The sequence below is a fragment of the Phodopus roborovskii genome, unplaced genomic scaffold (assembly GCF_943737965.1).
Source record: "Phodopus roborovskii unplaced genomic scaffold, PHOROB, whole genome shotgun sequence".
Classification (NCBI taxonomy): domain Eukaryota; kingdom Metazoa; phylum Chordata; class Mammalia; order Rodentia; family Cricetidae; genus Phodopus; species Phodopus roborovskii.
In genome coordinates, this window is record NW_026126461.1 from 20,671,907 (window position 1) to 20,733,298 (window position 61,392).

The window sequence follows — 61,392 nt, forward strand, 5'->3', positions numbered from 1 at the left end:
CTTCATTCATTCATTTACCCATTCAACAAATACTGCCAGAATTTCTTTCGTTTGCCAGGCACTGAAAGTACTGGGATACAAAAACCATATGAAATGATAAGATAAAGCCCAGTTCTTTAAAAGTTCAATGTAGTGAAAGCAGGGAAGATTTTATAAAAAAAAAAAATCACATTCAGTATAAAAGGTATAATGTTGAGTTATTGAACATCACTCCTTCCTATTCACCCCATATACAAAACCTAGGTTTCTGAATTTTAAACACCTTATTTTTCACACAGTTGGGATTCAAGCAATATCTATGCTCCCACCTTCTCTTTCTGGAATTACCTTTCCAGATCACACACCACTGCCTTCCAAAGCTATCTGCTCTTTGCCTAAGATTTAATCCAATTCTAAATTGTCAATGTTTATTTTCTAGTCTTCTCAGTTTTGAAAAATTAGCCATTATTCATTGTTGTATATATTATTCTATTGTTGAGTATCTAAAAGTAGGGTATGTTCCTACATTTCATCCACTTTAGTAAGAATTTCTCAAGTAATAGAAGATTTGCTGTTGTTATCTTGCAAGAGAAACTGGGAAATCACTTTATTTCAATGTTCTTATTTTCATAAGCCAGACAATATTTCATAATGGAGATATTTAGGGTGTTAATGTTACAAGTATAATTAGTTATAATGTTCTCATAATAAGAAAATTATCAACATCTTTATTGAGAATAAAAATCTGTCCATAATAAACATCCAAAAATATTCCTTTATGTGAGAATTCAAATTCTCTCCTCTCCATGGTGTAAGGGATTGAACCCAGGCACTTGGACATGCTAGACTAGAACTCCACCTCTGAGCTACATTTCCAGCAAGGATATGATTTATAGTTTTAACTGATCTAAATTTTAACTCTAGCAGAACTCCTAAGCTACATATTACTTACAGTTACAATTTACCCATGTGTGATTAAGGAAGTAGGTGCTGGAAAAATAGCTGCAGGCCTGGGAACAATTTAGCAGTTCATAGACATGTACAACATGAAACACATCAGATTACAGCTGTACAATTTGGCCATCTTGGTTTAAACCTGTTTCCTCATCTTAAACATTTGTAAATTAGAATGGTATTCCCTTTTGTCACAAACGGGTATTTGTCACAAACAGGATATTTCTGACTCTCCAGGCTTTCACCTTCCATTGCTACCTGAAAATATAGGTTCAGTGTAAGGGAATTAAAGGCACTAGGAACTTGCCTGATGCTTGTCAGTGGTGAAATGAATGATACCTGTCTTCAAAAATAAATGACCAGACAGGAGACCACTTCCTGAACATAACTCCAGTAGCATAGACACTGAGACTGACAATTAATCAATGGGACCTCCTCAAACTGAGAAGCTTCTATAAGGTAAAAGACAGTTGACAAGACCAAAAGGCAGCCCACAGATAGGGAAAAGATCTTCACCAATCCTACATCTGACAGAGTGCTGATCTCCAAATATACAAAGAACTCAAGAAACTAGTCAACAAAACACCAAATAACCCTATTAAAAAATGGGGCACAGAACTGAAAAGAGAATTCTCAATAGAGGAAATCAAAAAGGATGAAAGACACTTAAGAAAGTGTTCAACATCCTTAGCTATCAAAAGAAATGCAAATCAATACCATCTTACCTGCCAGAATGGCTAAAATTAGAAACACCAATGACAACTTACCCTGAAGAGGATGTGGAGAAAGGGAGACACTCCTCCACTGCTGGTGGGAGTGCAAACTTGTACAGCAATTTTGGAGATCAGTATGGCAATTCCTCAGGAAAATGGGAATCAGTATACCACAGGACCCGGAAATCCCACTCTTAGGCATATACCCAAATGATTCACATCCATGCAACAAAGACATCTGTTCAACTATGTTCATGGCAGCATTATTTGTAATAACAAGAACCTGGAAGCAACCTAGACGCCCCTCAACCTAAGAATGGATAAAGAAGATGTGGCACATTTACACAATGGAATACTCTCTGTGGGGAAAAAAATAATGGAATCTTGAAATTCACAGGCAAATGGATGGAACTTGAAGAAACCATCCTGAATGAGGTAACCCAGTCACAAAAAGAGGAACACAGTATGTAGTCACTCATATATTTTAGACATAGAGCAAAGGATCACCAGCCTATAATTCACATAGCCAGAGAAACTAGGATACAAGGAGGATTCTAAGAGATTCATACAAGGTCCCTTACAGAAGAGGAAAGTAACAAGATCTCCTGAGCATATTGGGAGAGGGGGCTAGGAAAAAGAGAAGGAGAGGAGAGGAAAACGTGTGGGACTAGAAAGATTGAGTCAGGGGAGGAATAGATTTGGAGAGAGAGAGAGAGAGAGAGAGAGAGAGAGAAAGCATAAAAGAGGGAACCATTATAGGTTTGAAGAGAAGACTGACTCTAGAGAAATGTCCAGAGACCTACAAGACTGACCCCAACTAACAATTTGAGCAACAGTGGAAAGGCTACTGTAAATGCCCTTCCCTGATAATGAGATTGATAACTAACTTATCCACCATCATAAAGCCCTCATCTAGTAGCTGATGGACAGAAGCAAACACCCACAGCTAAACACTGAACCAAAGTGGAATCCAGATGCAGAGAGGGAGGACAAGACCAGAGTATAGAAACCCACAGAGACAGCTGACCTGAACAAAGAGGAGCTAATGAGCCCCTAGACTGATAACTGGGAATCCAGAATTGAACCCCCTGAATGTGGGTGTTAGTTAGGAGGCCTGGGCAGTCTATGGGGCCTCTAGTAATGGATCAGTATTTATCCCTGGTATTCTAATGGACATTGGGAGCCCATCCCACATAGAGGGATACTTTCTCAGCCTAGGCCCTCCCCCAAATGATATGACAGACTTTGAAGACTCCCCGTGGAAGGTCTTACCCTCCCTGGGGAGCAGAAAGGGGAGTGGCTGGGTTTGGTGGGGATGTTAGTGGAGGATGGGAGGGTGAGGGATCTGGGATTGACATGTAAAACAACCTTTTTCAAATTTAAATTAAAAAAGGAAAAAAGAATTAATTGGGGGGGGGGTTGGACCACAGGGGGTTTGGGGGATGGGCTGGGAAGAGAATAGGGAGGAGAAACTTCGGCTGAGATATAAAATAAGTAAATAAATTTATTTTAAGAATAAAAAAAGAACTATATTAGATAAGGATTTCTGATGAGTAGTATTTTGCAGTTATTCACTCAAACTTCTTCTGAAACCTGCATAAACCATGGTTTTTAAGCAAAATCTAAATACCTGAAAAATAATTGTATATAAAATATCTTACCAAGTGTAAAAAATTTTAATATTTCCATTTTAGTCTGCCAAGTTGAGTTGACCATAGTTAAGCTTTGCATGATAATCAGAGTGATAAGATTTCATAATAGCTATTAGCATGATATGAAGTAATATTCTTTTCTTCTTTTTTTCTTCTTTTTTTAGTGACAGGATTTCTCTGTGTAACAGCCCTGGTTGTCCTGAAACTCACTCTGTAGACCAGGCTATTATACATTTAGAAGTTGTAGTCTTACATATTTTGTTATTTTACCTTTAGTTCAACTCAAATTTGAATATCTAACTATATTTAGCAATAGAAAATGTTTCACAGGATTTTCTTAATTTTTTCTGTTGCTGGGAATTGAACTGAGGGTCTCATGGATGCTAGACATGCAATCTACCACTAAGCTACATTCCCAGCCCCCTATTATTCCCCTTATAGTGCTATACTATAAATTGTTAAATTTAAATCTGCCTGCTAATTCCTAAGAGACCAGGAATGATGTAGCTATTTAGGAGGAATTTTACAAATTCTTTGTGGAATTCAAAGAAGAATGGGGACTCTTGGTTGAGGTGGATCCCCCCCCCATGCCCACACACTTGCCATAATCCTTTCCTTGGAAGTATGTTCAAGATATGATCCCAGCAAAGAATGTAAGTAATGTAGAAAAGTAGAGAAAAGGCACTTGCATAAAGCATAAAATGAGACATGAACTTCTGGTTTACAAAAGCTTCTTTGGGAAAATCAGATTACAGATTTCTCCAAGGTATAGGAGAGCACATTTAACAGGGATGTTAGCCAGTAAGTAGAAAGTATGAAAAACCTGTGTGGCCAGCCTCATATAGGATTCCTGGTCATTTTTATTTACTTTTTTCTTTGATTTTTTTTCCTTATTAAGTTTATAAGGTTTTTGCAATTTGTTGAATTCTAACTTTAAAGCATGGTGGTCTGGTAAGATACAGGAGGATATTCCAAAATGTTTATACATATTGAGGTTTAGTATATTGCTGAGTGTGTGTTCGATTTTAGAGAAGGTTCCATGTGGTGCTGAGAAAAAGGTATATTCTTTTGTGTTTGTATGAAATGTTCTATAAATGTCCATTAATCCCAATTGGGTCATAACTTGTTAGTTCCTTTGTTTCTTTGTTAAGCGTCTGTCTGGTGGACCTGTCTAGTGTTGAGAATAGGATGTTGAAATCTCCCACTTTAAGCGTTTGAGGTTTTATGTGAGATTTGAGTTTTAGTGATATTTCTTTTACGAATGCAGGTGCCTTTGTTTGGGGGGCATAGATGTTCAGAATTGAGGCTTCATCTTGATGGATTACTCCTGTGATAAATAAGAAATGACCTTCTTCATCTCTTGTGATTGATTTTAGTTTAAAGTCTAATTTGTTAGATATTAGAATTGCTACACCTGCTTGTTTCTTGGGTCCATTTGATTTGAAAGTATTTTCCCAACACTTAATTCTGAGGTGATATCTGTCTTTGAAGTGGGTGTGTTTCTTGTATGCAGCAAAAGGATGGATTCTGTTTTCGTATCCATTCTTTTAGCCTGTGTCTTTTTATAGGCGAGTTAAGACCATTAATATTGAGGGATATTAATGTTAATTCTTGCTTGTTTTGGATTTGCTGTTGGTGGTGGTGTTGTGTGTGTATTTCCCCCATTTTTCTTTTGGCTGTTGGTGAAGTATGATTATCTATTGCCTATGTTTTTGTGGGTATAGTTAATTTCCTTGGGTTGGAGTTTTCCTTCCAGAACTTTTTGTAGGGCTGGATTAGTTGATGTATATTGTTTAAATCTGGTTTTGTCATGGAATATCTTTGTTTCTCCATCAATAGTGATTAAAAGCTTTGCTGGATATAGTAATCTGGGCTGGTATCCATGATCTCTTAGTGTTGGCAGAATATCTATCCAGGTCCTTCTGTCCTTCAGAGTTTCCATGGACAAGTCTTAAATTCGGAGTGGCTCCTCTCGATATGTTAAAGTCCTCCCTGTAAGCTTGAGAGATCCAAACTGAAAATAAGACTGCTAACCTCTAAGGATATTCTGAGGATTCAATGAGGGCTGTAGGTAAGATCTGTGCATATAGTGTGGGGCTCAATAAGATAGCCAATGCTTTTATTATTATTATTATTGCTGGTGTTTTATCAACCTTACTGTCTGCATTGCTGATCCTATCAATACATTCATTCATATGACTTAAAACACATTTCACCAAAGTATGGGTCACACTTTAAATATTTAATGTCTATGTGTTTCTTTTTTGGTTTTCACTTTTTCTGAGACAGAGTTTCTCCATGTAGTCCTGGTAGACTTCTGTCTCCTAATTGCTAGGACTAAAAAACAAACACCACTATGTGTTTCTTTTAGTAAGAACTCACATACAATTCAAAGGAGAGTGAACACAATTTGTTAAAGGATTAAAGACATTGATTGTAGTTTATGTCAAATCCTAAGGTATGGTGACTCAAGTTTTAAAATTTGGTCAGGCACAAATGAGACAGTGATCTTTGTAGCTAAAGATGCAACAAAATGTTTAGCTTTAAAAAGGAGATTAAAAAAAATATTTGAAAAGTATACATTCTAAATATAGTTTAAAACCCAAGCTGGCATCACCTTGTAAAACATTATAAAGAGATCCCTAATATCAATCTTTCATGCTTTATGGTTGGATTTATATAACTTTAAAGGTAGAGCCTGATTTGGTTTCTTTTCTAAACTATCAGTTCTTGTAAACATTCTAATTTCAAATTCTTGTCTTCAAGCAAAGTTAGGTTCTATGTTTCCTAATCCATATGTAAAGATCTCCAGAAGTAGCAAGCTGGTAGCAATTTAATGAAGTTTAAACTTAAAGTGAGAAACACTGCCAATTATTATTACACATCAACTGCAGGTGTCAGAAAAGCACAGACCCAACACTCAACAAATTCTACTCATTCTAGGAACTGCAGGTATAGGAACTGCAAATACAGGCCATGGGAGGAAATGACTAGCCTATCAGGCAGGCATATCAAATGGCTTTCAACACATTCCAATTTAGTGTAGCTGCTGTCAAAACTGTGCTGAGCAGGAGCCTGAGGTTGGAGTTAGTGCTCATGGGTAGAGTGATGTCATGATCTCAAAGCCTTGGCTATTTCAAGTACAGAAGAGGCTGATGTGTCAGTTTTTTGCCTGGCAAGAAGCACAACAGTCTGGGGATCCTGTAAGCTCTACTCTTGCTGTGTGGCTGCTTTATACCCCTTTCTCTGAAAACTCCCTTTAAATGCCCCACTCCTAGTCTGTACAGAAAGCAGGAAATCCTGCCCTCACAGGACTGAGATGACTGACAGAAATACAAAGCAGCAGATACCAAATTGTGTTTTGTTTCCTGGGAGTTTTTGTTTTGAGACAGGCTGAACCTAGGACTCGGTATATAGCTGAGGGTGGCCTAGAACTCCTGATCATTTGTCTCCATCTCTTAAGAGCTAGGTTCTAATTTGGGTTCCTTACTTGCAAAGAACAGACTTACTACTTAATTTAAGCTGAAAAGGAATTTATTGGAATAAATTCAGAGAATCAACAGGAAGACTGGAGAAGCAGGCTCAGTCATGAAACAAGGAAGATGTGAGGAATCCAGGTCTAGCTACAGAGATGGTCTAAGATGCAGGCATCTCAACACTTGCTAACTGTTGCTGCTGGTTACTCATACTGCTGAACACTCACTTTGTTATTAGACTCTCAATTCTACCATAACTATCAAAAATAATTTGAGTTATTTTCAAAACTCCAAATTCTAGAAGGCCAGACAGTTATCTCAATTGGTAAAGGTGTTTCCCACAAAACCTGAGAGCCTGTATTAAATTCCTGGGACCCACATGGTGGAAGAGGAATCAACTTCCACAAGCTGTGGTCTCACCTTCCCAAGCACCATGGTGCATCCCTGTCCCCAAATTAAAAATAATACTAAAAATTCCAGTTGAAGCTTTCTATTAGCAGTACAGGTATTCAGAGAGCAGACTTAAATTCCAGTTACTGGTAAAGGACTAATTCTTAGAAAATTTTAGATACACTCTTCTCCCCATAGCTTCTCCTTTTCAGCCAGGTCAATACACAGCAAAGGATAACCTTGAACTTCTTCTGCTCCTCTGCTTCTATCTCCCAAGCTTTGAGATTACAGGCCTGCACCTCCACATAATTTATGCAGGGCCAGGATGGAATCCACAGACTGGAGTCCTTAGCTCCCCCTTGTTCAGGTCAGCTGTCTTTGTGGGTTTCCCCAGCCTAGTCTTGACACCTTTGCTCATCACTCCTCCCTTTCTGCAACTGGATTCCAGGAGTTCAGCTCAGTGTTTAGCTGTGGGTGTTGAGAGAATAAATTTAACCTAAACAAAAACATTTCCAAGCAGCATCACAGATCCGTTGGGCATCAGCTCAATTTCTAATACAAACATCCAGCCAAATAATTTTAAGCACTAATAAACTTTAATATTAAAAAAACCTTAGTTTTAGAAATACTTAATATAGTTTAAACTTTCTCCTGACCTTCCTCTTCCTCCCTAGGACTGACTTTCCCAGAGGTTTCAAGATAGGTCCTTATCATACCATACCACTGTGCAAGAGGGAAACATGGGCTGATATTCTTCATTTGTGCATTTCACAAACAGGTTTTTAGCTCAGACTAATTTCTTTTTTTCTTTTTTTTAATTTAATTTATTATTTTACATGTCGATCCCAGTTCCCTTTCCTTCTCTCCCTCCCTCCCTTTTACCCTCTCTGCCCCCTCACATGCACCCTGACCTCCCTCCCCTCCCATTCCCCGACCCCAATTCCACCAACACAGTTGGTAGAGCTATTTAGAATATGCCCTAAGATGATTCTGAACTTTGCTGAAAACCACAAAGGAAGCCATGAGTTCCACATTAATACTTCAGATAACTCCATCAAACAGGAAATACGGAAGAGAAATTAGAGACTAACAAGGCCTTTAGCAGGACTACATATAGAATCAGTCTCTTGACCTTGCCTCTCATCTTTACCCCAGTTCCTCCTGAACCCTTCCTTTTCTACCAGGCATTAGGAAAAAGATACACAGCCATCGGAGAAAAACCCTTTCATCGAGGTTTCTCCACTTCGGGGAACCCTGGCCTCAGTTTCCACATCTGTGTTGCACAGTTACAGTCAGAGTTCCCTATTACTAGGATCAAATACTAAGTATGTTGTTCCGCGCTGAGTGAAAGCCATCATTCCTGGGAGAGTTGGCAACACAAGTCGGCTTCGGTTTCCCTCCCGGCAAGGCTGGTTCGACCTACAGTCAACAGGAAGCTTCTGGGGCAGGGACAGGATCCCAGCTTCGGAAAGAGGCCAGACGAGAACGTTTTTGGATCGCGACCAGGGTGTCAGCACCGCCCAGCTGGCTCACGCGGCTGGACTGAGATTTTACTCTCAGTGACAAAGGGTGTGCAGACTTAAGGCTGAGAGACGAACAGTCTATTAAGTGTCTGCAAAGAACCTCAACCCTGCCCGGGCCCCAACAGAGCCCCACACCCTCGGCGCGGAGAGCCGGGTCGAGCTCCGCTTCGCCCGTCGCGGTGGTCGGCGCGCGGCAGTGCGGGGCGCCGCAGGCCCGTGCCGCTTTCCTCCTCACGCCCCCTCAGGCGCCCGCCTGGCCCCCGCCGCCATGTTGGGCTGGCAGGCGTGACACCGCCTGGCCTCCCAGCCGCCCGCCGACCCCGCACCGAGATCCGGCGCCGGAAGGCGCTCCAGGCGGGGCAGCCGGGCGCGAGTTCCGGTGAGCGGGCGCGCGCAGGTAGCCGCAGCCCCCGCCCCGCGCGCGGCCGCCCCCGTCGGGAGCGGAGGGGCGGGGCCGGCGGCGAGAGGAGGAGAGAGGGAGGCCGCGGGGTGCGGGCGCCCGGCAATTCCCTCCTCCACAAGTAACGCGTCCCGGCCGGCCGTGCCGTCGTCGCTGCCTCCCGGCGCCCGGCGAGCAGGAGGCGGAGAAGGGAGAAGGCCCCGCGGGCGTCCGCCTCGGCCCGCCACCTCCTCCCCGCAGCCACCCGCGCGAGTGCGGCCAGAGGGCAGGTAAGCTCGTGGCGGGGCCTCACCACGCAGGCTGCGGACCCCGGCGGGCAGCGCTAGGCCCCGGCGTCCGTCCTCCCGCTCCCCCGCTTCTCGAGGCGCCGCCGCTCCTGCCGCTGTCCGCCTGCGGGGCCGGGAGTCGGGAAGTTGTGGAGAAACTTCTCCCCTCCCCCGGTCCGGCCGGCGGGCGGGCGGGCGTGTCTCGCGGGCGCGCTACCTGCTTGCCCCCAGCCTCGGTCCCCGCCCCGTCCAGTCCTTCCCGATCCTGCCAGAGTCCTCCTAGTGGTCCAGCCCACGTCGGGGCCGCTGCTGACCCTGCGTCCGAAGGACGTGGGGTCATTCTCGAGTGAGGTCCAGCGGGGGCAGGGGAGTGGCCCCTTCTTGTCGGGTCCCCTGACGCCCGCAGCAACTGTCCAGAGGCGGGACCCGGACGTGGGGGGGGGGGGACGGAGGGGTTTGTGCGTGGTGATTGAAAACCGCGACGAGTTTATAAAGTTTTCTTTTGTTTGGGGTTGAGGGTGTTGGGAAATGCTATGTTCAGCGGCCACTTTTAAGGTGCCATGCCACTCTGCCTCCTGTTGGGTTCGGCTCTCTATCCTGTGTTAATGGAAATTTTGTTTTGAGAGTGCGTTTTTCTTCTTGATAATTGCTCCCAGCTTTTGCTTTATTGGACATGGGGAAGAGTTGTTTTAAGAAAGTGGGAGTATCGTTTTTGGTATAGGGACTGCTGTAATGAATGGAGCACAGCGCGGTTTTGATGGGTTTTTGTTTTTGACATAAGTGATTGAAACAGCCATGGATGATTAATGAAAGTTATCGAAGTAAATAAACGAAAAGTCTGCAGTACAGCCACAACTTTGCAGTTTTGTCGTTTATTATGTGTGTCCCGAGCTTTGTTTTCACAGGATACAGTGGTGTAGTATATTCGTGCATTATCGTGTGAAATTACTGTACCAAAAGTATCTTGACAATTGAAAGTATATTTAGACATCCTGTTAAATTTCTAAATTTAAAATATTACTAAGTGTGAGTATGTGACTATATGAATTTAATTTAAAGTACATATCAAATATATTAACAAGCACAATGGTTGTGGATAGGAAACAGATAAGGGATGTTAAATTAAAAGCCAAAGCTCTTATATGCATCACATAGGAGAGAACACAAACTGTAGGAAAGTTGTTCGCTAGGAATTTGTTTTCTTCTTCTTGCCATGTCAACATTTACCTTATCATATTTTTTGGATACCAGCAAAACCTCAGTGAAGAATTTAGATACTGGTTGACCTTTCAGAGGGACCTAAATTTGAAGGAAAAAAAAAAAAAAAAAAGGATTGCCTTTGATCGAAACCTGAATATAAGACCGTTTGATTCCAAGTTTCCAGTATAAAAGATAGAAGGGCTTTTAAAATAATGTACTTTGCCATAACCACGGTAATGTTATCATAGCTTTAATTTTGCAGCTAGTTTTTGCTGACTTCACAAACCACAAAATTGACTTCTTTCTTTTAACTGAAAGTGAAATTATAGCCCTGACCTGTCTTCCTGGGAGAGGTATAGAATTTGTCTTATGGTCAAAGGATAGTATTAATATGTAGTCAAAAATTTGTTATTAATTGAGGAAATTCTCCAAAAACATCATTGTCTATGCAAATAAAATTCTACATCATTGTGTTTAGAAGTAAAAGAACACATTGAAAGATCAGTGATCCAGGACAAGTGAAATTTTACTAATCCTTGTTTATTTGTAGTTCAAATTTTCTTAGTTCTAGTAGTAAATAGCTTGTTACTATGGGTGATTTTTCTTTAAAATATATTTAGTTCCTTTTACCATTATTTAGGAAAGAAGCCTAAGTAGATTTTTTTTTTTTTATTTTGAAGAGCATCGATAAAAGCTGATGTCTAGAAATGTAAACTTAGTGATAAAACTATTATTTAAAAAGAACTACAAGGAAGTAATTTGCTTAAAAACAAAGATTGGGAGGAAGGGAGGCAGCTGTGATAAGCTACTTCTGAAGTATTAGGAAAGTTTTTTTTTAACTTTGGGATCATGGAGGTGTTCTTAATATAATTCAGCAAGTCATACATTTGTACCTGGGTTTTATGTTTTATATGAAAATATTTTTAAGAAGCCTAAGTGTAATGCAGTATAGATGTAGTGTGGGTTAAATTAATAATTTAACTTTTGGTATACCTTGGTTTCCGGTCAACATCCTTGAATCTTTCCCCTCTTTGTTAAAAACTTTAATCATTGGTGACTGACTTTAGAACACTCCTTTGGCTCTCCTTTACTAACAGGTTTAGATTTCCTGCATCATAACTGTCATATACTAGCTTGTGTATATAACTAACTGCCTTGAAAATACTACACACTTGGAAATGTACAATAATGAGAGGATATTGAAAAAAGTATTTCTCATAGAGTTCTGGGGTTTTGTTAATGCTATTTTAATATTTTGAGAGAAGGCATTGTGCTTTTCTAATGTTAAATTAAAGTAATAAGTAATAATCAAAGTGTTTATTGAATGGATGGGTGTTGTTCTGTTATCAAGTACCTACTTTTGAATAATTAGGGTACCATGACAAAGTTGAAATAGTAAGTCTTGACTTTCATTCAGTCCCCCCCAACAGTAATGCTTTAACTAAAATATTTCAGTGTTAGTTTTGATATTCTCACGATTCTTATTATGTAGTATTTTTTTCTTTATTTACACTTTATGAAGTATGTAGAGTCAGAAGGAACAATATACTTTTGTTGCAGAAGAAAGCAGTGACTGGTGTTTCAGAGAGGCAGAGTTGTTGCTTGATGCTGCTTTATTTATTCTGTGTAATGGTTTGCTGTTTTAGCTGTTGATTTTGTTGTTTCATATTGTTGTAACGGAGCACTGAAGAAGAGATTGCAACTCTGCCAAATTCTTATGTCACAGGAACTTTGACATGTTGTAAAGGTGATGTTTGTTACTCTGGCCTTTTGTGAATATTTACAGGAAGTTTTAGTAAGATCTTCCATTGTTCAGAGGGCTACATGACTAGGTCACCTTTGTTTCACATTTAAACTGGTTTATGATATAAATACAAGTCCTCTAGTAAGGTCCAGCTGCTTATCTAAAGGAAATACTTTGTTCCTATATAAGTATCTTGGTGTCGTAACCAGTACCGTGTACAGCCATTTGTGTATGGCTACCGTAGGGTATATATTTTCTTTTTTCTGTCTCAGCTGCTCCAGTGCCACAATTAGCTGAGTATTGCTCAGCTGCAGCTGCTGGGTGATTATGAGCCATCCAGCTCCTGTCTAAACTCAGAGGCAGATTTAGCAAAAGGAGCTATAGTAACAGTCAGGATAGAAAGAGAAGAACCAGTGCTGCTGCCTGTGTCATTTGAGCAAGTCTGTGCCAAGGCATCCTTGGCTGCCACAGCACTACTATTCTCTTGGGACCAGCCAACTTGATGGCAGTGTATCTTGCTCTGAGTTGAGCTCTACACACAAGATTAGGAAGCATATTACAAGAAAGATGGAGGGTCCTAGGATTACAAAGTATATTGTGATATACTGAAGGCCTGAATTATAAGCCTCAGTGCCTCATCTCCTTGCCTGCAATGCTCTTCAGTATCTCTTTTTGGGTTTCAAGAAGCATTTAAGGTATTTCGTTTTGCTTTAACTACTGTTGCTATTTAGAAGAATGACAGGGTTGCTGATGTACCACTGTACATCCCTCAAGAGGGATTAGTTCTAGAACTAGCTACCCATAGCTTATCCCTGTTGTCTGGATTTTGAAAGTCGAAATCCAAAATTCTTTTTCCTACTGTTGGTTTTGAGAACATAAGCCTTGACAAGTACAGTACTTGTTATGGTAGTCTGTCTGTATTCCCACCTACTGGGGATGGGAGGATTGGGAATTCAAAACCAGCCTAAACCATTTATTAGTATGTTGTCTCAAAAGTAAAAGAAGAAAGCAACATACAAATACAGTATGAGCTATGTATGGGAAACTTTAAACTGGAAGATGCCATGAGCAAATTTTGTTGCCTCTGCAATGATAATCGAAGCATCTTAAACTGCTTTTTTTTTTTTTTTTTTTTTTTTTTTTACAGTTATCTACTGAAAACGTAGGGACAATTCCTTTTACTAATTCTGGCAATACTGGGTGGTTCAGGGTTTGGCTAATTTGAGGTGGGGATTAGACAGAGTTCAAATATGCATAAACCTAAGGAAGGAAGAGATATAGAAGACTGTTGGACATAATCAAGTATTTGTTGCTATTAGGTCCCTTAATGAGAGACTGGTAAGATATTCTCTTCCTTTGTGTTACACAAAGCTCATATGACAAAACATATCCCTTAAAATTATAATTTCTTTCTGTTGCTGTTGTGGTTGAAATAGTGTTCCTACAGGGCTTTTTTAGTAATCCACAGTAAAGCATTTTTGAAAAAGCTCTTTTATTTATTATTTATTTAGATGTGGGGTGTGTGTGTGTGTGTGTGTGTGTGTGTGTGTGTGTGTGTGTGTGTGTGTGTAGCTTTCTTTCCTTCCATCATGTGGGTTCTGGGACTAAACTCACTGTTAATTTGATCAGCTATCTCAAGAAATAATCTTTGAATTGTATCAAAGATGTGGTTTGGGGTGTAACCACATGACTATTACTATGGACTTTTAAAATCAATAACAAACATTTTATGTGTGTCTTTACTACAAAAATAGTAAAATTAGCTTAGTGCTTTTTTATAGATTGAAGTTAAATAATGTTAGGCAAAATACCAATGTACATAAAATAAGAATAAATGAATTATTTAAAAATTTTTGTTCTGCATTTTATAAACTAATTTAAAATAATCCTGCAAATGAGAATTTTAATTTTTTGTTTTCTTTATAAACTTAAAATCTCTTTATAGTTTAAAGTTAAACTACTCTTTAAGAAAGAATATTTTACAGTTTTGACATGTTGGTCATTAGCCTAGCCTTTAATGTCAGAACCATCTCTCCAGCCCTATTCTTTTACAATTTTAATGAATATAGAAAGTCTCAAGTTCTAAAAATAATCCTGGTTTTTATCTGAAATACATTTGGTAATTTATCATACTAAAACTGACAATTTTATTGTTCGGTTTGTTTCTCCCTAGGATGAAAGGAAAGAGATATGCTCATTTGCTGTGGTGTGTGTAAAGGAATGCATAGTTCTGGGACACATTATGTTGGGTTTTCTGGGGGTGGGGTGGGCAGGAAATGCAGGAAGGAAAGTGCTGACCACTGAAACGTCAAGATTGTCTGGTTTTCAGCCCGTGTTGCTAACAATGTATATATAGAGTCTTAGGTTGTTTCCTCATTCTCTGTCTCTCTCTCTCTGTCCCTCTTTCTCTCTGTCTTTTAAATAATTTTCAGTTTCTTATCATTCAAGAGCAGTTGAAGTGAGGTAGAGTTGATGGCTTACATATAAATTAATACTTAGAATTGTTTTGAGGCAGATTTATTGAAGTCTAACCTTTGTTCTCATGCGATTAGTCTTTTACAGATAAGGATACCTTAAAGTAATAGCAGTCAGGCATATGGAAAGGAGCAGAGAAGGAAAATATGATATAATGAGGAAAGAACAAAAAATGATGAACTTTTGTAAGGACATGCTTTATTTGTTTATTTATTTATTTTTAATTAGCGTTCAACATTTCCCTTATGACAGTGACTAGTTCCACAGCTTTGTCAGTTTAGTATACTAAACTGACCTAAAGTAAGAGGTTTTTGAGCCAGATGTTTCCTAATAACATTTTAGTATTATATAATACGTAAAATGTTACTTTTGCTATTGTTGATAAATTTTGATAAATTTGATAAATTTTTGTGAAAATGTTTTAGCCTAAAGTTTAGAATAAAATTAGGTTTCCGGTACATAAAAATGATAAAGAAAAATAAATAAAATTAAAATAATAATTCATGGGCTTTGCAATGAATTTTCTCAAGCAAATACAATGTTATTCCATTCATTAAGTGGACACTCTATGATGTGACAAAGACTGTGCTATAACCTGCTGCTTTCTGGAGAATCATGGTTGGTAGAATTGGCTATGATTATGTGGCTGCTATAAATTTTATAAATTGGTAGACATTTTTAGTGTGATAATCTATTTTGGATTTTGGATTTTGATGCTTGTGGTTGTTTGCATAGGAATGGCTCCCATAGATTCATGTATTTGAATGCTTGGTCACTAGGAAATGGTATTATTAGGAGGTGTGGTCTTACTGGAGTAGGTGTGTCTTTGTTGGAGAAAGTGTGTCATGGGGGGGCTTTGAGGTCTAAGATGCTCAAGCCTGGCCAGTGTGTCAAGTCTCTTCCTGCTGCCTGAGGATCCAGATGTAGAACTCACAGCTTCTCCAGCAAGCATGTCTGCTTGCACACTGCCCATGATGATAATATAATGGACTAAACCTCTGATCTTGCAAGCCATCCCCAATCATGTTTTCCTTTATAGGAGTTGCCAAGGTCATGGTGTCTCTTCACAGCAATAAAAACCCTAAGTAAGACAGTGGTGTTAAGTGTGTGATACTTTTGAAACTTTGTTTTTTGAAATAGGTTTCCTCTTAACCCAGTCACAAAAAAAGGAACATGGTATGTACTTGCTCATATATGAATTTTAGACCCAGAACAAAGGATCACCAGCCTATAATTCACACCGCCAGAGGAACTAGGATACAAGGTGGATTCTAAGAGATTCATATGATGCAGAAGGGGGGAAGGGGCAAGTTCTCCAGAGCACATGGGGAGTGGGGGGGGGCAGTGAGTGGAGAGGGAACTAGGAGAAAGAGAAGGGGAAAAGAGGAAAGCACGTGGGACTAGGAAGATGGAGTCAGGGGAGGAATAGAAGACAGGAGAGAGGAAGGAGAAGACAGGAGAAGGGGAAGGAGGGAGGGAGAGAGAGAGAGACAGACAGACATAAAAGAGGGAGCCCTTATAGAATTGAAGAGAAAACTGAACCTAAAGAAATGTCCAGAGACCTACAAGACTGACTCCAACTCACAATTTGAGCAACAGTGGAAAGGCTACCGTAAATGCCCTTCCCTGATAATGAGATTGATGACTAACTTATCTACCATCATGGAGCCCTCATCTAGTAGATGATGGAAACAGAAGCAAACACCCACAACTAAACACTGAGCTGAACTGGAATCCAGATGCAGAGAGGGAGGACAAGACCACACTGCTGAAACACATAGAGACAGCTGACCTGAAAAGAGGAGGAGGAGCTAACAGGCCCACAGATTGATAGCTGGGAATCCAGCATTGTACTGACTCAGACCCCCTGAACATGGGTCTCAGAAGGACTGAGCAGTCTAAGGGCCCTTAGACAGTGGAACCAGGATATATTCCTGGTGCACAAAAGGACCTTGTGGACACATCCCCCATGGAGGGATACTCCCTTAACCTAGAGGCAGGAGAGAAGTCCAAGTCCCTACTTCAAATGGCTTGACAGATTTAGGTGACCCCTCCTGGATGACATCACCCTACAAGTGGAGTGTGGGGGGGTGCATGTGAGGAGGGGAGAGAAGGGAAGGGAGAAGAAGGGAGGGAGAGGGAACTGGGACCGATATGTAAAATAAAAAAAGAAGAAGAAGAAAAAAAAGAAAGAAATAGGTTTCCTCTGTGGACCTGGCTGTCTTGGAGCTTGATCTATAGACCAAGCTGGCCTTGAACTCAGAAATATGTCTGTCTCTTCCTCCAAGATGCTGGGATTTATAGGTATGAACCACCACTGTCCAGCATAAATTGATTTCTTTCTTTTTCTTTTTTTTTTTTTTTTTTTTCTTTTCAGGAGATGGTTTCTCTGCCTCCCAAGTGCTGGGATTAAAGGGGAGTCCAATCACTGCCTGGCTAGAAATTGATTTCTTAACTGTACTTTAACTGTATGTTAGCTGTGATATCAGTTACCAGATAATTATTGGCTATTTGGATGAGGACATTGCCACACTGTAACAGGAAAATAGCTAATGTCATTAAAATTCAGATTTAATTTTTAAAAATTTTGGTTATTGTGTGTATATGAATTCATGATGGGAGGAAGCTTGCCTGCCACAGCATGTATCTGGAGGTCAAAGGACCAAAGGACACCTTATGGAGTAGTCTCTCTCCTCCCACCTTTATGGGGATTTTTGGGGATTAAACTCAGGTCACCAGGTTTACATGGGAAGCATCTTTACCCAATGAGCCATCTTGCTGGCCCAGGTTTAGTTTAGTTTTTTGTTGTGTTTATATATATATATATATATACATACATACATATATATATATATATATGACAAAGTGTAAACTCCTTGATAAGGGTATTTATTTTTCCTTAAACAAATAATTAAAAATTGGAACACAACAAACATGGGTATTAGAAGTCTTCACTTTTGAAGGTTTGCAGAATAGATTTCCTGGTAGGAAAAAAAAAAATAAAATTGCAAGTAGGTTGTGTTCCCAGTTTATTATTTTTTTGAGATTGGAATGTTTTCCCAGAATGTCTTTATCTATAATGTATCTGGTTAGATTTCTATGTAGCCCATTAAAAATTATCCCATAAAACCCTCAGAAACAGGTATAGTAACAGTGTTTTGGTAGTAAAATTAATTTTAATTTCCATTTGCCACAGAAATGACCCAGTAATTAAATAAGTTGGATATTGTCATGTCCCAAAGAAACCTGGGATAGATCTCACTATATTCTCAACTGCATCACCCTCTCTAAACCTCTCCTTCCCAAGTGCCCGGCTTCTGTTTCCCTTCCTCTTGCTTCAGATTCCTGATAACTCAGCCATTTTGGCTATGTTCCCACTTGGTCTCCTGGCTTACTCCTGGCCACTTGACCCATGGCTCCCTGTCTTGTTCTGCTTGCCACCCTCCTACTTTTTCTCTCTCACTTGCTCCCCTTCCCCACCCCACTTCTCTTGTGGCCTGGTTCAGTTTTTGTCTGCTGGCCATACTCAGTCCGAGCCCTTCAAGATGCCTCTGGCTGTTCTCTCCCTCAGATCTATAATAAACTTCCTCAGCTATATCTTGGAACAGTCATGTCTGTTGTGATTATTCTTCCTGCCAGCCTGGTCCCAGAGCTGTGTCAGCCCAAAATAAACATTCAAACGTTATATTAATCATGAAACTGTTGGCCATTGACTAGACTTTCTTATTGGCTAACCCATCTCTATCAATACAAGTATTCCATGTGATCTTACCTTACTGAAGAGAAGATCTGGACCTCTTACTCCTCTCATGCCCTACATCTCAAATTCTCATCTCCTAGTCCCACTAATCTTGCTTCCCTATTGGCCAGCAGTGCTTTATTCATCAACCAATAAGACAAACATATACAGAAGACATCTCTTTTCTTTCTAAATAAAAAGGGTTATAACTTTAACCTAGTCAAATTATATATAATAGAACAGTTGTCAAGAATTATAGTTACAATATTTAGTTCATTAACATTTATCAAAACTTAAAGAAAATATTCTGTCATCTGTCCTATCTTTGTGAGTCTAAAGTCTTATGTGTAATTTGTCTTTAATCCTAACTAAGGAAAACTATAACCATAACTGCCTTCATTTCCATCAATGACCACAGATGGATAGCATATAAACTCTAGAAATGACAGAGACATCTCGCTACCTGGATAGTCATCCAAAGTTCTTTTGTAAATTGGTGAGTCCATCTTCAGCCCAAGGGTCACAGTGTATCTGGCAGACTTCTCAGCAAAGCAGGAAATTTTAAATTGTTCCATTCACGCACACACATGCACTCGCGCAGAGAGGCTTATTATTAATTATGAGTGTCTGCTCTTGGTTTGGCTTACTAGCCAACTTTCTTAACTTAACCTGTCTACCTTTTCCCTCTGGGCTTTTATCTCTTACTGCCCCCTGTCTGCCCCCTGACATCCTACTCTTCCTTATCCACTTGTTGCTCCTCCTCCTTCCTTGGTTATCCTTCTGTTCATACTCTTTACCTGCTAGCCCTGCCTGTCTTTTGCTCCTACCTCACTCTTTGCCATTCAGCTCTTTATTAAACCATCAGATGTTTTAGCCAGGCACAGTAATACAGCTTCACAGAGTTAAACAAGTGCAGCATAAACAAAAGTCACACATCTTAAAATAATATTTCCCAACAGTGTGGTGAGGAGGGAGGGAGGGAGAGAGAGAGAGAGAGAGAGAGAGAAAATTGAGTACTTGCACTCAGGTAAATACCTGCCAAACTATGTGTGTGGTAATCAGGGGACAGTTTTAAGGAGTTGATTCTTTCCTTCTGTCACATAGGCATGTATCCCAGGGAATCAAACAAACTTAGTCATTAGGTTTGGTGCCAAATGTCTTTATTTGCTAAGCCATCTTATCAGGTTTGTTATGCTAATTTTCAGATTCACTCCCTGGCACTGTAAAAATTAATTAAAACAACAGCATTTAGGTTTTCCATTTACATAAATGCTTATTAGAGAGAAAATTGATAATCATGTATCACATTTAAAACATTTGGAACTAGGGTTTTAACTTGGTGGTAACAGTTGTGTGCTTATCACATGAGGTACCAGATTCAATCCCCAGCATCAAGAAAAGAAAATTACAACAGTATTTTCCATCAAAATAATCACATATATATAAATACCCTAGTTAGCTTTAACTGTTAACCTGATAGCATAGGGTCACTCAAAAAGGGAGTCTCCCTCCAGTGAGGTATTGCTCAGATCATATTGGTCTGTAGTCATGTATGTTAGGTATTGTCTGATTGTTGATTGACATGAGAGAGCCTAGTCCACTGTGGCAGGTAGGTGGTCCTGGGTTATTTAAGAAAGCTAGCTAAGCTTGAGCCAACCAGGAAGCAGTGTTCCTTAATGGCTTCTGTTTCAGATTCCTGTTTGAGTTCCTGCCCTCATTTCCCCACAGTGATGGACAGTGACCTATGAGCTGAAATAAGCCCTTCCATCCCTTAAGCAGAATATTTATCACAGCAGCAGAACTAGAGCACAAAATAATTATTTCTGGTTATGTTCTATAAAGTCACTGCTAACATTAAGTTATCTGCCACTGAACGTTTGTTCCTTAGGGGAAACCCAGAGTTAGGTTCATAGGAGCTTTTGTAAATAAACTGTAACTGTTGTATGTGTGCTTTGGTTTAAAAGCACCTTAATGTACTTTATTGATTTGATAATATCAAACTCAAAAAATAACTTTTAATTCATGTCTAAATGCAGTTTTTTTTTAACACTTGTTTTTCTCTGTTAGACACATTTGTATATTTTTATTTATTTTTGGACTTTTTAGATAGGGTCTCTTTCACAGCTCAGTGATTGACTAGACTGGCCAGCAAGTTCCTAATGATCCTCCTGTCTCTTCCTCCATGTTGTATATCAGTTTCCTCTGAGATTAAAGCCTTCTATTTCGGAGGGAACCTTAAGATACAGGATGTGAAAAAGGAAAATGAAGCAACAGGATGTTTTAAGAGGAGGTGAAACACTCCATCCTGCAGGGGAGCTCCTTAGATAGGAAGTAAACTCAAAGTAGCTTCTGGAAGTCTCTTAAACTGACCAGATTCTTCGAGGGTACCCTAAGCAGTAAAGTCTCAAGACAAGCCAAAATACCTATATAAGAATGTCTGATCACTTGGCTGTCTTGAAGAGACTCAGACCAACCTAGCTGCCTAAAAGAATAGCTGTTTATAAGAGGTTCAGACAGTGGACTACCAGGAAGGGACACTATCTTTTGAGCTGCCTGCAGGCTGTGCGATATGCTCCAGCTTTCCAGCTTCCTATCTGGGATGGACTTTTGGTAATGTAGCTGTCTTTAAGTCATTTCTGGTCTTATGAATAAGTCCTTACCCATATTCCTATAAGTAACCCCAGTAACATTTGTTAGTTGACCAAGTTGGACTTTGGTAGTATCTGGACTTGATCTGTCATTGGTTCCCTGTCTAGGATGAGTAGACATTTATTATTGCCTTCTCAGGAATAGTGCCATACAATACTCCCCAGCACTGAGACTGCAAGTATGTTCTGCCACCCTGGTTTCTATGTGGATGCTCAAGATAAAAACTCTGGTCTTCACACTTGGGTAACAAATACTTTGCTGAGTTGAGTTATTTCCATACCTCCTTCTTGCACTTATGCATACTTCAGTATGAACTCTCAACATTTAAACAGCAAAATCAATAAAATGCATAAAAAGGAAAAGGAATGCACTAAAAGCTACATAAAGGACACTCAAGAAAACAATGGGTCACCTTGTTTTACTTATGCCAGAAATATATGCATCTGTCAACTCAGTGTTTTGACAGACTTTTGAAAGTCCTTGAGTATTGATTCTGTGAGTGCCAATGTACTAAGAGATTGGATGATCATGTGTGTGTTAATAATGACATTTATAGTAGTGAATATTGCAGAATGCTTTTTGAGCTAACCATAATAACAATAAACAAGTTGGCTTAGTTCCTTGAGTGCATTGCTTAAACTTAGCAGTCATCTAGTATCTCTTCACTGTAGGACAAGAAGAGAAGAAGAAAATGGTTTCATGTTTGGTAGTGTGGCAGAGAAGGAAATCACCCCCATTCCATCAACTCTCATCAACTCTCCCATCTTTGAATCCTGGTGGTTTTGGTAATTGCTCTGTAGAGGACAGCCTCCTGCCAGTAAGACCAGTATTCTAAAAGTTCAAAAGAGAAAAGAAACATGTCATCTCTTATTGGCTTATTTCTTCTATGATACAGTAAGAAGAGTTATAATTCTCTTGACTGATGCTCATTGCTTTACCTTGAGAGTTAAATTAATAAATCAAAACATCCAAGTTTGGACAGGTTGTATTGTTTAGTATAAAGTTCATCATAAGTCATGACACATTTTGATTCAAAACATGGTGCCTGGACCTTAACAGTTAGCCCTGTGTTATCTATATCCTAAGATACAGCCAATTTGTGTGTCATATAGGGGCTAGGGATATAGCTCAATGATAAAGCACTTGCTCATATCACCTAAGGCTCTGGGTTCAATCTCTAGTACCACAGGTGGTAGGTGTTGAAACAAACTACATCTGTACTAAACAGGAGGGCTTCCCTTGTCATTATTACATGAACAATATATTCTAAAATTATTTATATAACACTTGTGTATTATTAGCTAATAGAGGTAAAGGTAACAAAAGTATATGTGAGAAAGTATATAAGTTAAATGTACAGGGTTCACCCTTTTTTATAAGAGACTTAAGAGCCCATAGATTTTGTCACCTTGATTCATAATTTGAATTATTGGTACCATTCCTCCATGGATACTGAGAGTCTCTATGATGATTACAAATCTGGGCATGGTGGAAGGCAAAATTATGACTCCCCAAGATGATCACATCCTGTGAACTCCAGGAATGTGTGACTATATTACATTGCTTTAGTCTGTTTTTGTTACTAACAAAACAGTGACTGGCAGTCTATAGAAACTAAGAGTTTATTCAACACATGATCTGAAGACTGGGAGTGTCCAAGGATGAAGGGTTGTATCTGAAGACTTTGATGATGGTAACCCTGTAGAGTCCTGGGGTGGCACACAGCATCACATGGGAAGTGGGGTATATAAAAGATAGGCTGAAGGTGTTGATAAAAGACCTACTCTGGAAACAAGCTATTGGCTTATTAATGAAAGAATATTTCAACCCATTCAAAGGAGGAGCCTTTCATGATTTTCTCAAACATCTTAGGAGTCCTACTCAGTCTGTATCACCTCTTAATCCCTCACAATTTCATCATGAGCTTTGGTGAGAACATTTAGATATACTGTTTCAGTAACTTTTCCAATACATAAAATAAAAGGGGTGTATTTTGGCTCATAGTTAGTTCAAGGGAACAGTTTGTTACAATAGGGACATCCTGACTATAGCTGACTTGAGGCAGCTGGTCACATTTCATCTGCAGTCAGGAAGCAGAGAGTGATAAATGTTTGTATTCAGCTTGATTTCTCCATTTTGAGTCAAGGACCCCAACTCATGTAATGATGCTGCCCAGTGGCTCTTCTCACCTAAACCCAATCTAAATAATATGCTACTGGCATGCCTAGAGGCTAACTTAATCTAGGTAAATCATTCACAAAAGGTTGGGTACAGACACACACATGTGTTTGCAGATGCAGTTAAGCTTCCTAACTGACTGAGAGTTTGCTTAAGTTTTGAAATAGTGAGTGCCTCCTGGGACATCTGGATAGACCCAATATATTAACAAAGATAGTTTTTTTAAATCTCTCTCATTCTCTCTCTCTCTCTCTCTCTCTCTCTCTCTCTCTCTCTCTCTCTCTCTCTCTGTGTGTGTGTGTGTGTGTGTGTGTGTGTGTGTGTGTGTGTGTGTGTATGTATTTCCATTCTAAAGTGGAACTTAAGTTTTTGGTTCAATTTTTTCTTTCGGAATATGTTAGTAACTTTTATTAAAAGTCTGCTTGTTGCTTAAGCTACCTAGTCAGATTTGTTCTTTCATTCTGAAGGGTTTTTTGGTTTGGTTTGGTTTTTGTGGTTTTTTTTTTTTTTTTTTTTTTTTTTTTTTTTTGTGACAAGGTTTCTCTTTATAGCCATCCTGGCCTGGAACTCACTTTGTAGACCAGGCTGGCCTCGAACTTAAGGGATCCAATGAATGCCTAGTAGACAATTTACCAGTTTCCAAAGAGTCTTTGAGTTTCTGGAAAAGAATGTATGTAGGCATCTGTTGTTAATTAGCCTTGCCTTTCATGTGTCAAAATACCTAAGAGAAGTCAATTAAAGGAAGAAAGGTTCATTTTGACTCACATTTTCAGAGGTTTAGTTCATGCATGGTCAGCCAGCTCTTTTACTTTGGGGCCAAGGTGAGGGACAACATCATGCCTGGAAGCATGTGGTAGATTACCTTATGGCATCCAGGAAGGAGAAAGAGAGATGAGGAGAAAGGGAGGAAAGAATGCAGATCAGGAACAAGATAAACCCTTCCCTGACATTCTCCTAATGACCTGCTTCCTGGTTTCTAGGTGGTTTCTACTCAACTTCTAGTGATACCCTTAAATTGTTAATTCATCATTGAGTTGATCAAGATCCTCAAGATCCAGTCATACAAATAATGTATTGAAACCAAAGGTAAAATTTTAGAACTTTACATCCAAGCTCTGGGAGATACTATCAGAGTTTCATCTTTCATCTCATTCCCATGAAGCTAGAACCTTGCAAGTCCTCCAAACTTCAAAGGACTGACCTTGCCTAAAGCATAGGGGTAAACAGGATGAGACTAGGGAAAAAGCCAAAGACTAGATAACCAGTATAGAGTAACCTGAGGGACCTTCAGGGGTCTTGGTCTTCTCAAGTTATATGTCCTGCAGGATACATCCATACTAATACAGTACATCTAAAGAAAACCCAGTAAAAAAAAGTGTGTGGGGGTAGATTAAAATACAATAAAAACATCCTAAAATATAAGTCCAGTTACTTCCCAAAACCATATCAGCAGGTAACTGGGCCTTTAGCAAATGATCTTTCATGGAACATTTCAGTTTAAAACCATGTCTCAGCGTTGTTTCCTACTGTAGGGATAACATGCTCTGACAGAAACAACTTAGGGATGAAAGAGTTTATTTTAGCTCATAGTTCCAGGTTATAGTCCACCATAGCAGAGCTATCAGAGTGACAGTCATCATCAGAAGCAAAGGGTGGGTGTGTATGTACTTACTTCAGTTCACTTTGCACTTTGCCACTCTTTAATTCTCTCTACTTTTTTGTTTCTTTGTTTTTATTTTTCAAGACAGGGTTTCTCTGTGTAAACCTGGCTGTCCTGAAACTCACTCTGTAGACCAGGCTGCCCTCAAACTCAGAGATCAGCCTGTCTCTGCCTCTTGAGTGGTGGACTCCCCCCCCACACACACACACACAACTCTCTCTAAGGATTTCCTACCATGAGGATAGTACTGTTCAAAATGACACACAATCAAGTTATCTGAGAGGAGGGTACCTCAAGAAAATGCTTTCATAATATTGAGCTGTACACAAGCCTGTAGGGCATTTTCTATTTATTGATGGGGGAGGCCCAGCCCATTGTGGATGGTTCTGGGTACTATAAGAAAGTAGGCTGAGCAAGCCATGGTGAAGCAAGCCAATAAGTAGCACCTCTCCATGACCTCTATCTACATCAGCTCCTACCTCCAGGTTTCTGTACTGTTTGAGTTACTCTTCTGACTTCTTATGATGATGAACAGCTATATAGAAGTGTAAACTGAAATAAATTAACCATTTCCTTTCCAAGGAATACTTACCATTCACAGTGGACAGGTCTTTCCACCTCTGTTAAAACAACCCCCCACACACACACACAGTTGCTTTCACCTGAGCTTTCACTTCCCAGGTGATTTGAGATTGAGTCAAGCTTACAATTAAAATTAACCATCACAAACCATAGCAGAATCTAATAGGTTTTGCTGTTTTAGCTGATATGAGACTGCTTTTTAAAAAGTAAGGTTGTGTCCTTTTCTAACAAATAGTTGGAAAACAATTGCTTGCATATGCTATTCTGTTAACTTTTAGGAAGAAAACCTATTTAAAAAGTAAAATTGGAACTTGCTTTATCTTTTTAATTTGTAGATATCTGTAGAATTTTATTAGATTGATAAAAGCTAAAGAAGTTGAATAGTAGCCATTTAGTGAACACCTAATATATACAAACCCCAACTTTTTATGTGTTTAATGTATTGATAACAGGACAGAACTTTCTTAATGGAAATTTTAAGTTGAGAAAAACATCTCTTAACATGCTTAGCTATTAAAACATCAAGCAATTTTAAAACTAGCCCAGTGGTGGCAGAACACTAGGGAGGCAAAGGCAGGCTGATCTCTGAGTTCAATGCCAGCCATGTCCCAGAACAGCCAGGGCTACACAGAGAAACCTTGTCTTTAACCCCTCTCCCCCCCAAAAAAAGATAGGGTAATCCTATGTAGCCTAAGATCCTCCTGCCTCAGTAACCTTTCTGCCAATAATACATATATATAAATGTAAACAATTGTACATGTAGGTACAGTATAACATGAAGAAAACAAGGAAAGCTAAATATAAGGGGATGCAGGATTGAATGCAAGCACTAGACATGAATTATAGAAGGGTATAAAACTGATTTTTTTTTCTTATTCTAATTCTGTCATAGACATTGGTTTTGGTGGTGGATAAGTGCATAAAATATATTTGATGCTGAAAGTGTAAAATTTAGTGGGAAGCTTCACAGCTTCTGATTCAAATGCCAATTCTACTGGCTAAGTTGATTAAATTGTATAGATTATGGGTTAGGTTAATTATGGTATGTAATGTTTTTTATTTGCAAGGTTTTATTTTAAATAAAGTTTTAAAAAATTTATTTTTTAAAATGTTCTTATAGATGTTAAATTAGCTTAAATTCTCAAAAATGGGATAAATCTGATGGATTGATACCCAGAAGTGTAACAAATTGTTTCTAATGATTGAAGTCATACTGAAGGTAATTAATTCTGTTCCCATAGTTGTCAATTAAAGATCTGTTAAGTTTTTTTTTTTTTTTGTTGTTTTCCCCCAAAACAGTTTTTGTTTTTTTTTTTTTTGGTAGCCCTGACTGGCCTGGAATTCTATAGACCATGCTGGTATAGAACTTAGAGATCCTTTTGCCTCCCTAGTGCTGAATTAAAGGTTTGTGCCACCCACTCAGACCTTTTATACAATGTATACAATATATTCTGATTGGTTTCCCATCCCATATCCTCTCCACTTTCCCACCCTTCCAACTCCATGCCTTCTTGTCTCTCTCTCTCAAGAAAACAGGCCAAAAAACCCAAAAACAAGCAAATAAGAATAAAAAAGAATGAATAAACAACAACAAAAACAAAGAGGACAAGAAACACACATATAAAACATAAAATGAAACTAGGCATTAGTGGTACATACCTTTAGTCCCAGCACTAGGGAGGCAGAGGCAGGTGGATCTCTGTGAGTTTGAGGCCAGCCTTGTCTACAAAGCTAGTTCCAGGACAGGCTCCAAAGCAATATAGAGAAACCCTGTCTCGAAGAACAAAACAAAACCTATAAAATGCAAGATCAGAAACCATAATATACTAACAAATGACTGATAAGGCAATAAACACCCAAATGAAACCACAGAAGAAGTCCAAAATTACATCTCAGTTTGTTTTGTTGCCCATCTACTACTAAGCCTGGGACCTACTCTTAAAGTCTGGTTTGTATATCTACAATAATTTTTCCTGTTTGAGCAGTTGTCAATTGGAGATTGTCTTCTTGGATAGGAATGGGTGCTGATGTCTGCTTCCCCCTCTTAGCACTGGGATCCTATCTGGTTAGACCTGTGCAGGCTCCTCACATGCTGCTACATTCTCTGAGTTCATATGTGCAACAGTCCTATTGTGTCTGTAAGATACTGTTTTCCTTGGTCATTCATCTGCTCTGGCTTCTTCTCTCTCCCTCTCTCCCTCTCTCCCTCCCTCCCTCCCTCCCCCCCTCCCCTCTCTCTCTCGTTTTTTTTTTCCAGAGGCTCTTACATTCTTTCAGCCTCCTCTTCTATATAGTTCCCCAAGCCCCGAGGAGAGGCTTGATGAAGGCATCCCATTTAAGACTAGTGTTTCAAGGTCTCTCACTTTCTGCATATTGTCTATTTGTGGGTCTCTGCATTAGTTTTCATCTATTGTAGAAGCTTCTCTGGTGACTTGAATGAGACACTGATCTGTGGGTATAGTGGGATGTCATTAAGAGTCATTTTATTGCTTTGTTCCTTTAGCAGAATAATTGTAAGATTTTTAGATCTTGAGGCTTTACATTAACTTGAAAGTTTTTTTAAACTTATACCTCACAGCAGAAAATAAATTATGAATGATTTATAGTTCTTTGCATACTGTATATCAGGTCAGGTACTTCTCTTGGCAGTCTATCAAAGACTTCATTAAAGAAGCCATGAGCTGGGCATTGTGGCATTGTCCTGAATCTCAGTGCATGGTAAGTGGAGGCAGGAAGATCTGAAAAGAAACCAGGAAGCTCCAGGTACTTAGCATATGAAAGCTTATTTCTTCAAGGTCAGTTGTTTGTGTATTTAAAGTGTGTATGGTGAGGGGAGGAGCTTATTCCCAGAGTGAATCCTGCAAACTCATTTTTCTGTAGATCACATTTTCTGTTCTTTGACTCTTGGAAAGTTAAGTTCTTTGTTTGCTTTTAGTAGACAGTGTACACACCCCACAATAGTCTACCACTTCCTTCTCTCCATGTTTTCTGTTTTATGGTCCTTCCTGTCCTTTGTGCTTTGTTCTAAAAGAGGTTTTAAAATGAAACCAGAGAAAAATCATTGACTATTTATAACCCATTGAATTGCTTGACTGGTAGAGATGCTTGTTTTATGACTTTTAAAATAAGTTTATAAATTAATCTCCGTAGGTTTTTTTTTGTTTTTTTTTTTGTTGTTGTTGTTGATGTTTTTAACAATACTGGAGACTGAACCCATTAGTCATATACTCTACCTAATCTTTACCCTTCTGAAGGCTCTCTTAAAGATTTAGAACGTTGTTGTAAACTAGAGCTATCTGGGCAAAATGCCAAACTACAACTTCATCCTCTAGCTGGTTATAACATACGATGTCATAATTGGTTAGCTTGCTAAAATTGGGAAGAATGTGTATTTAAATCCTTTTTGAAAGTTCAAAGGTGTTAAGTCTGAGAGTTTTTAGTCTCTATTACTACTAATAAAGGGACAAATTCCTGGCAAGAGGTGGGAGGCTGTTTTCAAAGTAAGAGGATTTGTATTGATTGAATAGTGAAGCTAGCAGCCAATAAAATTACCCTATTTATTGATGTTTGTTGAAAGCTAATATTTAATAACTTGTCTATGAACATTATGAACATAAAATATACACGAGGATTCCCTAAAGGGTGTGTGAATAGTGGGAAAACATGTAGTTTAGAAGGCCGAAAACTGGGTTCCACTCAGCCACATCTGTAAGAAGAGAGCTTTCCTCAGCTCCAGGTTCCTCTTGTAATATATAGCAGATATGTCTACTTCTAGTAACAGGTTAGAATTGTGTGGGAAATGAAACTTGGGAGATAAAAATTACTATCATTATGTAAAATACTTTTAATTTATTTTTTTAATTAACTAATTGGTTGGTTAATTTATTTTAGACAGCTTTGGAGCCTGCCTTGGAACTCACTCTGTAGACCCGGCTGGCATCAAACTCACAGAGATTTGCCTGCCTCCTGAGTGCTGGGACTAAAGGCATGTGCCACCACTGCCTGGATGTAAAGTACTATTTTTAAATGAATTTAGCATGGTAATAACACTGTTATAAAGCAGTGAGTTCTAATACATGAATTCTTTTTTAAAAAATTACTTTATTTATTTATTTTTTGAGACAGGGTTTCATTATGTAGCCCTGGCTGTTCTAGAAAGACCTGTGGGGTGCTAGGGAGAGAATTGATGGGCATGACCCCAATTTTAAATTAATGGAATTAGCTAGCAGTAAAAGTATTGGGGTTATATTTTAAGTGCACAACCACTGCCAGGCTCAGTTGTATCTTTTTGAAGTTCCTTGTATGTTAACTAATTCTCAAATACTTGCCTTATTGCCTCTGCAGATTTGATAATGGGCTGCATTAAAAGTAAAGAAAACAAAAGTCCAGCCATTAAATATACACCGGAAAACCCTCCAGAGCCTGTAAGCACAAGTGCAAGTCAGTATGGAACGGAACATACTACAGTTACCCCGACCTCTTCCACAAAGGGATCATTGGTCAATTTTAACAGTCTTTCCATGACACCATTTGGAGGGTCCTCTGGAGTAACTCCTTTTGGAGGAGCATCTTCCTCATTTTCAGTGGTGCCAAGTTCATATCCTACAGGTTTAACAGGTGAGATTTAAATGGTCAATTGTAAAAAATATAATCTTGGACTTTAAATACTTCAGGTCTGGCTGCTGTTAGGAAAAATTTTTTATTAGCATATTTCCAAAAAAATTGTCTGAGCAAATAAAGTCTGTAACAAAGGGCAGTGTGACTGTGTAGCCATACCTTCAAATTTTTAGGTTTTGTTTCTGGGTTTTTTTTTTTTTTTTTTTTTTTTTTTTTTGTAGAGCTGGGGATCAAAAGTGAGGCCTCTAACATAACATGCTAGGCAACCATGGAACTGTATCTCCAGCTCTGAAGTCTTTAATATTTACATGATAGGTTTCTAGGAAATTTGATGATAACTAATAGTGACTATTTACTGAATTATACCACAGATTGTTTCATTAACTCATTAGCTAGGTGATTATTGAGATCTACTATGTGGGGATACAGAGATTTAAAAACATCCTTCTTTCCCTACTCCAGCAATTTGTTAGCTCTTCCAGACTGTAGAGTGCTATATTATTTATTTAATAAATGCTAATTATATGTCAGTTTGGTAATAATAACACACTGTTTCTGGCAGATGCTGAGTTTATTGAATTTATTTATTTTGTGTGTGTGCTTTTACATGCCTGGTAGTGTACATGTGGAAGTCAGGAGATAGTTTGCAGGAGTCAGTTCTCTCCTTCCACCATATTGGTTCTGGGGATTGAACTGAAGCCATCAGTGTTGGCAGCAAATACCTTTATTAGCTAAGCCATCTTTCTGGCCAGGTACTGATTTTAGAAAGGAAAATCTTGACCCTCAGAGTTCAGATCGTTTTCTTCCAGAGTCACAGTTGATAAGCAACAGATTTAGTACCCTAGTCCAGAACTCCATTTATTACATTGTCACTTCCTTTCAGAGGATGATAAGAAATAATAGTTGACAATCTTGCTGTGGAATCAGGTAATTTTAAAAAGGAAAATAAGCTCTTTTGCTCAGCATCCTACATTAGGATGCTTTTCTCTTAAAATAACAAAGCATACTTTGTTCAGAAAAGAGTGAGCTACAGGATTCCCTGATGTGAGAGTTCCATGATGTCAGCAAGACATGGTGTTTTCTTTATCTCTTTCCTTTAATCTTTTGAGTGCCCACTTTAGCCTTGGGTATAAACAGGTATCAAGGGCAAATGGATTGGCTCATGTCCTTATTAATAATCAATGGAGGCAAAAAGAGGAAATCTCTTCTATAAGCATGGATTTGTTTTCCTCAATCTCCTTATTTCTTGACCAGTAGAAGTAGCCAGAGGACTGCAATATACACTAGACCTATTTGATAGCGTATGGACAGTGGTAGACATCACAGTTGATCACAATTCTAATTTTGGCCAACCAGTGACTGTGGTGCTATTTCTGATAATTAACACACAAGCCTTGAAATTATTTGGGAAATGTAATAATTAACAATGGCTAGAGTAAATAAGTGTTGATACAAGAAGACATTTTTTAGTTACTTAAGGCAATTTTTTAATAGCACTGTATTTTTATTCATTGTTAATTTCATACTTGCATACAGTGTATTTTGATCATTTTCACCTTCCACAAGCCTCCCCCCAACTCTTACAAGATCCACTCCCAATACTTAAAAAGCAATTTATTTATTTGAATTAATCCATTCCTGGGTATTCATTTAATAGCCTTAAGAGTAGAGAGGTAAGCAACATAAACAAAGCTACTGAACAGCTAAACAAAGTGATCAGTAGTGTTTAAGTATTGTGAAGGTAAAAACAAGATGATTGGTAAAGCCCATATGGTTGGCACCTTGAGAAGGAATTATTTGAAATGACCTATTTTTAGAGCTAGGGGGAAAGTAAACAAAATAACAAAATTAGCAAACACAAAGTTCAAGAAGTATAAATATGTTTGGAGCTTTTGAAGACCAATGAATACAAATGGGAGAATTGTACAAGACTAGGATGTTGGGCAGGGCACTATAATTACTCAGGACAGTAGACTGTAGGAAAGGGTTTGGGTGTTATTCAAAGCTAGAAAGAAGCTTTAAGATTTAAGGTAAGGATTTTGCTTGTTGGGTTTTCTCTTCTGAAATACTCTAGGGACTGTAGAAATGGCTCAGCAGTTCAGAGCATTGGATGCTCTCCCAGAGGACCTGAGTTTGGTTCCAAGTATCCGTATCAGGCAGCTCAAAACCATCTCTAACTCCAGCATAGCACCCTCCTCTGGCCTTCTGAGGTACCTGCACATATTGGCTTACACTCAAATAAAAAACAAAATTTGAAAAGTAATTAAAACTCATTCTAGTAGCTGTGTGAAGAATGGATGATAGTGAAGCAGGTTAGGAAGGTAGTTTCTGATGTTGGCATTCCTAGTGAGTGGTGGCTGTTTCTGTTGATATGTGCTCTGTTATTTTGATTACATAGATTAGATATGAAATATGTTTATCCTTTAACTATGTTCATTCATTGCTAGATCTTACAACCATTTTTTTAAAATTTATACCATGTAATTCATATTAGCTATACCCTTAACTTTAAGACAAATAATGACATTTTCATTTTTATGTATAAAGTGAACCTAATGAAAACCATGATTGCTGTTAATGGTTATAGATGGAAATGTCTTCATGTTTGTGATAAGGTATTGAAGACAGATGTCAGTAGTCTGTGTGCTTTCCCTCCTTGAGAATTAATCTGCAATGTGGCTGCCTTTTCAAGCCAGAAATGTTGCTTCAGATGTGAAATTACATTCCTCTCAGAGTTTATAGAATTTTAGAATTTATACAGTACAGTGGTTTCACAGAAAGCCTTAGGAGAACAACTTACCAAAATCCAGCTTCTAAAAAATAAATACTAGAGCAAGGAGGAAACTGAGCCTAAGCTTTTACTAGCAATAATTGTTTATTTCTTTCATACATTCAGGTATATCATTTACCTTGATCTTTTTTTCCTGTGCCAGGTGGTGTCACTATATTTGTGGCCTTATATGATTATGAAGCTAGAACTACAGAAGACCTTTCCTTTAAGAAGGGTGAAAGATTTCAAATAATTAACAATACGTAAGTTTTGTGTATGTTTTATAAGAGAGGAGCATGGCCTCTACATTGGATGATATGGAGATGAGAGTGGTGGGGTATGGGTCTTTGTCCTTGGGTTACTTGAGACACATTGGGTAATATATTGCTATAAGTAGAAATTACTACTTTTACAAATTGTGCTTATGGGGTTAGTCTGTAAACATAACTCCTAGAAAGAGTTCTAGGTGTGATGGCATATAACTGTAATCCCAGTACTAGAGAGGCTAAGACAAGAAGATTTTGAGTTTGAGCCTAGTCTAGTTTACATTTTGAGTTCCAGGTCAGCATAGACTACATACTTACCAAGTTCCCCTCTCCAAAATGATGCCCCTTATAATAGATTTTTAAGAAATAAAATCTATATTTATATAAATACCAGATGACTTTAAAACCCTGTTTGTTGGGAGGGCAGGGTGAATATGGAACCCTTGTACACAGAAACTTACCAAATTGTGTTTTTCTTGTTACTCTTAGACTTTGTCATTTAGCGATCTGACATAGAAAATTTGATGCTTGTTATGCAGCATATTTCATAATTTCATTAGCAAGCATAACAACCACTTTGTAACTTCTCAAAGCATGTACTTATGGTCTTCTTTGCTTCTAGTCATGTTTCCCTCCATCCTTTTTTTACCATCTGTTACCACTTACTGTTCCAGAACATAAACTATGATTGTGTTTCTCTACCTTAAGATCCTTCAATAGCTAACTGTGGCTATGAAAATTTTAAAAGAGCAACAACAACAACCATCACCATCCATCAAGACTTTGCCCTGTGTTTCTATCCTTTCTCATTCTGCTACACGGATGTACTGAAGTAGCTGTAGTATTTTGAGTACGATAGTTTCTCGCCCTCTTCATGTCTTCACAATACTATTTCTTTTTCTGGAATGACTTTTGATCTATTTCTTTCTTTGTTTGGGGGATGCTTGTTTGAGATGGGGATAGAATCTTGAGCCTCAAGCATGAGAGGCCTGTGCTCTATCCCTAAGCTATACTTGATCCCTTGTTTCTTTCCCCTCTCGAGTTAGCCTTCCTCATCCTTTAAAAGATATTTCCTCTGTCCTTTTCAGTGGTTCCTCTCCTGCCTGGCGTAGTTCTCACACCATACTCTATGAAGTGTTTCTCTTGGGTGTTTACATGATGCTCTACAAATCTCAGTCATGGCTGTCATCACATTGTAAATTACAGTTTTTAAATTGACTTGTCATTCTTTTAAACCAGTGGTTCTCAGCTTGGGGCAAAATCACACAGAAGGTATTTAGCAGTGTCTAGAGATGTTTTTGATTGTCACAGGGTCAGAGTGTGACTACTATCACCAGGGATATTGGTAAAATCCTGTTATGTACATGACTAACATTCATCAAATCCAAAGTGTCTGAGTGTTGTTATTACCATTAAAATTGCCATCCCTGCTCTAGAGTCAGTTCTTGAGCTTAAGGACTGCTGTTTGCCTTACACTTAAGTAACACTCTGAATGATACAAAGAATGCTTAGGAGAGTCAAATACAAAGTTTTAGTCTAAGGAAGGATTACCACAGGTTCTAGGCCAGCCAGGGCTATAGTGTATGTGTGTGTATATATATGTATGTGTGTATGCAAGTATGTATGAGAAAGGACTTAATGTATTCTAGGATAGCATTAACCAAAGTATCTTTTTGCAAATAGTTAAATTATCAAAAAGATTTCTTAATTCATTTTTAAGAGAATAATTCACTTTGAACATTTATAAAAATTTCAGTATGAACTACATGTACTCTTAAGTAGAGAATCATATATATCTTTGTATATCTTATTAGAGATACTTTTCATAGGAATTTTGGAAGAGCCAAGGTTAATGTATTCTAAACAATATACAGTTCTCATATTTTGAATTATATTAGTCTTGCTGATTTTTTGATACTAGGTTTTTAATGACATTTTAGAAACATACATTTTTTTTTTTTTTTTTTTTTTGTTTGAATCAGGGTTTTGCTATATGGCCTAATCTGATTTTGAGCTCACTGTTCTGCCCCTACCTACTAGATACTGGATCATAGGCTTATGCCTCCACCACTAGGAATTCAGCTTTTTTAAAGAAGTAGTTTTACTTATTGTAAGAGAAAGAGACAGACAAATTTTTTACTTATGTTGAGAGACACACATTTGGGCATGTACATGTACCATGGAAATGTGTGGAAGTCAGAGGACAGCTTTCAGAAATAGGTTCTCTGCCCACCCACCACCCTTTCCCATAGGACTGGGGATCATTCAGGTTGTTAGACTTAGCAGCAAGTGCCTTTACCCAATAAACCATTTCACCAGCTCTAGAAATTCAACTTTGGATTGTTACTACTCATTGTTAAGTTTTTGGCTTATAAGAATGCTAAAATCTCTTATTCCTAAGGTGACTTTTAAAAGTGTTACCGTTTTATATGCTATTAAGAAGGAGACATTTGGTAACAATAACAAAAAATTAACATGACACAGGCTAAATATGGGTGAACATTATTCTAAGAAGGTAGTCACAACAAACATATCCATAAAGATTGGAGAGAATGGGAGTGACTAGTAGGCATAGGCTTTCTATCTAACTTTATTTTCTTCATTTATTTATTAGTGTATGTATGATATGTGTGGAGGCACTTATATGAAGCCCAGAGGACAACTTGGTATAGAAGGAAAGTTCTCACCTTCCCCCTTTACACTGGCTCTGGGAATTGAACTTAGGCCATCAGCTTGAGTGGCAAGTACCTTCATCACCTGCTGAGCTATCTTTCCAGCCCAGGGTTTTTAATGGGAGCAAAATGTTCTAAAATGTATTATTTTGATGACTGTACAACTCTTGAGTATATTACTACCCTTAAATGTTATCCTTTAAAGGTGAGAGGTGTATATGGCATACAGATGAAAACTCACACTTATAAAATTTTATTTAAAATTCAGTAAATTTCTTTATTCAGCATAATTTACTAGCTTTAGTTGAAAGAATTAACATGAAAAAGGTAAGTAGAATTCAAGTGTGCAGTATTTAGAGGTTTTCTGTTATTACTGTTGGTGTAGAGCAGGTAGATGCAGATTAATTCCCTTAATTGATCTCATTACCTTTTAATAATACTGTTCTTTTGAGTTCAGCTCTTTGATTAATCCATAAAAAATCCAGATTAAAAATAGAAGTGATTCCCTTCTCTTGAGATAAGAATTACTTCTTAAGGTTCTAATTATAGTGATTGTTGTTTTTTTATTTATATGCATTTTTCTTTTTTTTTTTTTCTTTTTTTTTTTGTGTTGCAGGGAAGGAGACTGGTGGGAAGCAAGATCAATTGCTACCGGAAAGAATGGTTATATCCCTAGCAATTATGTGGCACCTGCAGATTCCATTCAGGCAGAAGAGTATGATGCTACTTCATATTTTATTAATTATTTTGACTTTTAAAATGTCTTAATGCACATTCTACTTAACCACAACTTTACACATAGTTATATACCAGTCTTTATACAGCTAATGTATCATGTTAATAAGTGCTGTTTGAGAATTAATAATTAATATGTGTCTGCTCAGAGACACACAGTAAGTAAATCTGATTATTCATTCATCATTGTATGTAGTCCCTTTGTTTTATTTTTCTGCCTACTTTTAAAACTCATTTTTTTGCACTCCATGACTTCTATTCATCTTGCACAGAGAATACATTTGTGATGCTTATTTGTTTTTACTGATACGAATTATCACACCATGCTCATTTTCTGCTATGACTGTTACTCTTTGTTTGGTTCTTTGTCTTCAGTATTCTGTGAACTTTCCCACAGCACTGACTATCATTTTTTTCTCACTAGGCTTTATTAAATCAAATTCACACAAATTTGGAGTTCCCTATAATTTTAGTATGATCTACTTGCATTTTACTGAATACAGGTGATCATACTTGCTTCCAAAGAATTAATTCCCTCTCACTGACAGATTTTTCTATATGTATTTTCTGTCTTTCCTTTTGTTTACTGGTTTTCTGGCTGGTAAGTGCAATTTAAGAGACACAAATGGATAGTATATGGAAAAGCTATTAGAACATATTTCCACAGTTTCATATTTTTTGTTTGTGTGGTTTGGTTTTTCTATTATTTATTTATTTAATCCTCCCCCCCACCCCCAAAGGGTTTTTCTATGTATCCCTGACTGTCCTGGAACTTGCCCTAGACCAGGCTGGCCTCAAACTCACAGAGATCTGCCTCCTGAGTGCTGGGATTAAAGGCATGCACTACCACTGCCCAGCTCACAGTTAATATTTTTATATTTGATCTAACATTAATACTTTTGTTTTGGGTTTTGTTTTGTTTTTTGTTTTTCAAGACAGGGTTTCTTGTAGCACAGAGATCTATCCACCTGTCCCTGCCTTATTGACACATGTGTGTAATTTTTTCTGATCCTCATATCTTTTTAACTCAAAACATCATTAATTGTTTTTCAGATGGTATTTTGGCAAAATGGGTAGAAAAGATGCCGAAAGATTACTTCTGAATCCTGGGAATCAGCGAGGTATATTCTTAGTAAGGGAAAGTGAAACCACTAAAGGTATGACTATTAGATTAATATGTACATAACATACTTTAGGCATAGTTTGAGGAAGCTGGCATGAACATGTTTCTCTCTGCCCCCTTCCACCCCACCCCAGGTGCTTATTCCCTCTCAATTCGTGATTGGGATGAGGTAAGAGGTGACAATGTGAAGCATTACAAAATCAGGAAACTTGACAATGGTGGATACTACATCACAACCAGAGCTCAGTTTGATACTCTGCAGAAACTGGTGAAGCACTACACAGGTAGGGGAGCACTTCTCTGGTGGGAGTTAATCCCTTATGCTCTATTTTGTGAGAACAACTCTATTGCTCTTAAGCTTTAATAATGCTCATTTATATTTACACACAGTAAGTTCCCAGTAGGTGTTGGTGTTCTGGGTTGGAATTTTTTATTTCTTTTAAAATTTTTATTTAGTGTTTGTGCGTTTAAACATGTGTATGCACATGCATGCTGTGGTACAGATGTGACTATCAGGAAACAACTTAGAGACTCATTTCTCTCCTCATACCATGTGGGTCCTGTGGCTAAAACTTAAGTTGTCAGGCTTGGCCCCAAGTAACAGCTGAGAAATCTTGCTGGCACTGTGCTTTGATTTCAAAATGAGAAATAAGAGTCACATATCACCCAGGCAACATATCAGGACCATGAATTGGATTGTTGAATAGCATGTTCAAATCAAACTATAGTTGGAATCATTATGCTTTACTGGCATAGTGTTTGCATTGGTGTTTTGGGTCATAATGTATAAATGCTAAGATAGATTGTGGCAGTAAATTAGAAAACATGACAGGAAATACTTATGTATATTAAGTAGCTAAAATTAAACTTGTAATATAAAAAAGCTACCTCAGAGCTAGGATTATAACTTAGTGCTAAAATACTTACACGTGCCAAGGTTCCTTCCTCAGCACTGCAAAAAAAGAAAGGGATAGAGTCTGAAACTCATATATCTTTTTTGATTTCCTTCTGTAGATGCTGAATCTTTTAAGACTTTCTAAAATATAAAGTCTACAAAATCCAATTTGAAGATGCTATTTCTTATTTAAGAAAATGAACCTATACCAGCTATAGACATTTTTGTCTTTAAAGGACCTCTGAAAAGTATTATATCTTGAAGTCTTGTATCTTAAATTTTTTCATTGACAATTGGATATGTAAATGCATCTGAAAGTCTTTAAATAATTAGTACTACAAGAGAGGAAGTTTCCATAGCAATTTTTTTTCTGAGACAGCTAGCAGCAAACTGAAACTGTGAAGTCAGTCAGTAAGCTTGATATTGATGGAACATGTCACCAAGCTGGCATTACTTGTAATTGCCCTTGTTAGAATGTGAATTTGAGTGGTTGCTTGGTAAGAATGGGAGGAAATGTATCTTCTGGCTGCCTTAGGTCTTCTTTATTTAAAATTCAATCACCTACATCAACTTCTTCCTTGATTTTTCAGTTGTACAAATTAGTAATTATTAGAAATAGCAACTATTGATGCCCCCCCTGGGGGGGAATACATGTATCCTAGTGGTTTAAGCAGAGCTTTAAGCTGTGATACAGGCCCGTTATACCAGCATTTAAGAGGCTAAGGCAGAAAGAACTGAATTGAAGTCCAACCTAGAATATATAGCAAGACCTTGTCTCAGACACCCTATCTACATGCCAAAAAGTACAGTAGAATTTTGAAGTCTCCAAATTCTTCTCCAAGCTTAATTTCTAGAAAGATTTATATAATACTGACTGACACAATAACATAAGTACATATATTCAATAAATATTAGCATAAAATGTGTTTCTAAACTGTTTTCCTTGTACATACTACATGCCTTTCTTACAGAAAGCTTCCTATTATATATGTAGCTTTAGAGTAAAGCTGATAGAAGATTTTGATTTTAATTCAATGATTTAAGTTTAAAAAAAAAAAAAACAAATAATAAGCCAGGTATGGTGGCATACCCCTTTAATTCTAGAAGATAAATCACTGAGTTCAAAGCCATCTTGGTCTACCTAGTGAGTCCCAGGCTGGTCAGGACTACCTAGTGAGATCCTGTCTTAAAAACTACCTAACTTATATGTGTGTGTACATATGTATATATAATTATTCAGTTGGTATATTCATATATATAGGTATATACACACACACACTAATTGTCTTCACTTTGAAAGTAATTCATTGACAGTGTACCCTTGTATTTTGTTCATTTATGTAGAACATGCTGATGGTTTATGTCACAAGTTAACAACTGTGTGTCCAACTGTGAAACCACAGACTCAAGGTCTAGCAAAAGACGCTTGGGAAATCCCTCGAGAATCTTTGCGACTAGAGGTTAAACTAGGTCAAGGATGCTTTGGTGAAGTGTGGATGGGTAAGAAGCATGAACTTTGTTATTACTTCGTTTTGTTATTGTGGAATCATAAATTGAAGTAGCAAAATATGATAAAATAGCCACACTATGTATTTGAATATGTAGGATAACTTTTATTGTTGATTGAATTTTGGTCTAAAATCTCTTGAAATACAAATTCAGATACAGAAATATTAAAAGAGTAAAATAAATTATTTTCCTAGGAACATGGAATGGAACCACAAAAGTAGCAATCAAAACACTAAAGCCAGGTACAATGATGCCAGAAGCTTTCCTTCAAGAAGCTCAGATAATGAAAAAATTAAGACATGATAAACTTGTTCCGCTATATGCAGTTGTTTCTGAAGAGCCAATTTATATTGTCACTGAGTTTATGTCAAAAGGTATGTACATATGAAATTTCTTTTACACAGTTCTGTTGCAATTAAACAACTTCATTTCTGTTCTTTCTTAGATTTAAAAAAAAAAAACATACAATATACTTTAGTCATATTCTTTCCCAGATACCCATTCAACGTCCCAATTTTATATCCTTTCTCTTTAAAAAAAAAAAAAAAAAAAAAAAAAAAATGCAAAAACCATGAGAAAACCCCAAAATAAAATTTAAAAAATACTGGGTCCAATTTGTGTTGCCCATTCCTGAGCATGCAGCCCTCCCTGGGGTGTGATTGATACACCCATTGTCTTTCCATTAGAATAAATTTTTAAAAACTATGGTATTTTTTTTTTTTTTTTTGATGGACTAGTGGTTATTCCCAGTTATCCCACAGAACCTTATGAGACTTTAAAGGAAAATGAGACAGACTGAATCTTTTAAAAGTAGGTTTGACTTAAGGAAATAGTAGACAGATTGAATCAAAGTGGTAAACTTGTACCTATAGCCCTAAGGCAAAGATACAAAAGGGAATCTTATTTTATATAAACCCAGTTCTTACAGACTGGACTTCAGAAACTGTTCTCGCCTTCTGTCAATTGAAATTTCTCATCCTTCCCAACCCAGGCACAGGTGGGCTCTTATGTAAATGCTAGTTATAGCCAGGGGCAAGGCCAGGCAAGGTTAATGCTCTTCCTTCTTTATTTCTAGGTCAATGATGCTTTAGAAGAGGAGCTAGTAAGTGATGAAATGATACTGATTAGTCTGAATCTACCCAGTTTTAATTGGACCTATTTTAAATTTATTATGTTTTACTTTTTTGTTTATTTTAATTTTTGAGACAGGGCTCTCTGTGTAGCCCTGGCTGTCTTGGAACTCTGTAGACTAGGCTGGCTTTGAACTCAGAGATGCACCTGCCTCTACCTCCCAAGTGCTGGGATTAAAGGCATGTACCACTGCTTTGCTTATTTTTGAATCAGACTAGATAAGTTACTATTATGTCACTTTCTCTAGTAGTCCATCTTGGCTGAATTCTGTGTTGTGACATAATTTGGTTAAGATTATTTCTTGGTGAGAGTTTTTTTTCTGGTTTTAAAATCAAGTAATTCCTTACTTTAATATTCAGTTGCATAACAGTAGACCCCTGTAATCCATAAAAGCTTGTTGCCTGATGTGCTTTATCATAAACCTATCGTGACAGACAGATTTTCTTGTTGCTCGTGATTTCCATGTTGTGTTTTTTTATTGTGCTGTACCCAGGGTGTTGTACATTCTACGAACACACTCTACCATTGAGCCACTCAGAATTTGTCTTTCTGCCACTTATACTTTCATGATTTAGTGTGAAATCCATGCTCAAGCCCAATATTCACTACCATCTCTTTTTTGTGTCTTTTAATCTGAAATTCTCAGCATTTCTTATGAAAATGAGTATTTTTGTTGTTTTGTTTTTATAAAAATGTATCTTGGTTTGGATTTATGTGATGTTGTATGCTTTTAACTCATAGTAGAGGAAACAACCAGACCTCCTTTCCTAACCTTTCACTTCGCTGAGTTCATCATACTTTGCTACCCCCCTTAGTGCCATTTCCTGACCCCAAGAGCTATCCACCAAGCCAGCATGAGCTACCTAAAAAGTAATTTTAACTACTCCATGATATTCCAGTCTTAATCACAGTGTGAGGGTCAGGGTAACTAATCTGGTGATGTTTTCTCTCAGGATAGGAAAGTGGTACTTTTTTTCCTTAATAATCTGTTATCAAGAAGTTTTAAAATTTTAGTTTGGACTTCTCTGGAATCTCTGATAGTTCCAAAGTACCACATATATATGTATGCATATGTGTGCATATATGTGCATATATATGCTGAAGCAGTTTTCTGGTTTGATGATTTGTCTAAGGCATTGAAAAATTTTCATTTCCATTTTAATGTTCAAATTTTTCTGGAATATCTCTCTCTTACAGGGAGCTTGTTAGATTTCCTTAAAGAAGGAGATGGAAAATATTTGAAGCTTCCACAGCTGGTTGATATGGCTGCTCAGGTAGTTGCATATTTATGTACCAATTTTAATCTAAAGCATGTGTTTAAAATGCAGAAAAATCTTAGCATAATATTAAAATTGTTGAAATGAATACTGGAATTTTATAGTTCAGCGTGAGCCCTTTAGTAGTAAAGCTAATATTAGAATGCTATAGCTCTTCTGGTCAGGTGCTGCTGCCCTGCATCACATGGCTTTGACACACTGCTTCCACAAATACAAAATCTGTATTTATATTTCAGCAAATAAATTTAAGATGGGCCAAGTGGTGGTGGAGGCACATGCTTTTAATCCCAGCACTCAGGAGTTACAGATAGATGTTCAAAGCTACACAGAGAAACCCTACTCAAAAATAAAAAAGAAAGAAAGAAAGAAAAAGAAAATTAAGATGAATGAGGGTTATTCCAAATATTAAAACCTGGAAAATATATGCTGAAATATGATTATTATAGTCCAAGACAAGAATTCTGAGATATAGGTAAAAAGTTAGTCTTTTGTACTTCTGAATTTTTGTTTAGTGGATAAGTATTGAAGGCACCATTTATTGACTTCAGTTTATGAGCTTGGTTCTGTAGCTCTTACCTGTCAGTGAAAGTCCACAGCACCTGATAATATAGACTTCAGAGGAGACAGGCATATGTCAGACCTGCGTTCAAGGCTTTTAGGCATTTTCTTTTGGAAAAATGGCAGACTTCTTTTATAAAAAATTTAGGTAAATGGCGTGGGCTTTGTGAGTCATGTATAAACCCTTTTGGGTCTCATTAGTTTTCACAGCCCTTTAAAAAATGTAAACACCATTTTTTAAACACTTCTAAATGCATATGAAAACAGGCTGTGGCCATATCTGACTTACAAGCTATAGTTTGTTGCCTTAGACTGTCTGGTGTGGACTGTGTGTGTTTTTGTCCATATTTCATCCTCTTGTGGTAGACATCTTCTGACCGTTGACAAGAAGACAATAGAACACTATGTTGATTGTGATGACTGGATATACTCTAGTCATCTTCCAAAATATGTGTTGATTTTGCCTTTCAGTATTACGGATATAAAGATTAATTTATCCTTTTTATTATTATTACTGTTTTTGTTTTTTGTTGTTGTTGTTTTTTTGTTTGTTTTTGGGTTTTTTTTTTCCTCTTGTACTGGTCAGTTACTGTTAATTTTTTTTTTCTTTTTTGAGATACCTAATTTTTCAATAGTTCCTTTAATTTAACCAAAAGTGTCATCTTCCCTTTCCATCATATATTTTGTATCTTCTTTTGCTTCTTCTCCTAAGATTGCTGATGGTATGGCATATATTGAAAGAATGAACTATATTCATCGAGATCTCCGAGCTGCTAATATTCTTGTAGGAGAAAATCTTGTATGCAAAATAGCAGATTTTGGCTTAGCAAGATTAATTGAAGACAATGAATACACAGCAAGACAAGGTAAGATACATAGATGCTTATAATCTAATGCCCTATGCTTGTCTTACTTAACAGTGTTTTGAACACCCAGAACTTTATGGAATACTAATATTTCTAGTGGATAGCCAGGTTCCTACCTACCTGTGCAGTCAGCTCATACACAGTGACTGGGGTAGGATGTGGATGCACAGCTAGACAGAGACACTGCCATTTTGCCCAACATATAACATACATGTTCTTGTAGAACTGGCATGAAACCATCTGTAGACTAAGTGCTTCTGTGTGAGTGTTTCCCATGTAGCAAAGCAGCTCCATCTATGAGATCTGTAAGAGAAAGGGGGTGGGGTGGGGGGATTCAGGAAGATGGCTCAGCCTGTAAAAAATACTTAGAACACAAAGCCTGGTGGCCTGTGTTTGACCCTAGAACCTATGTCATTAATTTGAATGTGGTGGTATGTATCTATTGATGTTTAATAAGGATCAGGAGAAACAAATAGGCCGAATAGATGTTTATTTAGGGAGAAATAACTTACAACATAGACAGGTGATCACCAGCAGCTTCCTGGTCCCAAGGATGCCTCTGGATGCTCTTCTGTCCCCGTGCTGTGCTGCAAGCAAGAGAGCTCTCAGAGGCCCCCTCCTCAGACTTAGTTCCCCAAGGTAACATCCACCCCTGTCTCCACCCCCAATGGGTGTGGTCTGTGCCACAGGTGCAGATAAAGTGAATATCTCACTACATGCATCTTTAATCCCAGCACTCCTGTAGGTGGAGATGGGAGGTAAAGGCAGGAGAATCACTCAGAAGCTGATGGGCTAACTAACCTGTTTTGATAAGGTAGGTAGTAAAGCAGCAAAAATGAGAGACCCTGTTTTGATAAGGTAGAAGAAAGAACCAACTCCTAAAATTGTCCTCATCAATCATATCCATGCTGTGTCATGAACAGCAGACACACACAAACACCATTTTTAAAGCTTAAAACAGAACAAAAATTTAAAAAATAAGTAACAATAAAAATGAAATACTTCTAGATTCCTTCAGAGGACTCAGAAACATTGATATCATTCATAGTTACATACAATAAATAATAATTATCCCTACAAAGAAGAACTTGACAAGATGCTTTTTGTATTATAAATACATCAGGTAAAATATCCTTGGTACTCCCTTTAGGATGTCATTAGTAAATTTTATTTGTCCTTTGAGCTTGCATGTGTGTTTGTGTTTGTGAGTACAGATACACACATGACACAGTAAGCACACAAAGATCAGAAGACAACCTTGGGCATTACTCTTCTCCCATCTTGAGATTGGGTTTCTTGTTTCCCAGTGTAAGTGCCAGGTTTAGCTGTTTGAAAATGCCCTGACATTTTCCTGTTTGCACTTACCCTCTCACTGTAAAAGCACTGGGTTTACAGATTACATGAGATATGGGTTCTGGGAATCCAAACTCAAGTCCTCAGGAGCAGCAAGCACTTGACACACTGAGCTATTTCCCTTGTCTCAGATAAATGTTTTCTGATTTAAAAGAAACAAACAGACTTGGTGAGCTGTTTATTTAAACTATTGTCTTAGATTGGAGGTGGTTCCCAGTCAACCATTATCTCTTCCTACTCCAAGGAAACAGATATTTCTAGAAACATTTTGTTGTTGTTCCAATTTGTGAACTACTGTCATCATCTGGAAGGTAGAAGCTAAAATACTACTAAACATGCTGTAACATACAACATAATAATCACATACACACAAAATAATTACCATGCCCAAAATAGCTAGCATTGCCAAATTTTTTAAAAAAAAAAAAAAAAAAAAAAAACATGTAAGTGCACTACATGCATGTAGTTCCTGTGGAAGCTAGAAGAGGTGTCAAATCCACTAGAAGTGGAGTGACAGATGGATGTCAGCTACCATGTAGGTACTGAGGATCAAGTCTGGGTCCTTTTGAAGAGCTGCTGGTGTCCTTAGCTACTGAGTCGTCTCACCACCCTCTCCACTTCTTTTCTGTCTGTACCCTACTTCTACTTCCTCCAGTCATACATTCTGTAGTCCTTACTTAGAAAATCCTAACCATTTGTTTAAGGCTAAATTTGGTGGCTACTTTTTAATGAAGCCTTGTTATTGTGACAAGTGAAAATTGAACTATATTTCATAATATCTAAGAACTCATATTTTGCAACATATATAAACACATACATAAAATCACTTCAAGTATATACATCACTTATAATTTTATTACACAGATTTCATGAAAACTATGTTGCTTGTTTATCCATAATAATTAGCAAAATGCTTGTATATTAAATTCATTCACTAAGTATTTATGTAAATTAACATGGCATTTTAAAAATGATAACATGAGGGCTAGTCCAGTGAATTCATCTGGCAGATATGCTTGTTAACTCAAGCCTGATATCCTGAGTTTGATCTTTAGAATCCATGGAAAGGTAGAAAAGTAGAGCCAATTCCATACAAGTGCCATGTCACATGTGTACACACACAAACACACAGTAAAAAAAAAAAAAAAAAAAAAAAAACATAATAGCACAAAATTGTAGAAAAGATTATGAGACACAGTAGCCATTAGACCCAGAATAGGTCTTCAAACATAATTGGCTACAGCCAATGGACATTAAGTGAATTTAAAGTTGTAGACTTTAATAGTGTAGTGTTTCATGTCTCTAAGTCTAGCACATGTAAGTTGGAGGCAGAAGGATCAGGAGTTCATGGTCATTCTCCAGTAGATAGCAGGTTAGAGACCAACTGACCCTTTCTCAAAAAGCCAGACAGAGGGAGAGAGACTCATGCATGAAGTTTTAATCTTTGTTCATCACATATTTTACACACACAACAGTAACAGATTTAGCAAATGTTTGTAATCCCAGTTTTCAGGAGGATGATACAGGATTATAAGAAAAAAAATTTTCTCCCTCCTTTTTTTTTTTTTTTTTTTTTTTTTTTCTTTCAAGACATGGGTTCTCTTTGTAACCCTGGCTATACTGGAACTTGCTCTGTAGACCAGGCTGCTCTTGAACTCACTGAGATCACCTGCCTCTGCCTCCTGAGTGCTGGGATTAAAGGGGTACACCACCATGCCCACCTGGCCAGGATTGTGAGAATTTAAGACTAGCCTAAGATTAATACAGATCAAGATCCCATGTACTCCCTGCATCCAAGTTTCTAATATTATAATTCGTGTTTTTGTCTTATTAAAACTTCTACTGCTGTTTTATTGGATCATGAACTATTCTTACTAGCAACTTTTTGTATCATTAAATATAAGAAAAAAACAGATTTAATTTAAAAATTTAAAGTCAATGCAGTTTTTCCATATATTTTCTGTGTCTGAAGACTTAAACTTACAACATACAGAATTGGGATATTGACAGAGATTAGAATTGTGTACCTTACACTTACATAAATAGACTTTTTAAAAATATTTAAGATTGCCAATATTTTTAGGTGCAAAATTTCCAATCAAGTGGACGGCTCCTGAGGCTGCACTATATGGTCGGTTTACGATAAAGTCAGATGTGTGGTCATTTGGAATTCTACAGACAGAACTGGTAACAAAGGGGAGAGTGCCATACCCAGGTAAGCTTATGTTTTTCTAGCTCTTTAGTTATCTCAACATAGACTTCAATGAGAGGTACACTCTGCAAAATTGTGAGGGACAGAGACTTTATTTCTTCTTTCCTGCCCCTTTATTTTGGTACTGGATATGTAGCAATCCATGAGAGCTGGAATCCTTGAGCAAGCACAGGCAGTGTGTCGTACATTCACTTGGGCTTTCGCCTCTAGGATGTTTTCCAAAAAAAGCCTTTTACATGTTTTGTATTCTCATATCAGCAGCATATCTTAAATATCCTAGGTTACATCGGCCCTCCAAGTAACTATTCTTTTCTAGAAGTAAGATATTCTAGACTCAAAAGATTGTTTTGAGAAGCATTGTTTCCTCCTTAGTAATTAGAGGAAAAACAAACTATTTTACTCAAGAAATTAAGATATTGATAGAGGTTTTTGGGAGCAAGAAGAAATTTTAACATAATTGAAATTCAACATAATTGAATAGACCATCAACTTGTTACCTCTCAAACATGTCCACTGAGGGATCCTAACAGTTGAGGAATTTGAAAGCATAGAAAATCCAATCATTGGGAAGAATTACTATAATGATCTTCTCTTACGGGCCATTCCTTATTACTTGCAGCTATATATCTAGTGTTGTCACATTCATGGTCCACATTCTATCATTATGTGCTGACACTTAGCCATACAAGTTCTTCTCACTTAATGGCCATTCCACATCACCCTGTCCAATAATAATCCATTCCTGTCTTAATTAATCCTTAACCTTTTTTTTTATACTAAATTTTTTCATTACACACACACACACACACACACACACACACACACACACACACACACACACACACACGGTTTTTTGAGACAGGGTTTCTCTGTATAGTCCTAACTGTCCTGGAACTTACTCTGTAGCTGGCCTCTAACTCAGAGATCTTCCTGTCTCTGTCTCTCAAATGTTGGGATTCAAGGCATTCTCCACCACCACTGCCTAGCTTTTCATACAATATATTTTATCATTTTTTTCCCTCCTCCAAAATTGTCCCAGATCCTTCCTACCATTCTATCCACCCATCTTTGTTTTCCACTCTTTCAAAAAAAGAAAAAACAACCCACAAAAGTGAAAATCAAAGCAAAAGACCAATAAAACAAACAAACAAACAAAAGAGTGCCACACAGGGCCTTTATTCTCAGCACTTGGTTAAGCACAGTGGTAGGTGAATCTCTTAAGTTCAGTGCTAGCCTGGTCTACAGAGCTAGTTTTGGGATACACAGAATATCCCTGTCTTGAAAAAAGTTACAGAAATATCATTGAGTTTGTTTTGTGTTTGCAAAGTACTTCTGGGCACAAGGTCTGCCCTGGAGTGTTGTTGATACACAAAGTGACACTCAATTAGAGAAAACTGATGTTTCTCTTTGTTTTCAGGTCTTCAGTTGAAATTACCTTATTGATGCTCTGCCTACTTTCTACTTTCAGTGCTAGGACCCCATCTAGCTTGAACTTGTGTATATCTTGTTTATTAACCACAGTCTCTGTGAGCGCATATCTGGAAGACAGTGTTTTCTTGGAGTCAACTATCACCTCTAGCTATTACAATCTTTCTGCTTCCTCCTCTGAATCAACCCCTGAACCTTAAGGGGAGGACTTTGATAAAGACATCCCATGTATATATAACATTGTAGGCATTTGTGACACTATTGCACCAGTGTGTCTTGCAGTCAGTTGCTATTGTAGGTAACTGAATGATATTGATGACCTTTCTCTTCCAGTGCATACAGAGTACCTTCCAGCACCATGAATACTGATCAGTAGGGCTAAAGCTTCTAGTTAGACACCAGCTCAATTTCTCTGTGTTTAGTATCATGAGTGGTTGTTTCTTTTTCTTTTTCTTTTTTTTTTTTTTTTTTTCTTTTGGGGCTTTTGTTGTTGTTTTGTTTTGTTTTGTTTTTTCCTGAAGTAGGGCCTTACCATTAGGTTGTAGAGAACAACCAACAGCCTTGGCCTGTGATATTTGATGGTAGTGTTTCTATGGGACTCCTTTGGTCCACATCAACATTCCTGGCATTGGTGGTGTTACTTGGAGTTAATAAGATGTCTAGTTGGGCAAAGGCCTAGAGATTTAAATAAGAGACAAGACAGTAAGTTATTCCCAACAGGAATGCCATTTATTGAGGAGAAGGAGTGGGCTTATATACTGACTCACAGCACAGTGGAAAACAATTCAGAGTCAAGTCTACAAGTTCTCCAGCTTAGTTCCTCCCCAACAGATGTGTAAATCAGGAAGAGTATCAATAACTACTGTGGTGCAAGATGTTCCAGCTAAGACTGCTGAATGTTCCAGTCAATAGCTCAGGCTTGCTCAAGGTGCCTTGTGGGTCCATACAAGACTCTCCAGATATTGTCTCCCCTAATATTTGATGACTATTTAGATTGTTTTTATTTTGAAGACCTAAATTCCACATACCTACAGACACCTGATTTTTGACAAAGAAGCTAAAAGTGCACACTGGAGAAAAGGCAGAATCTTTAACAAATAGTACTGGTCAAACTGAATGGCTCCATGTAGAAGAATCCAAATAGATCCTTATGTTATCACCCTGCACAAAACTCCAGATGGATCAAGGACCTCAACAGAAGACCTGATACCCTGAATTTAATAGAATAGAAAGTAAGGAAAATGTTTGAACTCATTGGCACAGGAATGAACATGACAACAATAGCACAGGCACTAAAATTAGCAAATAATAAATGGGATCTCATGAATCTGAAAATTACCTACATACCAAAGACACAATAGTCATCTCAATACATGTGTCAGTGGTTCTTCCCATTCGAATCTGTCACAGCTTGGGCATTTTCTGCCTGTGATTTTGTCATTCTCGCACTTTCAACCTTAACATTACCTATAACTGCATTCCTCTCATTACCACAATTTCTACCCAGCTTTAGCAATTTCTTGATACTACCAAGATCTTTAATGTATTAGTACCAACTTTGCCATTCTCACTCTTCCTGAAACCCCTTTGTACTTTAAATTTTACAGTCAAGCAGTATGATTACTTCCTTGGGTTTACTTTATCCTTTGTCTTTCTTTTAGTTTATTACTACTTCAATCATAATGCTGGATAAAATCTAGTTCTATTTTCTGTATATCAGCAAATATAGGAGGAGATGAAAAAACAATTATATTAACTCAATTCACTTTGAAGTTTTAATCATGGTATACTTTCTGTTTTAGCCACAATAGAGAATCTAATATCTACTATGTCACTAGAAACAACTATAGAATTAGACAGATACACAATACAGTTGTTTTTGTATTTCACAGCCACCAAGGAAGAATGCAATCTCTATTTATTTATTTATTTATTTATTTATTTTAATGAGACCTACATTTATATCATGTTTCTCCCCAACATTTTCTGAGTGGGCATATTGATGAAGTCCAAATGAAGACATCAGTTTTTTTTTTTGTTGTTGTTGTTGTTTGTTTTTTTTGTTTGTTTTTTTTTGTCTGTTTGTTTCTAAACAAAGAAGAAAGACATACAAGTGCTCCTAAAAAGGGAAGGAGCCCCAGAAAAAGAACTCTGAAATTCTGCATTATAAAATCCTTTTTCAGTAGGTCCTCCTAACCTTCACCTACACAGAAGCATATAAAGCAAAGTTTAAACAGCAGCAAGCAATAATGAGTTATCCAAAGAGAATTCACTCCTGTGCTACACCTTGGAGGAGCACACCCAGGAGAAGCACAGAAATATATCCAAAGAATAATTTTGTGTTTTTGAAGAAACTGAGGTCACAAGAATCTTATCTTGTTTTCGTGGAGCATTCTCATGAGCACTCAGAATTCTCCTCAGAACTCCATTCCTGGACTGTGTTCTGACAGCAGTTCTCTAGTAGAAAAGGTAAAACTAAAGAAAACCTAAAGCTAGGTCTTGCCAAGTAAGAACCAGGTGATTTGACAGTAAATTTACTGTTAAAATAAAACCTAATGTCTTGAAGAAAAAGAAATAATCCATAGTGTGTGATTTAGAATGTCACATAAAATAGATGTTGGTACAAAAATTTGTATTCTATGAAAGAAAAATAAAGGCAAAGTTATTTAGTGCAGTGGTTCTCAACCTTTCTAATGCTGTGACCTTTTAATACAGTTCCTCATATTGTGGTGACCTCCACCACTTCATAACTATTTTGCTACTGTTATGAATTGATATATAAATATCTGATATGCAGGATATCTGATGAGTGACCCTATGAAAGGGTCATTTAGCCCCCAAAAGGGTCACAACCCACGGGTTGAGGACTGTTGATATGTGGGGGAAAAGAGCCATGTTGTAGTTATTGTATTCTTGTGAAGAGATAGCATGTCCAGGGCAACTCTTAGAAAATTAAACACTTAAAATGGGGGCTTTCCAAAAGAAAACCTGTGTAACTGTGGACTTTAACGTAAAACATATTACTAGAGAACAAATAAATGATCATTGAATAATGATAACAGGGTTAGTTGAACAGGGAAACAAAAAAGTCCAAAAATATATAACAAATTACATATCTGTAAGTATATAGTACATATGCAGCTAAGAAGCAGAATATAAATAATTTGTAGATTTTCTTTTAATTTTGGCAGGGAAGTGCTAGGGAATGGACCTAGGACTATGTATGTGCTAATCCAGCACTCTACCATTGAGCTACCTACCATTTCAGCCCCTAGATTTCCAGGCTTCAAAACAGAAAAGGATAGTGTGTTGTTCATCTTTGGTTCTGAAGAGGATTAACATGCAGCACCAGCAGTTTCTATTTGTTACTGTTTTAGCAAAATATCCTCAACAAATATAAGCAATAATAAAATACTTCATTGACAGAATACAAAGCCATTGCTATCTGTTCTAAGTATTAAGTGTTAGAGTCTTTTTATCTTTTTAATAAAGAGCAGGTATGAAAGAATTGGCTTCTTGTCATGTTCCAGAGTTATGTCTTACTCAGAATCTTAGGAGTGCTTCCGTAGGAAATGGTAGATTAAGTGGAAGCCATTTCTGCCATGCTTTACTTTTAAATCTGTTGGCATAAAAACTGTCAAGTATTTGTGATTATCAGGAAAATATGAAGGGTCATATATTGAATGAAAGAGTTGTTAGGAATTGATACTGAAGTATAGTTCAGTGGTAGAGCATGTATTTAGTATATATAAGTCCCTGGGTTCAGAAACCATAGAGATAGTGCTTAAGAGAACTGGAGCTCAGATCCCAGGTCCCATGTCCCACATCATGCGAGACAATAACCTGTATCTTCAGCTCCAGAAGTTCCAATGCCTCTTGTGTACCCTGCAAGTTCTTGTTTTCTCCCTCTCTCCTCCTCCCCGTCCCTTTCTGTTCCTTGCTCCTCTCATATACATACATACATACACACACACAATTAGAAATACAATGCATCTTTAAAAAGAAAAGGGTCCTAGGCTCTGTCTCTGGCACGAACACACCCCAAAAAAGTGGGAAGTAATTGGTAAAGTTGGTTTTATAGGTTCAGGCTTATTTAGATTAATTAATATTAGTCAATTAATAATAGTCTGTTAAGAAGTACAAGAATTCATAGGCATATATGATCAGTAACAAAAGGTCTCTAGTTACATTAAGGCCCTCATTGAATGTTAAATATTTGGTTCTTCTGCATGTGTCTTAACAACTTCTGGCTTTATTTCTGTAGCAGGAAAATATATTGGATTTCACTAAGACATGCTATTTTCTTTAATGAAAACATTCTCCTTCAGTTTTTAAGGTTTTAATTATTTTGAGAATTCCCTCACTCCTTAGAAAGTCATAACTAAAAATGGAAATAGTTTTATCATGTTTCATTGTTTTAAAGTAATCATAGTCAGTGAACAATCTTACTGCTGGTGGTCAGCATAAGATCACACGAAATAAGGGATAGCCTATCTTGGCTGGCAGGGAAGGTGATAATGGGATGTGGGGAAAAAAAATCAAGGCTGACTTGACAAGTATATTAGTTACTTTACATGTTGCTGAAACAGAATGCCTGACTTAAGGAAGAAAGATAAGGCTGTTTTTAGCTCACAGTTGAAGGTACTAACCCATCATAGCAATTAATCGTGACTGTAGAAGCATATGACACTAATCTCACTGTATCTACTCAAGAAGCAGAGAGAGATGAATGCTAGAGTTCAGTTCTTTCTCCTTTATATTCAGTCCAAGACCCCAGCTCATGGAATGGTGCTACACACAGTTGAATTGGCCTTCCCACCTCAAAGAACCTAGCCTAGATAATCCTTCATGGGTCTGCCTAGAGACTTATCTCAATGTAGAAAATCCTTCACAGCCATGCCCAGAGGCTTTCTCCTAGGTGATTATACTGTCACAATGAGATGGTGTTAAGAGAAATTTAGTAAGAGTGCACTTGCTAGCTCAGGGCAGTGCATAGTAAGTCATCAATCATGGGACGGAACTTACAAAAGGAAAAAAAAATGAACTGTGTAGTAAAACAAATCCAAATAGGTGATAAATAGATAAAGAAACTCAGGGTAGTGATTTGAAATAGTTATGTAGTTAGTATATACAAAAAAAAAAAAAAAAATAGTTTTCTCCTAATTCACTTGCAATTCCTCATTAGCTCAAGTTGGAGTTATTAAATGTTAATAGAAAAATACCAGTCTACCCTAAATTCTCAGTCAGATTTATTTGGCATTTAAAGATACTATGTTACAGGTAAAAGTTTAAATGGAATGAAAAATTGGTCATATTAAAATACAGATTATCACTTTTCAGCTTTTCTTTATAATAAATTGATATTAAAATTTTATTCCGTTCTCCATTGAAAATGTCTTTTCACTAGATATACTTGGTATGTCTTGATTTAGTGGCTATGATATTCACTCTGTTTTACTATTCATGACTAGGACCATTATTTTTAATTTTTGAATCTTGACCCTAGGTATGGTAAATCGGGAAGTTCTGGAACAAGTAGAGCGAGGGTACCGGATGCCTTGCCCTCAGGGCTGCCCAGAGTCCCTCCATGAATTGATGAATCTTTGTTGGAAGAAGGACCCTGATGAGAGACCAACATTTGAATATATTCAGTCTTTCTTGGAAGACTACTTCACTGCTACAGAACCACAGTACCAACCAGGAGAAAATTTATAATCCAAGTAGCCTGTGTGCACAGATCTGCCAAAACATAAAGACCTCGTGTGAGTTCCGAATGCACAGGAATGAGAAGATACTCTTCACTCTGCGTGATTCTTATGGTAAACTGGAATTCCAGATATGGTTGCACAAAACCACTTTTTTTCCCAAGTGTTAAACTCTAAAGTACCAATGATCCATCTTACAACTTGCTTCAGGGTCCAAAGAAAGTCAAGCTAAGATATTGTGACTGTGTGGGTGATAGCATGGTAAGAAAGAGCAACAAGACTACTGTTTACTAATCGCTTACTTTTCTTCCAAAATTCAGAATGGCTAAGGGAAAACTATTTATTGATGTGGACAAAACTTGGACTGTTATACCACAGTAAAATCTAAAATCAAAGAATTTCATGGGACCAAATAATTCCATTCCAGTTTTTAAAAAAAAAAAAAATCTTTTTTTTCCCCTCAAAAGTTTTTTTTTTTTTTTTTTTTTTTTTTTTTTCCCTCCTCTCTTTAACAGTTGGTGTGCAGTCTTAACACAGGCCTCCTTTTGTATGGAATGGGCCAAGTCTTCCAAAACTAAAAAAATGGGTTATAAATATCATCAAAACCTTGATTAAATGTTAAACCACAGCCATGGAATTTGGAAGCATAATACACTATTTTCATACTTTGTTCATAGAACTGGAAAGCAGACATTTTTTTTTAAATTTATTCATTTCTTGAATTGTTCAACTTAGAATAATGAAGGTAATCAGAAAGTGAGTTAATCTTTTATAAGGTTGTATTGATATTTTTAAGGCAATGTACCAGTAAAATTTACTATCCAGTCCAAGGTAAAATCTTTTAATATTTTCATAGCATAGAAATAAAAATCCAGCATATAAGAAGTCCATTAAAAAAAAAATAGAAGGAGTACTGTAAGGTGTTGCTTAGTATGTTTTTATGGTGATGGTCTCCACAAATAGAAAACATCACTAGATCAGGGACTTGTATGCACTTTGCTTGTATTAAGTATAGAATAGGAGAGAGGAAAATGTATTTAAATAAATATGAGAGAAGAAAATGTGAAAGTTTTACAGGTATTTGGATGAGATGGAATGTTTAATGTTGGTGTTGTGGAGTGACAACATGGCTTTGCTGACACTCAGAGCTCCTCATTAGCTGTTTCCTAGGCTTTAAAAGTTATAAAGTATGACTGTAAAACTCATTTTTCTTAACATATACACTAAGTTTTACATCCTCAAAATAGTGAAATAAGGCTTAGCACTAATCTCAGTGACCCAGTTTTATACAGAACCTTTTTAGAATTCCAGTTTTCAAATCTCTGAAACTGCCCTTACATTTCAAATATACTTGGTGATTGTCATATTTTTCTTTCATCATATGATTAATTTGAGGAAGAATACTTACTCTGAGTTAACAATAAAGGGGGAATTTTTTGCCCATTTAAATTGTAGAAGTAAAACATTCAAAATGACTTTTTCTAACTCAGAAATTATGAAATACTAATTTGAATTGAGTAGTGTTAATGGTTTAAAGGTCAGGCAAGGGGGAAACTGAGTCTGCTAAATAAAAGTGTAGTATTTATGTTTTTAAATGCTGTATTTTATAATTACACTTTAAAACATTGTATCACTCTCTCTTATGCATGTAATTTTAAACTACCATCATTTAATCACTAAATTTAAAGATCTGTGCCATAGTAAATTATGTTCAAATTTAAACCTTTTTAAATGTGACAAGTGAACTTCATGCAAGTTGGCAAAAGTTCTGGTACTAAAAGTTGTATTTGTTTTCTTTTTACTTAACCTATTCAGTACTGAATCCTCTGCCAATAGGGTCTCTTAAGAAAAGTGTTGTCCTTATTTGCCCTGATGTCTACAGTTTGTGACATGAGTATTTTAAAGGGCTTCATGTGAACTATGGTATTATAGTTTTCTTAAGCATTCTCTAAAGGGTAATAAAATTGTGTTTATCTACTAATTCTGATCAGAAAAATAAGACAGGGAAAGCTGATGGCATTCTTTAGATTTTAAATGAATGGAGTAGTTCTTATAATAACACTTGTATAGTGAGGGTACAACACTAACTTAATGTGTATTCAGTTTAAATTGTTATGTATTTTTAAATTGTCAAAAAAGAGAAAGTTTTGTACATTGAAGATTTTTTTTCAACAGCTTTCATCTTTATTGTCTTAACTTGGAACTTTTAACCCTTACCAAAAAAGAAAAGTTGGCAAAAGCAGCCTTCTAGCACAAACACCTTTTTTACATAAACAATGGTAACCTAAACTTAATATTTTTCTAAAATGTTGTAATATTGTTTTGTGGATAATTAAAATAAAAATCTTTGTTGAATGCATCTACTTATCTTTTCAGTTCTTTATATTTCCTTGTTAGCTTTGTAAATATTGATTTTTCTGAATTTATTCTTCCATAGGGAAAAATGTTCAGTTAGAAATTGTAAATTCTGAACAGAGTTAAAAATCAGTTCTTCGTTTCTTACGTTTAGAACACTATTGAATTTATTTCACATGATTAGATTAACTTCCTGTGTGTAGTAAATGACATTTTCTAAAATTGTATCAGCAAATACTGCCACTGTATCACATAGAGAAACCTGGTTGATTTAAGGGAATCTAGCTACACAATATGAAAGGGATAAAGTAGAATAGTCACTTTGGGCCATAAGAAACTTACTTTCCTAAAGTTGCATAAACATCTATGTGTTATGAACCTCTTTTCACAGTTTTAATGAAAATAAAAATTTAAATGTCTAGTCAAAAGCTTTTGTGATTTTCAGTACTGTGATTGTGTTAATTACTTTTTACTACAACTTCATGTAAAATTGTTGACTCTTTTCATGATTTCCAAAAAATTCCTGAGTAACAGTCAACACAATGCTTTCTTCAATTTATTGTTTATGTAGTCTATTAACAACCCCCTAGAATGTTTTTCCAGCTGGACATGGAGTACATGCTTCTGGAGTATGCAGAAGATGTGGCACAGCTAGCATTTGACCGATGGATGTTGATCAATCAGGAACAGATAGGGTAGCTCTTTTTCCTTAGGGAATGCTCCCACAAGCTCCAATATCAAATTAAGTTCAATCATTACTTGTCAGCATTGGAGAAATTCATCCACCGAGCAATTAAAAGATTTAATGCCTTTTGTTAAAAACCATACTGCTCTGGATGTGATCAAGGACAAAATAGCTTCAACAGATAAAAAATTTGGTAGAGACCATAAAACAAATATTTTGGAAAACTTCTATAAATGATAAAATATCAAAGCTAGAAATAAATGGCATTCTAATTGAAGGTTTCATAAACGTAGGCGTAGGTGTTAACAATTTCTCCAAACTTGCCATGTTCAAGAGATAAATATTCATCTTCCAGGGATTGGAATTTATCTCAGGTAAAATAAAGTACAAGGTTGGGTTGAGTATATAGGGCCAGAAGGACAGATAGGGAAATTAAAGCCATATGTGACTAACATAGCAATAGAATTTTGGCCATATAATTTGTTACAGTGATGGAAAATACAGGTTAATATTCCTCCAATCTCAGAAGCAAACCTTAAATGAATGTATGCTTGAAAGAAAAATATTAGAAGGTGTTATTAAGAACAGTCACAAACTGTTCAGGTTGTACATAAGCTAGGCACAACTGTTAGTCTTTCAAAGATTCCAACAGCCCTACCTTTAAAATGAATGACAAACCTGTGTGGGTGAAACGATGGCCTTTGACATTGGAAAAAGTACAGGCACTGTAACAGCTGGTACAGGAACAGCTCGATTAGTTCTTGGAATTCTCCATTTGTCATTAAAAAGAAATCTGAAAATGAAGAATGGTAATACATCTGAGAGCTGTAAATAAGGTGAATCATCAGCCAGTGGATCTATTCAAATCTGCTTAAATGGAATTTTAAAGCATGGAATTCCCTTGCCTTTCTTATTAACCTAAGGGATGGTCTATTATGTTTGATTTAAAAGACTGGTTTTTTGTTTTGTTTTACTATACCTTTGCAAGAACAGAATAGAGAAAAATTTGTCTTCACAGTGCCCACTTAAAATTCTCAACCTGTTAGAAGATACTAGTGGAGGGTCTTGCCTCAAGGAGTGATAAACAGCCCCACTTAGTGTCAATATTTTGTGCAACAGCCATTAGATATAATTCATCAATTGTTTCCTCAATCTATAACTTTCCATAGTTGGGTTTATCTTACTAGCTGATTCAGGCACAGATACCTTAGAAAAAATGTTTGATGAATAGAATTTCACCTTGTTGCTGGTTTGTGTCCTTGAGATTCTACCATCTACTCATTCTCCTCCAGGAATTTTTAGGCAGAGAGAAGATAATATCCTAGAATGGATGTTTTCACCACACAAACAATAAAAAATAAGATCAGAGTAGAAGAGGTTTCTGCATTGATTCTGAAAGGAAAAATGAGAATTCATCAATTACCAGGAATACAAATTGTTCCTGAAAAAAAAAATACAAAGAGGAGATTCTTTAATTACCTAGGATATAAGATAGGTTTACAGAAAGTTCAACCACAGAAATTACAAACCAGGGGAGTGCAATTACGAACTCTTGATGCTTTTCAAAAGTTGCTGGGATATATGAACTGGCTATGGACCACAACTGAATTAACCACTGAAGAACTATGTAACTTTATTTCAAACCTTACAAGGTCATAAGGGCTTAAAGAGTCCAAGAAAATTATCTGCTGAGGCTGAGAGAGAATTGTCCCTGATAGAAAAGAAACCACGGAGCTGGATTGTGTCCTTGTAATTCTACCATCTAGTCATTCTCCAGGAATAGACCCAGCAGAAATTGTGGTACCTTTTAAGTAATGCGAATGACATCATTATGGGCAGAAAATGAACACTGGCAAAGAATTTGCAGTAATACTTTGGTAGAGATTAGCAACAAATACCCCCAAAATAAGAGACTTAAGTTTATAAAAATAAATAATTCTCCCTTATATAATAAAGGAAACAGTTATTTCTGGAGTCCCTGCTTTCTATAGTGATACAAATAAATCAGTAGAGTCATGTTATGTCTGGAAAAATAAGTAAAATGGCTCAAAGCCCTTATAATTCAGTTCAAAAATCAGAATTATATGCCATTCTCATAGTATTATTAGATTTCCCAGAAGCTTTTAATATAGTTACTGACTCTGAATATGCAAAAGAGTTGTTTTATATATTTAGACTGCTGAACTTATCCAAAATGTTTCAGAATTAACTTTGTTGTGTATTCAACTGTAACAAGTAGTCAGACTAGAAATCATCCCCATGCTGATCTACCAGGCTCTTTAGCACAAGATAATGATAACAATTGATCAACTATCAATTGGAAATGTGCTAGAAGCCTTCAGAATTTCGTAAGAAACACCATGTTAATAACAATAGGTTTTAGGAAAGATTTTCCTGTCACTTGACAAACCAAGGAAATTATAAGGAAATGCCCTACTTGTTCTCTGTATAACCAAACTCCATTATTTTTAGGATGTAACAGAAAGAGTACTCAAAGAAATGAAATTTGGCAAAGGGATGTGTTTCATTCAGTGGAGTTTGAAAAATTAAAGTATGTACATCATACCATAAATACATATTCCAGATTTAAACGGACAACTGATTTATTTTATTCTGAGAAGTCTGCATCTGTAATTACACATTTACTATAAGTTATAGACATTATGGAAAATAAGACTCGCAATGCTCCAGCATATGTCCCTAGTAAAATGAAACAGTTTTTACATATTACAATATAAAGCACATTACAAGTATACCACACAATCCCACAGAACAAGCAGTTATAAAAAGATCTAATTGTACTTTAAAAGATACACTTAATAAGCAGAAAAGAGTATAAAGACAAAGACCCCATAGATAGATTTCACAGTGTTTGTTGTTTGTTTGTTTTGTTTTTTGGTGTGTGTTTTGTTTTGTTTTTGAAGACAGGGTTTCTCTTATGTAGCTTTGGAGCCTATCCCGGAACTTACTCTGTAGACCATGCTGGCCTCTAGCTCATCGAGATCCACCTGCCTCTGCCTCTGAGTGCTGGGATTAAAGGCATTTGCCACTAAGGCCCAGTTTCACAGTGTTTTATTAACTTTAATTTTTAAATGCTAATAAGAAACAATAGCTTCAGAGAGATATTGGATAATAGGGAAAACTGCTGAATTAAACCAAACTGTATATTTTAAAGATCTGTTGGCCTCAAAATGGAAACCAGGATATGTATTATGTTGGAGAAGTTTTGCTTTTGTTTACACAGGAGAAGAAAAGCTATGGATACCACCAATATTGATAAAGATTAGGTTTGAACAGGAGAGACCTCTTGATTAGGAGAGATGATAGTCCATTAAACAGTTTGGTCATTTAATCCAAATTAATTTATAAGATTAGCAAATGCCTTTATTAGATCAGGTATAAAATATTTTTATTATCAAAAATAATACATTTTGTGTTGTCAAAAAAACAAAAACAAAACAAGACAAAAAAAAAAAAAAAACCATTTTGGCTTAACAAAGAAAGTCCCTAAAGCTAGCATTGGGGCAAGGTTTTGTTTTTGACTTTCCAGAACCCAAGTAAAGAATCTAAAGACCACTGGACAAATGAGAGCTCTAAAGAAAAAGAATGGATCAAGAGAGAAAAAAAAAAAAAAAAATGTCACAGGCCAAAGAGA

At 37.0% G+C, this 61,392-nt stretch overlaps 1 protein-coding gene across 1 annotated transcript; it reads left to right on the forward strand.

The window, feature by feature from the left end:
* The first annotated feature begins 9,294 nt into the window (after positions 1–9,294).
* On the forward strand, positions 9,295–55,086 carry Yes1 (YES proto-oncogene 1, Src family tyrosine kinase). Its single transcript, XM_051190927.1, has 12 exons — positions 9,295–9,356; positions 29,925–30,197; positions 33,131–33,230; positions 36,522–36,620; positions 37,694–37,797; positions 37,898–38,047; positions 40,003–40,158; positions 40,362–40,541; positions 42,496–42,572; positions 43,846–43,999; positions 47,436–47,567; positions 54,499–55,086. Exons 2-12 carry the CDS (start codon positions 29,933–29,935, stop codon positions 54,705–54,707), a joined length of 1,626 nt encoding a protein of 541 aa, XP_051046884.1. The 5' UTR covers positions 9,295–9,356; positions 29,925–29,932; the 3' UTR covers positions 54,708–55,086.
* Positions 55,087–61,392: the final 6,306 nt, after the last annotated feature.

Excerpts from the sequence above, each read along its gene's own strand:
- Yes1 (XM_051190927.1), top strand. The coding sequence starts at position 29,933 with ATGGGCTGCATTAAAAGTAAAGAAAACAAAAGTCCAGCCATTAAATAT. Across the intron at positions 30,198-33,130 it reads ATATCCTACAGGTTTAACAG|GTGGTGTCACTATATTTGTG; the intron begins GTGAGATTTAAA and ends TTCCTGTGCCAG. Across the intron at positions 40,159-40,361 it reads CTTTGGTGAAGTGTGGATGG|GAACATGGAATGGAACCACA; the intron begins GTAAGAAGCATG and ends TTATTTTCCTAG.